Source organism: Lepidochelys olivacea (genome assembly GCF_965140295.1).
Source record: "Lepidochelys olivacea isolate rLepOli2 genome assembly, chromosome: 1".
Classification (NCBI taxonomy): Eukaryota; Metazoa; Chordata; order Testudines; family Cheloniidae; genus Lepidochelys; species Lepidochelys olivacea.
The window spans coordinates 312,866,562-312,938,650 of NC_140411.1; the positions used below are offsets into that span (position 1 = coordinate 312,866,562).

The window sequence follows — 72,089 nt, forward strand, 5'->3', positions numbered from 1 at the left end:
GACAACTGCACAATGGACTAGCCTGCCAAAAGACGTGAGAAAACTGTTATTATCTGAGATACTGGGTATGTGCCTCACCCCTACTCCAGCTCATTTGTGTTGGGTAAAAAGGTCAGAGAGGTCTGATGGGACCTTAAAACTCCAGTTTCAGGTGCTGGAGGATTTCCCCTGGTGCAGGCATTGTGGGGGACTGATGTAAGGCTGCCTTATAAAGACCCCCTCACAAGCTGTGGCATAGGACAGGAATGGAGGCAGCGGAGGCGTTTTGGGAGTAAGGCTTCAGCACAGCAGAGATTCTGGGTAGTGCATTCCGCAGGGCAGCATCAGGGAGGCTGCTGCAACTTAGACGAGTCCCCAGGGCAGTGCATTCTAGTGTACCTTGGAAGCAAGAGCAGCTATTAAACATCCGACTTCTATGGACTCTCCCAGACTTTATCCATCCCTGTGGATAAAGATGCTTTTAAGAAATGTCTAATATCTTCATTTTCTAAAGTATATTTCCTCCAAGATACACAGTACTGAAGATATTCTATCATTGAAGAATGGGTAAATAAGTTCTTTTGCTGAATCAGGACCTTATAGATAATAAGTGCCTTGATGCCTTTCTCATTAACAGGGACTCTGCTGATGAGCTCTTTGAGATTTCACTTGTTATATTCAGTAAAACCAATTCAGTAAAACCAGGCCAAGTCACATAAAAATGTAAATGGCAACGAGTAAGGCATTTTGAAAAGTTCATTACATTTTTACATTGGCTACGGCCACATTTTATCTCAGAATGCCTGATCACTGAATGTAAACAGTGAAGTACACAAAGCACATTTTTGTGACAGCCAAAATGAAATAAATGTCATCCTAAGAGATAACCAAGGTGTCTATATTCCATACATTGTACTTGTCATATACATTTCTCACACCACTCTCAAGTTATGGATTCCCAGCAGTCTTTCAAGTATTTGGAAGATATGGTTCTGAGCTCTGTTACTGCATTGAATGGAAAATATGGACAATCATACTTTCCTTCAGTTTACCACAGAGCTGTAGTAAAGCAAAGCATGTACATTATCTGCAGCATGAGTGGACCTTGTGTAACCTCAGGCTTTTCTGTGGTTCTCTGTGGTTATGACCTATAATGGCAATGGAATCTTTTGCTTAGCAGAAAGTAGGCCAATTTAGAGTCTAAGGCCAGGTCTACACTTAAAACTTTTTCTGGTACAGTAATATCAGTTGGGGTATGACTTTTTAACAACATTTTTATGCCAGCAAAAGCCCCACTGTAAATCTATAGCTCTACCAGCAAACCTTTTCCAGTGTAGTGTAGGCCTAAGAGATCTACAGAAAAAGCATTAGTGTTAGGGAGAAGGTGTGTATTTAAAGCCATGCCAGACCGACAGCTGGGAGGGTTCAGAGAGGCTGCTATTGCCTTACGACTGATCACCCAAAACGAGAACTATTTTGGGATGAATTTCCTCTGAGTTGGATACGAACTAGCAGAAGCTATAACTCTCCATGACCTTATTAGACCAGCGTGGCAATTGCTAGATATTTTGCAACATTGCTAGATAAGGCAATTGCCTTGCTGGGATGACGTCATAAAGAATTATGAAGCCTGGCAGTATTGGTTACATACCTCTATATACAACTGCTTTGTGCACCCTCCGGATATTAATCAATATGTGGCTATTTTCCAATTTCAGATAATTCTGCTCTTTCCATATTTCAGGTGGTGCATTCTACTGCAGTTCATAAGGAAAAAATTGTAAGAGAATACAGCACAAAAAGAGGACTCTTTCCTGGGAAATGAAGCACAGGAAATTAAACATGGAACTGAGGATTCCATTTGTTTAGGCCACATTAGAGGTACATGGATAATTCCACCAGTGTGGAACACAAACAGTACTTTATTTAAAAAACATTTGAAAAACATTTTGACCACTTGGAATCAAAGATATTTCTTTCAAGAAATTAACACCGAAAAAAGCATGAAGACATCACTGCAAGATATATATCACTGCATTATGGAGAGTTTTTCCATTCATGATGCCAGAAAAAGTGATATTGATATTTTTTTAAAGAACTGCAGCTTAGTTACCATCATCCCAAAAGACATAACACTATAGTAACCAGCAGGACCTCCTAATTGGCTGTAACACATAATTCACACACAAAAACCAGGAGTCTTTTCCCACATCGTAACAATTATTGAACAACAGAGTGCTAGGGTGAAGGCCACAAAGACATCATTACTGTGATAAAATAAGTTACTAAATATTTATGAGCATAGGGCCAGATTCACTAATTTACTCTGGCTGCTTTGCAGTGCTCCAGCAATCCAAAGCAGCCATAAGCCCCGGGTAACTAGTTAAAGTAAAGTATAGTATAGTATAGTAAAGTATAGTAAAGTATAGTACTTATTATAAAGTACTATACTAAACTGGGAGGAGTGGTAGATACGCTGGAGGGCAGGGATAGGATACAGAGGGACCTAGACAAATTGGAGGATTGGGCCAAAAGAAATCTGATGAGGTTCAATAAGGATAAGTGCAGGGTCCTGCACTTAGGACGGAAGAACCCAATGCACAGCTACAGACTAGGGACCGAATGGCTAGGCAGCAGTTCTGCGGAAAAGAACCTAGGGGTGACAGTGGACGAGAAGCTGGATATGAGTCAGCAGTGTGCCCTTGTTGCCAAGAAGGCCAATGGCATTTTGGGATGTATAAGTAGGGGCATAGCGAGCAGATCGAGGGACGTGATCGTCCCCCTCTATTCGACATTGGTGAGGCCTCATCTGGAGTACTGTGTCCAGTTTTGGGCCCCACACTACAAGAAGGATGTGGATAAATTGGAAAGAGTCCAGCGAAGGGCAACAAAAATGATTAGGGGTCTGGAACACATGACTTATGAGGAGAGGCTGAGGGAACTGGGATTGTTTAGTCTGCAGAAGAGAAGAATGAGGGGGGATTTGATAGCTGCTTTCAACTACCTGAGAGGTGGTTCCAGAGAGGATGGTTCTAGACTATTCTCAGTGGTAGAAGAGGACAGGACAAGGAGTAATGGTCTCAAGTTGCAGTGGGGGAGGTTTAGGTTGGATATTAGGAAAAGCTTTTTCACTAGGAGGGTGGTGAAACACTGGAATGTGTTGCCTAGGGAGGTGGTGGAATCTCCTTCCTTAGAAGTTTTTAAGGTCAGGCTTGACAATGCCCTGGCTGGGATGATTTAATTGGGGATTGGTCCTGCTTTTGAGCAGGGGGTTGGACTAGATGACCTCCTGAGGTCCCTTCCAACCCTGATATTCTATGATTCTATGATGATTGAAGCCTGGGAAAACCCATCAAAAAGACCCTGTGAGCCTCAAACCAGTGAGGAGATGCAGGAGCTCCATTCAGGAGTCCCTGTGCCCACAGTATTTTCAAATACTCAAGGAATTCACAATATTTGGCGTGGCACCGTGGGCTTCTCTAAACTGTGTTCGGGCAACTTTGTCCCACTAATGAAGGAATTTCGAGGAACCTCCTCTCAGAGTTTCCCCTCCTGCCCCACCTTTCTATCTTTTTCACCTGGGAAAGGCACAACCTAACCCAGGGATCGGCAACCTTTGGCACGTGGCCCATCAGGGAAATCCGCTGGCAGGCCAGGACAGTTTATTTACCTGAAGCGTCCACAGGTTCGGCCAGTCGCATCTCCCACTGGCCGCGGTTTGCTGTTCCTGGCCATGGGGGGCTGTGGGAAGCAGCGGCTAGCGCATCCCTCGGCCCACGCTGCTTGGCCTGGAATGGCAAACTGCTGCCAGTGGGAGCTGCGATCGGCCGAACCTGCAGACGCTGCAGGTAAACAAACTGTCCCGGCCTGCCAGCAGATTTCCCTGACAGGCCGTGTGCCAAAGGTTGCTGATCCCTGATCTAACCCATTACTTTGGCCAAATGTCAAGGGCATTTAAAAAGAATGAACACAAAAAAAGCAGCCTTTTAAGGAGAAATAGAACAAATCTCAATATAATTCAACTTACTTCTCATCAGTGACCTAGAGACCTCTTTCCTGACCTACATGATGCTAGAGAATAAGGCATGTTTGTCCTAGATTTGCTGCTTTTTATTTTTAGAGAAATTATCATTCAATATTAATCAGCAGAATTTTGCCCTCTGTGCAGCTAAAGAGGTACAGAATCATCTAATAAAGGACTGTGATAAACAGTAAAGCCAAGTAGGTTAAAAGAAATATAGCCCACATATTTGAACTGTATAAATAAATAAAACAAAGCCTCTGTACTGTTGTAGCTGTGCCACAGAAATGAAATTGTGATATAGCCTGAAGTAAATGATGCCATGACAGACTTGACCTGACAGTTTTCTGTCAGGAAGATGTTAGTCTGCCTTAAATTATTCCAGACTAATAAGCACATTAATACAGCGCTGCTCAAATATCTATAAGTTAACCCCAAAAAGGATATTAGCAAAAAGATGAAGCCAAACTACTGACCGAAGTAACTCAGTTCAGTTGGAAGAGAACCAGATAACCTCACTCTTCACTTTAGACTTTCATTCTTAACATCAATAACTTAAAATACAATCTCCCCTATATGTCATTGACACTACACATTTGTAGCTATAGGGTCAAAGAGGCAAACAAAGAAATCAGCTGTGGCAAACAAATACAAGCAGCTAGCTTGGTAGCTCAGCTTGGGGAAGAAATGAATTGTGGCAAGGCACCTGTAAAACTTCCCGCAGGTCATCAGGCTGCAGAAGCTTAAAGATGACATATTGTGTAGTGTCCTCAGTGAGATGATTTAAGTTAAACTAATAGGTTATTGTTTGTAACAACAGTAGCAATTTTTTAAAAAAACTAGTACTCCAGTAGAAACTCATGTACTCAAATTGCATTTGGTCTTAGGTTTTTATTTTGTTTTGTTTTTTTAATGGGAGAGGAAAGATAACATTTTAACACCCATGAAAGCGAGAGACTAATAGCACTGGTGAAAGCCGAACATTTGGTGCAGTCAAAGCGTGAAAAGTCCCTACCCAGTTTTGCCAGTGTTATTCATTCCCACCGGTAACACCCCTATTATTCCAGTGCAGAGCAGACTGCCAGCCCTGCTGCTGCATTGTACTAAATAACATGGTGGTTCTGTGATGCAAATAAAGGTTGACTGGGAGTCATCACACTGATTTCACTTGTGACCACCTGAGCCATGGGTCTGCCCTAAAAGGCAAATCCAGCCCCCACCTCTGAGCATAGCAGTCTCTCTGATAGCAGAATGGATGCAGTTTTACTGTAAAAGGATTTGGGGGCCACTAGAAGGTGCATACCTCTGCTCAGACCATAGCTTTGCAGGGATTTCCTGTACAGAGTGGTGGGGGCTGAGAAGGGTGGAGAAGGGATGGAGCCAGAGGATCCTCTCTGATACACAGATCCTCCAGTCCCAGAGGGCTACTGCAGTCATGAGCCTGAAATATCTGGTTTGGAGCAGCTGCAGAGTCTGCACAGGAAAGGAATATTCAATGGATGGCTTAGGTCTCAGGTAGGCCACCCCCTAAATGAGGAACCCCTTAAAGGGACATAGACTGCATGGAATGGTTTGTTGCACTGATTCCTATTGCTGTGGTTTTGCACATTGGCACTATATTTTTGACAGAACTGTTGTGGTGCATCACTTATCACTTAAACACTTATCAACCGTTGTTATGCCTATGTGTCCTGGGACTCATGACTCACCTATATTTCACATTGCCCAGCACTGTTTTTGAGGAACAGGTATGTGGAAGATTGACTGTTGGCTGTTGTACAACTCAGATCCACATACAAGTGCTGCAAGCAGCAGTGGTTTCTTTCAATGCCTTTTGCTTAGTGCAAAAAGAAGCTTTAGTAAGAAAGGCCACATTCTGATCTCAGGTTTCAGAGTAGCAGCCGTGTTAGTCTGTATCCACAAAAAGAAAAGGAGGACTTGTGGCACCTTTGAGACCAACAAATTTATTTGAGTATAAGCTTTCGTGAGCTACAGCTCACTTCATCGGATGAATGTAGTGGAAAATACAGTGAGGAGATTTTTTATATACACAGAGAACATGAAACAGTGGGTGTTACCATACACACTGTAACAAGAGTGATCAGGTAAGGTGAGCTATTACCAGCAGGAGAGCAGGGGCTGGGGGGGATCTTTTGTAGTGATAATCAAGGTGGGCCATTTCCAGCAGTTGACAGGAACGTGTGAGGAACAGTGTGGGGGAGGGGGGAAATAAACATGGGGAAATAGTTTTACTTTGTGTAATGACACATCCACTCCCAGTCTCTATTCAAGCCTAAGTTAATTGTATCCAGTTTGCAAATGAACTCCAATTCAGCAGTCTCTCGTTGCAGTGTGTTTTTGAAGTTTTTTTGTTGAAGAATTGCCACTTTTAGGTCTGTAATAAAGTGACCAAAGAGATTGAAGTGTTCTCCGACTGGTTTTTGAATGTTATAATTCTTGATGTCTGATTTGTGTCCATTTATTCTTTTATGTAGAGACTGTCCCGTTTGGTCAATGTACATGGCAGAGGGGCATTGCTGGCACATGATGGCATATATCACATTGGTAGATGTGCAGGTGAATGAGCCTCTGATAGTGTGGCTGATGTGATTAGGCCCTATGATGGTGTCCCCTGAATAGATATGTGATATGCCAACTGTGTCCACATATCTATGAATAAAGACTGGGAGTGGATGTGTCATTACACAAAGTAAAACTATTTCCCCATGTTTATTTCCCCCCCTTCCCCACACTGTTCCTCACACATTCTTCTCAACTGCTGGAAATGGCCCACCTTGATTATCATTACAAAAGGTCCCCCCACCCCACCCGCTCTCCTGCTGGTAATAGCTCACCTTACCTGATCACTCTTGTTACAGTGTGTATGGTAACACCCACTGTTTCATGTTCTCTGTGTATATAAAAACTCCCCATTGTATTTTCCACTACATGCATCTGATGAAGTGAGCTGTAACTCACGAAAGCTTATGCTCAAATAAATTTGTTAGTCTCTAAGGTGCCAAAGTACTCCTTTTCTTTATTCTGATCTCAGTTACATGGGAGTAAGACTGGAGTAATGCCATTAAAGTGAATACAGTTACTCCAGTTTTCACCCCGTGTTACAGATTAGCATATGACCCCAAGTCTCCAGTAATGAAAGACACATTCTATTATTTTAAATAATATCTGAAATATATAGAGAAATGTTACCTTGAAGGGACACTCTTTAGCAGACAATACTGTATTCTAAAAAGGTTAAATGCCTGTGATGGATTTATATTAACTTGTTTATCAACAGCAACGGTGTGGGTTGTTTTATTTTATTTATTTATTTATTTATTTATGCCAGTTACCAGATGTTGCCTTCAGCAAACCATCTTTCTACAGTTAAAATAATAAAAGCTATATTGAAAACAAACACTGGAAATAGAAAATGATTATACTTAGTAACTAAAAACAAGTAAACCACCTCTGGGGTTAGTGAGAACACATCATCTCTAAGAGATAGAGACAGTGCAGTGCTGACAGTAGATAGGAGCCAGGCACTATATAAAGCATCATAAATAGGATATTTTTAATGGGCTGTGTGCCAGGTAAGGAGACTGACGAAGGAAGGAAGGAAGGAAGGAAGAACAAACTCTTTAAGCGGTATATTGAAGAGAGGAACTGTTAATAACTACTCTGCATTTTTCAGTAAAAACTCACATTGAGTATCCAACAATAGCGGATGGACCTACTTGAAGAAATTCAGATCCCAAACTTCAAAGATCAAAGAGCCAAATCTCTAAACTCAGTTATGCCAATGTAATCTGGAGTAACTCCACTAAAGTAACTGGAGCTAGTCCACATATGCCCTGGTAAAAACAAAAGCAAAATGTTTAACATATTTTAAAAGTGAATGTGATTAACAGTTGGAACAAACTGGAATGTGGTGGATTCTTGTGATGAGGTAAAACCTCAAACCAGCAACAAGGGGTTAGTGAGCTGCTCTGGGGTCAGACAGCCACTCCCCCTCTCCCTCGGCCCACCACACCTGCAAGAGATACCCAGACTGGAGGAGGAGTTAAAAGAGAGCAGAACTGCTCATTTGCGGGCAGGCCAGGGAAGAGAAAGGAACTTTTCCTTGAAGCTCCTGAGGAAAGGACTAAGGCAGGGATCGGCAACTTTTGGCACGTGGCCCACCAGGGTAAGCCCCCTGGCAGGTCCAGCCGGTTTGTTTACCGTCCTCGTCCACAGGTTAAGCCGATTGCGGCTCCCACTAGTCGCGGTTTGCCGTTTCAGACCAATGGAGGCTGCGGGAAGCGGCGTGGGCTGAGGGATGTGCTGGCCGCCGCTTCCCCCATTGGCTTGGAGCGGTGTACCGCAGCCAGTGAAACCCGCTATCGGCCAAACCTGAGGATGTTGCAGGTAAACAAACCATCCCAGCCCGCTAGCAGCTTTCCCTGGTGGGCTGCGGGCCAAAAGTTGCCAATCCCTGGACTAAGGGAAGGCAGGATCTCTCCCATCAGCAACTGCCTGAAGGACCCTCCCTGAGGGTAGCAAGGGCCTGCTTCTGATAGACCCTGAGTGGAAGGCCTTTCCTCACTCCCCCAATGGACTCAGTTTGTTTGCATTAATTCCCATTGTGTTGTTTATGGACTACCCTACCAGGGGAGAGACTTGGAACTGACTGGCCCAGGGCTAAGCCACAGGAAGAGACAGCCACTGCCCTGAGAGAGAAGGTGCTACCGTGCCACACATTGCCACAAGGAGATGCCATGCAGTGAACTGAACCCCTGGCACCTCTCCTCACCACAGATGGTGAACTCTGGAAAATTGTAGGGTGGTAGAAAATGGCCCAAGCAGGGCAGCCTTAAGGTGCCCTGGCTGTCAGACTTTTGATAGCCTTCATAGGCCCTTGGGCTGTTGCGTGGTGAAGTGGGAGGGTCTGGGCTCCCCTACCAACCTCTCCCCTCTGCAGTTTGAAGGGCCTAAACCCTGACCACTAGGCCACGTTCCCCACAAGCAAAGGCCATCACAATGCTCCATGTCTTGATCTCTTCAAATCAAGCCTGGTGATATGCTTTAGTCAAACAAGGGTATTGGCTCAATGCAGTTGGGTAAGCGGGTGAAATTCTAGGGCCTGTATTATAAAGGTGTTCAGACTACTTTATCTCATGCTGACTTCTGGCTTTAAAATCTATAAATATTTGGCCCTGGTAACAGGCAGTCTCCCCTCCCTACATCTAACACAGTCAACACTATCTTAGTTACAACCTAGACTTATATTTTGCCTTTGTTCTTAATGTAAGTAACAAAGCTCTCAGGGTATGTCTATACTGCCATTGAAGGTGTGATTGCAGTTTTGGGAGGCATATCTGCTCTAGCTTTTCTCTAGCTACCATTGCTAAAATAGTAGTGAAGCTGTATCACAAAGTCCTTTTGATTTTTCTAAATGCAAATTTTGGACTTCCTGGTAAATGTTTTTGTTTTGTTTTTTAAGCTTCAGCATTTCCTGTGGAATGGGAATTCTGAGTCCTGACCAGCCCTAATCTTGTCACATGCCCACTGTATTCTAAGACTGAAAAAAAGAGAGAGTATTTGAAGTATAAAACATCTGGTAAAGAGGACAGCAGGAACAAATAAAACTGTAAAAATAAGAAAAGCAGAAGCAAAGAATCTAATGAAGGGATATAGCACTGAAAGATAAATAACAAGAAAGCTTTAAGGAACAGTGGTCTGTGATGGAAAAGATAAGGCTTCTAAGAGGAAAAGACAATTCATTAATAATATGAGTAAAGTTGCTAGAAACAATGAATCCCTTATTACAATGCTGAGAAAGGAGGGTGGTACATAGAACCCAGTAACAACGTTTGTTAAATTTTCAATTCGCTGGCCTCCATCTTGCAGGTAGAATTTACACCAACAAATTTTGTGCCTGCTCATTGTCATGCTCTAGTTAAACGGCAGGGTTCTAATCTGTGTATGGGCATGATTCACGTGTGTAATAAAGTGTTGGTTAATTTCCTTGAGTGTGCTGCAGTGATAGCAGTGAGCAGAAGCAGAGAAAAGAGAAACCCAAAGTTAAACAAAGTTCACAGAGCACAAGGAGTCAGGTTCTCCTTGAGGTTTGTTTGTTTGTTTGCTTGCTTGTTTGTTTTTTAAAAAGTTTGAACCCCTTCAAGCTGGGGAACCTTCTGAATATGAGCAGACATAGTATTGCCTTGAGCAAGACAAGCTGACACAGGAGCATTAAGAGACCTAGGAACTACCCTCATTCATTTGAATCCCAGTGATGCCTATGTAAATGGTAACATGGTTAACTATTTCACCACTGATTATCGTATCAGAAACATCCAACTAACCTGCTTATCTCCTGGGACGGTCTATTTATTTGAAAAGATTTTCCACACAAATAAGGCTGCACATATGAAAATAAACCAGTATTCCATCAGATTGTTTTTGGTCCCTTAACAGAACAACTCCAGCACCACTTTTCCATGGCAGTACAGGAGCACCACATTAGTGTCTAGAATGCAGTGCCCCACCTGTTTGACCCCTTAGAGACATGGGGACAGATACAGACATCCGTAAAATTCTAAACTGAAAGACGGATGACAAATTAACTTGCTTCTGGGACCCTCCTTTGTCCCTCCCTCCCACAGTCAACAGCTGACAGCAAAGCCCACTCAGGATGTGTCTGTGGACCCAGTTCATCCAGTGGAGAGCGTCGATGTATGAAATAATGCTGACTGAACCTGCATTATACTACAGGGGAATCCCTGTGTTCTTGCAAGGGGACAATGCCATTGACCCTATCCAACCCACAGAGGCAAAGCCCCATGGCGGTGGCCATGTAGAGGGACTACTGCAAGATCCAGGACTAATGCAATAATCATGTTGGAACGCCACCCCCATCAACAGCTCCCAAGCAAGTTCTGACAGGATTTCTCTCCTATCCTGCTTGCTTGGATGTGGAGATAAAACAGTTCTTTATTTGTAAATACACTTTATACTGAGAAGAATCACTTATCTTTGAACAGTCAGATTGCAGAACTGTGCAAAAGAAGTGAGGTTTTCTTATAAGCACCATTTAAAGAAGGGAGTGAAGAGCACCAAGAGAACCTAGAGTAGAGTTAGTAAGTGAAATAAACCACTTAAAGAAGCAATAGAAACAGCTAGTGTAATTAGTTTCCAATCAGAGAGCATAGCATTTAGAGGAAAAAATGTTGGATATAACTGCTGACTGCAAACATAGATGGGCTGCCTTTTTACCTAGGGCTTTGTGCTCCCTATATAGAGCTTTAAGACCAAATAGTTCTTCCTTCAAGCACACACACAGGGATCCCGTTGAATCAAATTGGACCACCACAGGCACATCTGAAGAGCAGCATCTAGTCCTTTGACACAACAGGTAACAGGCTGTTTTGCTTATTCTCACAAGTACGTTGAAATGTCTTCATTGGGATTTATCGCATGCATGTCCAGCTGCTATAAAATGGTTATTCCAGACAATACTGTACAAGTTCTGGACCCCCACTTCAATTATAAAATTGAACCAGGAGATACCGTTATAATGTTTTTATCTCTTTTCCTGTTAAAAAGGCGACACCGCAAATCAGCTTAACTTTTCCTTTCCCCGCCCCCAGGTTTTCAGTTTCTCCAAATCTATATTCTTCAAAGTCAGTCTAGCCATGATCACATTTCTATTGTGGACATCATTGCTCCTCTTTTCATACTAAGAATAGGCTGAATTAATAGCTGATGTAAATAAACTGACTTCAATGGGCCTAGACCAGGATAAATCTGGCCTATCTAGATAAAAGACCAACAATCCTGAGCGCTGTTTTCTTAGTTAGAAAGGGAAAATTACTTTCCTAACTACACACACATTAAGAATGAATTATGCAGATTTAAGAAGCAAAAAAAAAAGCTTTTCCCTTAAGTTACAGCAAGTCTACCACCTTCATTTATGATTCTGCCATTTAGTAAATGATGCAAACTGAGAATTACATAATTCTGACAGCTTACTGATAAACAACATGAATATGAGTGGCTGTTAACCTTTGATTAATAATAATCTGTAAAGCAAAACCAAAGTAGTAGCACAGAACACTTGAGTTCATCCTTGCAAAAATGTGGAGCAAGTTCTCCTTCAAGGTCTGTGTATGCCTACGCATTGTATAGGAGCATGGGCACCCAGCTCAGCATTGTGAATTCCACTGGGTAGCAGAATGCAAGCAGTTAGTACTTACAATGCTTAGCCTAAATTCCCACTTGGGAATGCCACCTACAGCGTGCCCAAGAGATTCTGCTAGGTTGATGCACCTCTACACTGCCCCTGCAGGGGACAGTGCCCATCGTGAACACTTGATTCTGTGTAACCTTAGGTAAGTCACTTATCTTTTCCATTCAATTTCCCTTTGGGTATAAAACTTGCACATCTTTGGGAAAGACTGGCAGTGGTTTACACCCATTATACAGGTGTAAAATGACTCCACAAGGTGCAAGGTAACGGTGAATAAGGCCAGTTCTTGAAGTATAAGAAAACACACGGAGAAGACTTTTGTGCACATGCTTCATATACTCTGCACATTCACTTTGACTGACCTCAGCACCGCTGGAGGAAAGAAAAAGGAGACATTATTGTAGACAACCACTGGTTACCACTTTTCTTTTAAACAACATGTCTGCAATCTATAGAAAAATACCATCATGCTAGTTGTTTAACGCCCTGCTAAAAAGAAGGAGGACGGTGTTGTGGATAAAACATAGAACAGGACCTCAGGACCTTTGGGTTCAATCTCCAGCTCTTCTATAGATTTCCTTTATGACCTTAAACAGGTCATTGGATCCATAGTCACAAAACCACTGAGGTGCCTAAGTCCAACATTTGGGTGCCACTGACATTCTCAAAAGCATCACTCAGTTGCTGTCTAAGAGCACAGGTGCCTGCGTTTCCACTGTTAGGCATTTGCAAAGCCACCTAAGTCTTGATGCCGCCTTACAGCCAACAAGCTGCTTAAAGCCCCAGTGCAAGCCAAACTGGGATTCTCAAACTAGACAGGAATGGATTTTTTTGTCTCTCATCAGCTGGGCCTAATTTGGTGTGTGGTGGTTGTGGGACTCACCTCGGATGTGGGAGACCTGGGTTTCAAATCCCTACTTTAATTCAGGCAAGAACTTGAACCTGGGTCTCCCACAGCCCAGGTGACTGGCCTGAGCACCAAGCAACTTGTACTGGGGAGAGATGGTCTCTTTCTTTCTCTCTTGTTTTTTCATGAGAAAAGTCTGACCTAGCTTCAGTGCCTAACCCCAAGAGAGGGTTCCTGGCTGAGGGTCCAAATGGGAAGAAGTTGCTAATCTCTGGCCCCACAGCAACAATCCTCTGAGATTAATGGGAGGAGCCTAAATATCTTTGAGGATCTGGGCCTAAGCCCCATCCATGCCTTTCCTCAACATTTCACCCCTGACTAGGTGCCTCCCAGCTGGCTGGCTTCTGAGCAGAGCACTGTATGGAGAGTTTAAGCATTTAACTCAGGGCAGAAAATTCCACTAGGCATCAGGAAGCCTACGGGTTAAGTATTGCAACACCTCAGTACCTTTGTGGATCTGGGCCCTAGCTTCTCAGTTCTCCTTCTCTAAACAGGGGATGCAGACATCATTTGTCTACCTTGTTTATTTAGGCTATGGGCTGATAAGAACATACGAATGTCCATACTAGGTCCAATCAATGGTCCATCTAACCCAATATCCTGTCTTCCAACAAAGGCCAATGCCAGGTGCTTCTGAGGGAATTAACATGGCAATTATCGAGTGATCCCACCCAGAGCATAGGATTGCCTCCCTGACCATCTTGGCTAATAGCCATTGAAGGACCTCTCCTCCATGAACTTATCTGGTTCTTTTTTTACCCCAGTTATAGGTTTGGCCTTCACAATGTGCCCGTGCAAGGAGTTCTATGTGTTGACTGCATTGTGTGAAGAAACACTTCCTTTTGTTTGTTTTAAACCTGCTGACTATTCATTTCATTGGGTGACCCCCTATGAAATGTATGTTATGTAAAGGGATAAATAACACTTCTTTACTCACTTTCTCCACACCCAGTCATGGTTTTATAGACCTCGATCACAGGGGTGTCCAAACTGACTAACCCTCTGAGCCGCATATGACAATCTTCAGAAGTTCAAGAGCCAGGGCGTGCCTGCTGGGTCTCCGGGCTTTGGCCCTGCGGAGGCCTCTCCCCACTGGGCAGAAGTCAGAGACAACACACAGGCCCTGCTCGGTCACATGGTGCTACTGGACCCCCTCCCGCTGGAGCTGGGAGCTGTGGCTGTGGAGAGAGGCAGCAGCAAACAGCTGGGAGCTTCAGGGAGAGCTGCTGCTTTTGCTGCTGCCTTTCCCCAGGGAGCTAAAGCAGCAGCCCCTCCCTGCAGTTCCCAGCTGTTTGTCCCTGCCTCTCCATGGAGAGCTAGCACCTGGGAGCTGCAGGGTGGGGCCAGAGAGTAAGAGGGAGGGCATGACTCAAGCTGTTGGGAGGAAGGTGAACCTTTAAATTGTGCCTCCTCCCCTCAGCAGGCATGCAGGTACTATTGCTTTTTGTGTTTTCAATGGAGTTATAGGGATGTAAAGGCAGTTTAGTGGAATGGAGAATAAAGACCATGATGTGAAAGTTTCTGTGTCCCCAGAGCAATCCTGCGAGTTATCTCATTCTTTTGCTCAATTAACATGTAAAATATGCAGGCGTGGATACTTCTAGAAATTCTTAGGATAAAAAGTCAAGGAAATATTGGTGAGTGAAAAAAAGTGACGAAGAAAAAAATACCCTAAGAAAATGAAAGCTATTTCTGAAGGGCAATCCTGGCATTAGGATAGGAAAAAATACAGTACCTATTCTTTTCAGCAAACAAAGAACTCATTTACCATTTTACACCTACATGCACTAACAAGCCACACTTCTGTCACAATCACTATATTATGCCTCTTGAACAATGAAAACCTGTTAACGTGGAACAAGTTTAATCAATTTAGAATCCAAATGAGAATAAAAGGGCCACACCAGTGTCCAACAACTATTTTGGACCAAGACAGTAGCTGGAAACAAGCTTAAACAATGTTCTTTTCAGCAGCACAAAAAGAAAGATTAAACCTTACACAATGAATCATAGAATCTCACAGTTGGGAGAGACCTCAGAAAGTCATCTAGTCCAAACCCCTGCTCAAAGCAGGACCAATCCCCAATCTTTGCCCTAGATCCCAAATGGCCCCCTCAAGGATTGAACTCCCAACTCTGGGTTTAGCAAGCCAATGCTCAAACCACTGAGCTATCCCTCCCCACCTCTGTCTGAAGCCAGAGGTATCACTGTGCATTTTCAAAGTGGTAAGTGGGATGTTAGCCATGCAATTGCTACTGATTTTCAAATACTACCCATTCATGTGTCTTCTCTTGTCAGTATTTTGATGTTTTTTTATTTTACAATATTTCTGGAAGAATTAATGTATAGTATGGAAATGTGTCAGTGGGGAAGGATAGCTCAGTGGATTGGCTATATGGGATATATAGCTTTGAACATCTAGGGGGAAAATGGTATTTCCCGGTGCAGTTTATACACTCCCAATGTAGGCTGTAAAGCTAGAGGAGAAATGGAGGCATAATGTGCCCTCATCTCTTCCTGCGGAATTGCAGCTCTGTGCTGTACTGCACAGTATTGCACCCAAAATTATATAAATATAATGATAAAAGTTTCCAAGTGATTTTTTGAACAACTAAACTTTAAATACATAGCATCTCTCTGCATCCTGTGCGCTTGTTCCCAGTCTCTTTTTTCAGATACCTCTTAGGGGTACATTTAACCACAGTCTTCACCAAAATGGGAGAGGGGTTGCAAACAGAAACAAATTCAGACTGCAAAGTGATAGTTTAGAACAAATGTACAGTGTAAATGTTGACTCTTGAAGCACAAGAGGAGAAATAGACAGCACAAACAAAATGTGGGAATGGGGACATGTAACCAAGCAGCTGCCACCATCACATTAAATAAATTTATTTTCATCTTGTTTGCTTAATACTGTCCATAATTTATTTCATGTAATCAAGCACTCTAGCTTCCATATAGACAGGTTTCAGAGTAACAGCCGTGTTAGTCTGTATTCGCAAAAAGAAAAGGAGTACTTGTGGCACCTTAGCGACTAACCAATTTATTAGAGCATGCTGTAGCTCACGAAAGCTTATGCTCTAATAAATTGGTTAGTCTCTAAGGTGCCACAAGTACTCCTTTTCTTTTAGCTTCCATATAGTGTATAGAAAGGGAATTGGGAAAGGAAATGTCTACAAAAGGATCTCTTGTCTACAGATGTGATTGACCACACTACAAAACAGCGGGAGAACTTGGGTCCTGATTCAGCAAGTATTTAAGCATGTGCCTATCTATAGTCAATGGGATTATTCACATGCTTAAAATAGCTTGATTAATCAGGGCCTAATGCAATAATGGTTGTCCAATTTTAACAGATACAAGGAACAGAGTGGACACATACACAGAATAAGTACCTTTTCTGCTGAATTTGGTGTATGTTTAAGTGAAAGTAATGAGGAATTATTTTTTCCCACACCGATATACAAAGTAAAGGTATAAAATCTAGCATACTCCACATAAAGGAAAATCTCTTTCTCTTTTCAGAAGTCACATCAATTTTGCCAAGACATTTAAAGAGTCTGTAGAAGGTGGACTATATTAGGTATACCCACACTTTATTTCAGAGGACAAAAATATGCTCATTTTGTCACTTGAGAAAACAATGGTTTAAATAATAAATTCAATTTCCTAGTTTAACAGGTCTGTAGACAGAAAGAAACAATCAGACAAACACAACATGGTTCTTAAAAAACAGGTTGTGAAGTGCGAGCCTGTAGAGGATTGTGGCCTCCGTGAAAAATACATAATTAATACTCATGATTTGTTTACAGCGTATCCACTTCTAACATTCATGCTGCATATCCCAGAATACTTAGGGAATGTGGGCCTGATCAGACACCCACTGAAATCAACAGGAATATTTCCATTGACTTCAATGGGCTTTGGATCAGGCCCTGTGTGTCTGAAAATGCATTTGTGTTTTAAAAAAAGGAATTCACTCTCCACATCTTCCAGTCCCTCATGTTTATTGTCACCAACCCTATGGCAAAATAATACCCTGGCTCTGTGGTGGGACTCTCATGGATGCCACTAGGAGTTACACTCGCAGATTGAGGGCATGTCCTTAGTGTAGAAAAAAGTGAAAAGAAACTCAGCAAATGAAGCCACACATAATACAAATCAAGGTGAAAGCAAATCTTACTTCTCAAATAGACCAAAGTAACTTAGGCACTGTATAACTACAAGTTTTAAAAGGAAATCTTAAATGTAGCACATTGAACCTTCATAATGCACATTTAAAAACCACTCATGTAAAGCTAATTCCATTGTAAGCATCTTCTTTAAACATGGTAACTACTACCTCCAAGGGTAAGTACGTGAATGGTAAATTAAATATGGTCAACTTAAATTATTCTGGGTAAAGCAAAGATTTTTATCCTTATTAAGGCAAATTAATAATATTTAAATGGTAAAATACAGATTGACAATGAGATTAAAGAATAAAATCTCATTTATTATTATACTACCTTGTAAATTTCCCAGACTCCAAATATTCTCACAATATTGTACAGTAAATTGGATTAAAACTAGCTTCAAATACTTTCCACCACATCTTTTACATTAAACATCTTTCAAAAAATCACGTTTATGTAATCAATTTACAGTGATTATTAAAAAATTAGCAAGGAATTAAATAAAGTAGGTCGACATGGTTGCCCCGCTACCTCAAACAATAGAATACGAGCACCATCCCAAATACAATGATTTAAAACTCCATGTTGGCTCTCTCATTTTAATAACTCAACAGAAATTATTTTCCAAAGCACAAGTGTTAATATGCAAATCGGTTTACAGGGTAGTTCTTAGAAGCAACATTTTTTCCTTGCATTTTGTTCCAACAAGAAAAATATGACGTTTAAAAAAAACAACAGGGGTACTGCAAATAAAGCCACAGAGTCGATTAGCAGTGAGTCCCAACCGAAGCAAAGGTGGACATTTCACGACGGATGGTACTGAAAGGGGAGAGTTCAAGCTCTGTGGTGTACTCATTGTCATTGTCATCACTTGTTACCGTTGAAGACTTCTGTATGCATTCATCACAGCAACAACAACAACATTCCATAAAGGCCCGACTGAACGGTTTGCAAAGACAGAAAAGGAGGACTGGGGTCACACAGGACTTAAAGAACAAAAGAAACTGGCTAATGAGATGGAGGAGATCCATAGTCTGCCGAGAGACTCCTGTGGACATGTATGCAGTCACAATGTTGCAAATGTTTTCAGGAATGATGCAAAACCCATACAAAATGGTCAAAGCCACCACTGTGCAGTTCATCTGACTTTCCAGCTGAATTTGTCGCTTGTTCCCTCGTGTGCAAGCCTTCTCTGCTCGTCTGATTTTCCTTGCTGTTACCAGAGAACAGGTAATAGTGAAAAGAGTAGGCAAACAAAAGTAGCAGCCAAAATACCACCAGAGTCTTGCACCATCATATGTGAGAGCTAATACATAAATGGTATCAGGTAATTCAGTAGAGATCTTTACCACGCACCGTTCCCCTGGTGGGCTGCCACTAAATGGAGAGTCTTCCTTTGTCAACTGGCGTAAAACAACCTCTGGAAGTGCCAACAACAGAGCACCAACCCATATAACGGCCAGTTTGGCAGTTGTTGAAGTACAGTTTTCAATCATCTCATAATACATCTGTACATTAGTGGCAGCACGAAATCGGTCTATACAGAGGGCACATAGTGTGAACGTAGTGACTCCAAGAGAAGCTACCTGTATGGGAGAAAAGTGAACACATTTTTAATACGGACACTGTCTGAAATATATTTTTAAAATATAGGAAATGACTACAGGCTAGATCCCAAGCTGTTAACATTGTATACAGCTTGTATACAGCACCGTCACAATAAAATTCACTAGTAAAATGTCTATTTGCATATTTTCCATTTATAAATCCTCCTTCCTCATATATCAGGTGGAGTTGGTTTCAATTCACATCATTCCAAGTCATATAAAATGACTGTTTAAAAATACCTGGACTACTAAAATGCAAAAGCCATAATATAATTTACTATCCTATGTTTACCTTTAAAGACATTGTCGTGTATTTACAGTGCCGTAATAAAAGGGCCAGATTTTCAATGGTATTTAGGTGCCCAAAGACGCAGCTAGATGTCTAGTGGGATTTTCAAAAGCAGGGGAGGGGCCTAACTCCTTTGAAATCAATGCGATTTAGGCACCTAATCTGCTTTGGCGCATCTGACAAATCTTAATGGGGGTGGGATTCACATGGCTGACTTAGGTGCCCAACTGCCCTTTTGGGTGCCACTAGCATTCACAAAACCCTGGCTCAGCTGCCATCTAAAATTGTAGGCACCTGAAGTCCGTAGGGGCCAGATCCACAAAGGGATTCAGGCACCTATCTGCCATTTTAGGCGCCTAATTCTAAAATTTGGATCCTCAACCTGTCCATGCAGCTACCACCAATTGTTGCAGGTGCATAGGCTTTGTGCTGCCTGTGGAGCTCTGTCTGGAAAGCTTTCTCAGGCCACCTGACAGATTGGATCCCATACCAAACACCACTGCCAGAGAAGAAGGCTGCAGTGCCCCTTTCCGCAACCTTTAGCTCAGTGATTCGGGCACTCACGCAGGAGACTCCAGTTCACTTCCCCTCTCTGCCTGAGGTAGAGCAGGGATCTGAATCCACATCTCAGATCTCTCAGGAGGCTGCCCTACTCACTGAACCATGGAATATTTAGGTCAGGGACAGCGGGGGGTGTCTCAGTCTCTCCTGATGAAGCCATTCCACTTTGTATAAATAATTAAATATTCATTGGGCCAGAAGAAAAAAAAGGGAGAATGACTCTCAGGCCTAGTAATTAGGGTGCCCCTCTGGGATGTGGGAGACCTATGTCCCTGCTCCAACGACTACTGAATTATTTGAACGGGCAGCATGTACTTTGTTAAAACAGGCAGAGATGGGACTGGAACCTTGGTTGCTCACATCCTGGGTGAAGGCTCTAACCACTGGGCTATTAGAGATAAGAGGAGGGGAGTACTAGTGGCACCATCTCCTCCTCCGGTTTTCTTGACAAATAACTGACCTGGTTTAAGTACCTATGAGAAAGTTCATGGCTGTGACTCTCCAGCAGGTGGCGGCACCTCCCTGAACCCCAGATGTAGGCACCTAACTCTCTATGAAAGGTTTATGCATCTGATGAAGTGGGTTTTAGCCCATGAAAGCTTATGCCCAAATAAATTTGTTAGTCTCTAAGGTGCCATAAAGCCTCCTCATTGTTTTTTCTCTATGAGAGGTGGAGCTTAGGACACACCCTTCTTCTCAGTCTTTCCTGCTGGAGAGTTTACGCAGCTCCCCCCTCAGCATGCTGGCTTCTGTTAATCCCTTTTATAAATGCCCAATGCACTTTACGGGGAGCCTGGGTGCCTAACTTGGGGTTGTAAATTCCACTTGGTGGCAGGGCAGAGGCGCTGACTTTCCACTTTCCCTGGGGGTGCTCAATCCCTGCTCCAGCCCAGGCCCTGCTCCCATTCCACCCCTTCTCCAAAGGCCCCACCTCTGCTGATCGCAGCAGGTGGGAGGCACTGGGAGGGAAGGGGAGGAGCTGATCAGTTGGGCTGCCAGTGGGTGCTGAGCACACACTATTTTTTTCCCGTGGGTGCTCCAGCCCTGGAGCCAGTGCCTATGAAGCAGGGCACATAAAATTTAGGCACTTCAACACTCAGTCTAAATCCACCCTCTGAGAACCTCCCCCCCCCCCCCCACAGATGTTTAGCCACATATTTTGGTATGTAAATAACTTTGAAAAACTGGCCCAAAGAGATTTAGAATGAAATCCTGACCCTGCTGAAATCAATGGCAAAATTCTCATTGATTTAAGTGGAGCCAGGATCTCACCATTTTATCTTGAATACTACAATTAGCTCACAGGAAAATTTAGGCTGAATATCATGTCCTAGTAGCAGGGGCTATTGCATGCTAGGATACAGGCCAAGAGGAGTGGTTGATGCCCCATTGTTCAAGCAATTTAAAACTGGACTAGAAGAAGCTTTCAATAATACACTGTAAGGAAAAATGTTAAATTATCAGAGCAATGGACAGGATGCCCCATCACATCATGTCTAGCTCCACTATCTGTCATTCCATGTGTAAGTAGTGATCTTGTACTGTCTCAGAAGCTAACTCCCTATCATTTTATATTGTTTATATTTCAGTTGCTAAAGACAAATTTGTGAGAAGATCACACACATTTTTAGCCCAATCCTGCTTCCAATAAATTCAACTTCAATTCAAATTCAAAAGCAAAACTCCTGTTTACTTCAATCGGAGAAAGATTACATCCTTCAATTTTGTTGTGGTGCACTCTAACTCATTGACTCTCCTAAAAAGAAAAGGAGGACTTGTGGCACCTTAGAGACTAACCAATTTATTTGAGCATGAGCTTTCGTGAGCTACAGCTCACTTCATCGGATGCAACTCTGACTCTCCTAGTTTTATAGATTGTTGCTGTGCCCAAAATGTGCTGGTGCAAAAGAGCAGTGAAGGTATGTTAAGAGGAATTGTTAACTGATTTTCCTGTTCATTTAGAAGAATGCTTACTTGTGATAATAGATAAGCCATGTCTGTTACTAACTGGTAAAATTTATGGAGCTATTGGGCAGCTGACTGTAATTTTTGCTTACCGAAGTTCAATGTGCAGTGAGGTACTTAAGATTCTATAAGGGTGCATTTCAAAATGCATTCTGATTTTTCCATCATAATTTTGAAATATACTTGTTTATATACATCCCATAAAAAGTTCTGCAAAGATAGATAGTGCAATTATACACAATTATATAATGTATCATTCATGTTGGGCTTGACCATTTAATGGCCATATCTGATTGCTAAAATTCAATATCACTGCAAAATATGAGACCCTTGGGATTAAACCTGTTAGCATTGGCTTAGTTGGGCAGCTTCCTGAGAGAGGGAATGAGTAAGATTCAATCTCTTATTAATTAAACTGCACTGGGAGGAATAATTAATGACGACAAAGCAGAACTGTAAACATTTTTAATTGGTGAAGCTATTAATTTTGAGAATTAAACTGTCTGATAAGGCTCAAAGAAAAGCTTGGTAATACTGGCAAAAAAACAAAAATAACTAAAGGGAAATTAGAGTTACAGGAAAATCTTTAATAAGCATTAAAAAGTAGCAATGATTAAATGAGCTAATAAAAAGAATTTTCATACATCAGGGCTGAGATGTCACAGTGGCAAATTTACAATTTCTGATTTGTGTCTCTGAAACATTTAAATGTCTTGTGTATTCTTGACATCAACATCTTTAACCATCTTCTCTTCCAACATGAATACCAAATGGATCAACATACAGCTCTTAGCCTCTTGCCAAGAGTCTCTCCGTATGCAGAGAAGGGAATGCTCCCGAGTCTTAAAATGGTGAGGGAACTGCAAAAATCAGTACAGGAAAAGAGACGCTGCCCTTTTTTAAGTAAACTTTTTTCCTCTCTTTTAATGTCTATTCTAATTGAGTAACAGAAGCACCTCCTTTTAGTGGTTCAGAGTCCCACTATATCATATAATGTTTTGCCATGGCTGAACCGTTAGATGCTGCAGTTAGAACTGGACTAATGAAAGAAGGCATGTCTACCATGAACAAACATAACCTACGGGGTTCCTGTCATATTAACTGATTGACAACTTAAGAGGTTTAAGACAGTGAAACAGGGCAAGAGGAAACAACTAGGAACAGGAGAAGTCATCTTTCAAAATGCAACTGTTAGTTTACTGATGAAACAGGATAAATAATGCTAGCATGTGTCTGGTTCATGCAGTGGTTTCCTATCTTGCACACATTAATGAGTTTAATGATTGCATGGAAAAAATGGTAAAAAAGCATTATACAGTGGAATACTCTAATCTAAATCCTTTTCAGCTCCTCCAGAATAGATATGAATAGGGATTCACTGTAACTGCCTTGCTTCAAGGCACTGTCACAATTCTGGGGTCTGATTGTCTCCCCTGCAGGATATGAGTAATACCCACTGAGATCAATGGGTGTTGACCACAGCCTGTGTGATGGGGGGAAGGGAGATTTGTCCCCAGGGCATTCAATCTACTTTAGTGTGTGCCTCCATATTAACAAACTGCATGTTAATCTTCAAAAATATGTTACAGTAGTGCTACGAATGAGTTAAACTGACAAAAGCAAGGACATGGATAGCTATGAGCTACAAGCCAGTGGCTCTCAACCTATTTACCATTGAGGGCAGCATTGAGGGCCACATCCACACAATATATATACTACCTGTATGGCCCTGAGGATGTCACATGGGCTGCAGCTGTGTGCTGATTGGGCCACAAGTGGCCCACGGGCTGAGAAACACTGCTATGAGCGAAGTTCTCTCTCAGGGTAGATAAAAATCAGTGATTTTTTAAAAAAAAAATTAAAAATGGATTTTTATTTAAATCGGATTTTTCAGGAAAATAACCTATCTAAAGATAGTTTTAATTAAGATACATTATAGCTCAAAGATATCTCATCATGGAATAGGGATTATAAATTCTAATTCTATAGTATGAGACAATAGGCTCTACGCAAAAGAATAAATGGACACAAATCAGACGTCAAGAATTATAACATTCAAAAACCAGTCAGAGAACACTTCAACCTCCCTGGTCACTCAGTTACAGACCTAAAAGTCGCAATACTCCAACAAAGAAACCTCAAAAACAGACTCCAATGAGAAACTGCAGAACTGGAATTAATTTGCAAACTGGACACCATTAAATTAGGCTTGAATAAAGACTGGGAGTGGATGGGTCATTACACAAAGTAAAAACTATCTCCCCATGCTAATTTTTCCCCTGCTGTTACTCACACCTTCTTGTCAACTGTTGGAAATAGGCCATCCTAATTATCACTACAAAAGTTTTTTTTTTCCTGCTGATAATAGCCCACCTTAATTGATTAGTCTCGTTAGAGTTGGTATGGCAACCCCAATTTTTCATGTTCTCTGTATATATCTTCCTACTGTATTTTCCACTGCATGCATCTGATGAAGTGGGCTTTAGCCCACAAAAGCTTATGTCCAAATAAATTTGTTAGTTTTTAAGGTGCCACAAATACTCCTCGTTCTTTTTGCTTATATTCATATAATGTTTAAGAAAATATTTGTACATGCGTTCCAATAGTTCATGGATTAGGGACCCAATCTTATGGGGTTCCAGGGGCTTCTGTATAGATTATTTAGGTTAATCTTTTTATCTACCCAATGGGACTCAGTGCTCAGTCTAGAAGATACCATCAAAGATGCTTAGTTTTGCAGTTCTCAAACTGTGGATTTGTGTCTCCAGAGATAACATGCTTGTTAACAGCAAAAATGTTTTTAAATAAATAAATAATATATAGCGCTGAGAACAGACCTCAACCCTATTGTCCCTCTCTAAATTTGTGTACACAGAGTCAATCCCTTACCTCTCTCTGAAAGTGCAAAGTTTCAAAAAGTTCAATGAACAGAAGATTGTTGGGGTCAGAATAGATCTGAACAAGGAGAAGAAGCCTGGAGATAAATGTGAGAAGGGAGGGACAGGCACTAGAAACAGAACTAAAACTGTTTGAGCAGCATATTCCAGAAGTATTGAGGTCTTTCTGAGTGTATCCTTCATTAATTTGAGATCTACCATACCATTCTCTCACTAGAAGGGAAAACCTATAATGGCAGCAGGCCTTAAAAAGAGATCCAGTTTGGGAATATTTTAATGACATTCTTCTAGCTGTGGGTAAGACAGGAATACGTGCAAAATGCAAACAGTGCAACAAAGAAATACAAGGCCTGGTTGCCTGAATGAAATAACCTCATGAGAAGTGTTCATTCTCAGGAGGAAGCTGTGTTGAAGATGATGAAAAGAACATGTCTACACATGCAGGACCTTCAAGTTGGTAAACTTTTTTATTTCATACTTCTTACTTAAGGACTGCCTATCTTCCTTCTGGACTAGTCTTGAATTCTCATGTTTGAGCAAAAAAAAATATAGTTGTTACTCTATAGTACTACCATTTTAGATGCAGCCGTGATAAAAAATAAATAGTTGAAATAGGCAGATCTTCCGTTTACAATTTCACCTTTAAAGTAGTACTGAGTGTCAGTGAATGCAATGTGTAATACTAAATGAGCAGTATGGTAATAATAATTAAATAACCGCATGGACTTATTTTGTTTAGGAGAATCCATCCTCAACATACAGGATTCTGAAGACTATCCACCTTCAAGATCACCATCATTTTCTATAGTTTCAGAGTTATCTGCCAATTATAGTGTTTCAGTCACATCATGTATGTCACATAGCCACAGTATATCACCTGTAGCAAAAAGAAAAAAATATCCATCATCCAGAAACAACCATAGATACATTTGTGATAAGAACCAAAAGAGGTAATTGATGAAAAAATTGCCTGGTTTGTTTATGCAACAAACTCTCCTTTCCATATGATTGAGAACCCACACTTCATTAACATGGTTCAGTCATTAAGACCAGGGTACAGTCCACCCAACAGAGCAGATGTTGCAGGCAAATTGCTGGATAAAGTGTATGAAAGAGAAATTGAGCAGTGTGCAAAAGGTCTAGAGGCTAAAATTGTTAACCTGAGTCTTGATGGGTGGAGCAATGTCCACAATGATCCTGTTGTATGTGCTTGTGTGACAACAGAAGAAGGGAATGTCCTCCTTACAGAAACAATTGATACATCAGGAAATGCACACACACCAGAATACTTACAAGAACTAGCAGAAAAAGCTGTAACAAACTGAAAAAAAAAATTCAAATATCTAGTATGCAGCTTGGTCACAGACAATGCTGCAAATGTGTCCAAGATGAGAAGAAATTTAGAAGAGAGTTAAGAGAGGCCCAAGCTAATAACAAATGGTTGCAGAGCTCATTTGATGCACCTCCTAGCCAAAGACTTCAGTGTTCTGGACATAAAGGCTAATGTTGTTGACATTGCGAAATACTTCCGTAACAACCACTTTGCAACAGCTGCTCTGAAAAAAGTGGGCGGAACCAAGCTAACTCTCCCACAAGACGTGCAGTGGAACTCAGTAGTGGACTGTTTTGAGCACTATATCAAGAACTGGCCTAATCTGATGACAGTTTGTGAATAAAATCGTGCAAAAATAAATGGCACAGTCACAGCCAAAGTTCTCGACATTGGGCTTAGAAGAAATGTTGAACACATGCTGAGTACCCTGAAGCCTATTTCTGTAGCTTTGAAGAAAATAAAGGGAAATAGCTGTTTTATTGCTGACGCTGTTGAAATGTGGAAGGAATTGAGTGAGATCTTAAAAAGAGAAATATGCAATGACAGAGTTAAATTACAAGCATTAAAAAAATGAATGGGACAAACACTATCTCCAGCTAATTTTCTTGCAAATATTCTTAATACTTGGTACCAGGGTCAAACCTTAACTGCTGAAGAAGACGAGTTGGCTAGGACATGGACATCCAGCAATCATCCCTCCATAATTCCACCTATAATGAACTTCAGAGCTAAGAGTGAACCATTCAAGTATATGTTTGCTGATGATGTTTTAAAAAAAGTCACACTAAGCACTTGGATTCAGAGACTGTTGAAGTGATAATCTCACTTTTAACAGTAGCTTCTTCTACCGCTGTAGAAAGAATATTTTCTTCCTTTGGACTAATTCATTCCAAATAGAGAAATTGTTTGGGACCTGAAAAAACAGGAAAGCTTGTTTTTCTTTTCGAGATTATGAACAAACAGGACAATGGAGGTGAAGACGACTGAGTTAGCTGCAGAAGCCAATATTTTAAGTGTCTCATGTTGCCTGGCTGACATTGTTGATTTAATTTTTGTTGGGGTTTTTTTGGAAAATATTTCATTTAACTACTTTAGTGAAAAACAATTTTAACAAAAACAAACCTGATTTTAAAAAACGTGAATGTTTAACTAAATTCAAAAATTCATATGCTTGTTTTTGTTAAAGTATTATATATTTGCTGTTGAAGAAAAAAAATCCAGAATACATAATGTTGTTGTTTTAGTTAAATAAAACAATTTAAATGTCTGTCTGGTGATTTTCTCCTCCTAATACAGCATAACAAGAAAATCCTCCAAATATAAATGATTAACATGTTGAACTGGAGATAGTTCACCTTCCAATGACCTCATAAATATCTGCTTCAATTACCTTTGGTAAATGAAATAACCAAACAATCATTCATTTTCTGATACAGCTGTAAAACTAATCTGAAAAGTTTTCAAAATAAATCACTGTTTAAAAATGTATAGTGTGTACCTTCTAAAAAAGAAACCTACATCTATCTCTGAGTTGTGAAGAAGATGTATTAAGGTTATAACAACCAACAAGAATGCACTTTTATGTAGAAATCCATGATTAAATAGAGTTTTCCTGACTTGTGATTTAAATCAATTTGATTTAAATCAAATCCACCTTGCTCTATCTTTAACCCATGGCATTATGCCTAGATAACTGCAGAACTCCAATAACTCACTGTAAACAGATCTCCAATCAAGAAGTACAACACGGTGGGTATGGTCAGAGGGCCAGATCCTCAAATGGTGTAAATCTGTGTTGCTCCATTGGCTTTGATGGAGCTACAGTGATTTACTTCAGCTGAGAATCTGGCCCAGTATTTCAATCTTTACTCTAAAAATCTGATTCCACTGAGTTATAGAAGTTTAAAACTTGAGCACCACAGTGGTGAATCAGGCCCACTATGTCTTTGATTTTATATGATTAACTTACACTTTTAAGTTAGCCAAACTTTCCTCACTTAATTTTCTGATTTAGCTCCATGTGGGTCTCTTACATCGCAGAACTTTTCCTTCAATTCTTACATGTTCATGAAGACACCAGCAGACGAGGGTCATGTTTCTCTTATTAGATCAGAACTGAAAATTCCACATTTCCAATTACATGAAAACAAATCTGATCTGCTAAGAGGAAAATAAACTCCCCCAACTGTCTTGTTCAGTAAAACCTTAATTACAGAAGAGGAGAAAATGAAAGATTTCCCCTCCTTCTCACCAACAAAAACATGCCCAGAAAATACTTTGCCATTAAAAATATCTCATTGAAAAATTTTCATGTTGTTCCTTTAAAAATATTTACAAGATATTGCACACACACTTAAGATGTACATTAAAACAGGATTTTATTGGGCACCAGGGCAGTCCTTCAGAGTTGGCATAGCCTTTGGATCATTAACTTCTTAGCCATCAGTCAATCTTTGAGTCATTAAACAGTGACACTAAATTCATGAAAACATTCACTGGAGGAGTAAGCCATCTTATTGCATCAGTTCTCTTCTCCTACCCTATTGTCCTAGTTTACCAGTCCCTGTTCATGTACTTCAGCAGTTAACTGAATGTTCTAAAGCTTTCATCAGTCGGTCCTACTTCTAATTCTGGCCACTCTCCCACAGCATTCAGTCCTCACCTCCAGAACTTTAGATGTGGATCCTCCAGCTGATCAAGGGAGAGACACAAATTAAATGACAGGTTTCAGAGTAACAGCCGTGTTAGTCTGTATTCGCAAAAAGAAAAGGAGGACTTGTGGCACCTTAGAGACTAACCAATTTATTTGAGCATAAGCTTTCGTGAGCTACAGCTCACTTGATGAAAGTGAGCTGTAGCTCACGAAAGCTTATGCTCAAATAAATTGGTTAGTCTCTAAGGTGCCACAAGTACTCCTTTTCTTTTTACAAATTAAATGAGTGGGGAAAGGCAACAGAAATAAGACTGGCAGAGATAGGATTAAGGAAGAATTGTTGAACAAAACAAAAATGTAGCTTAGGTCATGACATCCCGACCTGGGGGGGCATAACCTTTCTTTATGGCTAGGACTCCACCAAATTCCTGGCCGTGAAAAATGTGTCTCAGACCGTGAAATCTGGTGTCCACCGTGAAATCTTGTCTGTTGTGTACTTTTACCCTACACAATACAGATTTCATAGGGGAAACGAGCATTTCTCAAACTGGGGGTCCCAACCCAAAAGAGGGTTGGGGGGGCGGCGTTTGCATGGTTATTGTAGGGAGGCTCCCAGCCAGCAACTGCCGCTCTCTGGCCGCCCAGCTCTGAAGGCAGCGCCACCGCCAGCAGCAGCACAGAAGTAATGGTGGCAATACCACGACCCCCATACAATAATCTTGTGCCCTCCCCACTGCCCCATTTTGCGTAAGGACCCCTACAGTTACAAGGCCCGGAAATTTCAGATTTAAATATCTGAAATCATGAAATTTATGATTTTTAAAATCCTATGACTGTGAAATTGCCCAAAATGCACAATGAATTTGGTAGGGCCCTATTTATGGCTAAATGGGAAAGGGATCTGGAAACATTTTCTGTTGTAACATGGGGTCATTCTACAGAAAATATTGAGAGCCACTGGATGCACCGATTCTGAACCCAGAATGAGACCCCATTAGTCCCTACCTGCTCACTCCTGTTATATCCATAAAGAAACTGTAAATGTTTTTTTCTGAGACTTGAGAGTCTATTCTCTTATTTTGACAGCTCTATATGCACACCGACTCTGCATTCTTATTTTTAATTCAACATCCTGTGGTGGCTCCTAAATCCTTGTCATTTTTGCCTACAGTAAATAAATACAATCAGCTCATTATCTGCAATACTGCATGTTCTTGTACTTCCTTATAACTTAATATTTTGCAGTATTTAGAGTATCTTTTTATTAGTCAATGTTTGTGTTGAATGAAGGGAAAAAAATTATAGCAGCTACAATGAAACAACAAAAATACAGAAGTAAAATATAAATCCTTATTCTTCCTATGATAAAATGATACTTACCTTGCTCACTGTTCTATGTTTTAAGATAGGCAAAGTAGCATCACTGTATGTAGCACATTACTCTGGTCCAAAATGAAATATTCCCATGCCTAGAGTGGACTAGAAACACAATACTCATCTGCTATTAGTAATCAGCATTTGTATGTTGGAGGAAGAGGCGTATCAAGTTCAGGATCAGAAAAGCCCTGTGGTAACCATGAACGTTGGTATCATGGACACGTTCCGCAGATGTCTATAATGTGGCTGCTTCTCTGTGGTAGTAGCACAGAGCATTTATCAAGATGCTGCTTGGCACACTGCTCTGTATTTGCTACCCTTTCATATGTCCAGGTGCTGCTAGTATACTGTGCTTATTTCAGGTGGCTGTTCTTGAATTCTGCTGGAGGGGCAGTTAACCCTAATGTCATGACCCTGGGACTCCTAATTAGTGCACCAACGCTTTGTCAAGAACAGTGAGGAACTTGATGCTCTTTCAGATCAACTGGTTTTTATTGTTGTTTCTTTAAAATAAACAAACAATCATTATTTTTGTTCATTTGTAATAGATTCAATGTTTAGTTCCCTTTCTTCTTTGAAATCTACCAATAAACATAGGTAAACAAAACTTACACTTTTAGGAAACAGCAGTTTTCTTAAGTGAGGCTCAAACTCTTCACCATTCTGGATGAGGAGTTCATGTCCTGATTCTTAGCACTACCACCATGACACTATTGTTAAACCTGCCCCTTCATACTTAACAGGAACACCCTGTCACACAATCACTCAGTAACTGTGAGAGAGGACAGCCCAATGCCAAGACAACATTCAGTGGTGCCTGTGATAGAGCTGTCTTTTTCTTTCCACAGTTGTATGACAAATATTGCTGATCCAATTTTGAACCCAGTCAGACACAAATTCATTTCTATGCTGAAATACTGCATACAAAGTTAATGCAAAAAGCAAATTTTTATGGACAATTTATAAACCCGCTGAAGACAGAGGTTTGTAGAGGAAAGAAACACTGACAGAACACCAAATACAGCAGTGCGAGTGTCTGATGTCATCATGCAGCTATAAAATAAAAGCGTAGCAATTTATTAAAAACTTCTTTTAAAATTATTATTTGTTAAATTCAGAAGATGCTATACCCTGTACAAGTCCTTGCCTTGGAAAGCTCAAAATATTTAATGTATTTGTTTTATTAATGCTGAATGTATCAAACGAGGCTGTATTAACAGTCTTGGAACAGGCACAGAATGGCCAACTTTCCCATAAATGTGCCTCAAATTTGCATGAAGGGACCAACTCTGGGGTAGAGAGAGAGCAGTCAGTTTTCTAGGCCAAATCAATCCTTACACTTGCCACTAAGAATGATAATTGTGTGGTGGCGTTAGTGAGTTGGAAGTTGCCCACCAGAAACTGGACTGATGCCACTAACACATTGCATACAGATCAATGAACAAGGCATCAAAAGACATTGACTTTTATTCACTACCAACCTGAGCTGGATTCAAATCAGCACCTGAAGGGTGATATGCTCTACACCCCTTTCCCAATCCCTGAGCAATTAAATCCCTCAATAGGTAACTTTTTTCAGTTGATACTAAAGCATGTTATATCTGTTTTCAACCTACTTTAACCAAACCAGCCATATTTCTATTCTAACCTCTAAAAGCACGACAGACACACACAACTAGAGGGAGATTCCAATTAAAGTCTGGAAGTTGGGGGCATTTTCTAATCATGGATGACACAACCCTGCTGTTACCTTACAAAAGTTACTTAACTTGTCTGCTTCCAATTTCCAAACTATAAAAATCCCACTTCACAGCAGGCTTGTGGGTTCTATTTAAGTAATGTTTGTTAATGTTTGAAGAAGAAAACTGTTAGTATCATTAATATTGCTGGTTACCATACTTCTATTAAAGCCTAACTAGGATATGAAAAACAAATCAAATCAAAAAACAAACCATGGAGTGCATAATGATGCTCCATTGCACAAAGGGGAATGGATACACCAACTTTTAGCATTCCTGAGTTTTCTTCTAATTCTTCCCTTATAGAGGCGAAGTTCACCCAAACCAGATGAGGCTGAGGGTCTCAGTGCCCAGAGGGGGAGGATCTGCCAAGGCCAATTTTACAGTGCTTCTTGAACCCCCATACCACCTGGCTCTGACCTGAGTGCTGCTCCTAAAACCCCTTTTAGAGAGTAATATCAAGGAAAGTGGATGGGAAAACAACGTATATTACTCAAGCCAACATTTTCAAACCTGGGTGCCAAAAGTTAGGCTCTTAAATCTATACTTAGAAATGTAAATAAAAAGTGGCAAGATTTTCAGAGATGCCAAACACAGGGTTAAAAAGTGGCAGAGTTGATGGCACTCCTAGCTTCTGCACCCTCCCAAGCTACGATCCCCAGGGGCTCTCTCCCCTCTCATTAGACATGTGTAAGGGGCATTGGAGCCTTTATTAATCAGTTAAGTTTATTTCTCCACAAGGTGTTCAATACTCTTTTCATTATTTTCAGTTATGTAGTTGAAAAGACAGCTAGAGATGACCCAAATGTGGCAGATTTATGGTGCAGAAATGCATGCTTATGGTTTGCTGCAACAGATCTTTATTAAATGGGGAAAGTGCACTTTAAATTAGATGCTATTAAGAGGTCCAATCTTTCAGACATAACGCTGGAAGCTCAGACAGAAAAAAAAAATCTTTAAAAAAAAATTTTCACAGAAGTGTAAACAATTTTATAATTGCTTGTATCTTCTTGTTAAAAATTTTCCGCACAATTAACATCCATTAAGCAGCACTAATAGATAGCAATTAGGCATAAATTGCTAAACTAAGACTATTCATATATATAGTTCATTGCGTTAGTTAAGACTTTTAAATACAGTACAAAGCAACCTTGAGTCACCTTACAGTTACATAACTTGCTCTGGATAATCAGACATTCTCAACTGAGCAACTAGTTCTATGCACCTTTGAAAGTACAGGTGGGTTCAAAAGCACCTATGTGACATAGGACCACACATCCTAAGTCAGGGGTTCTCAAACTGAGGGTTGGGACCCCCCAGGGGGTCACAAGGTTATTACATGGAGGTCATGGGCTGTCAGCCTCCACCCCAAACCGCGCTTTGCCTCCAGCATTTATAATGGTGTTAAATATATAAAAAGTGTTTTTAATTTATGGAGGGGGGGGTCACACTCAGAGCTTATTGTGTGAAAGGGGACACCAGTACAAAAATTTGAGAACCACTGTCCTAAGTCACTGAGACACTTTTCAAAAATCACACCTTATATCTATACAACTAAGCTAACTTCAAAAACTGCCACTCTTAAAAAGCTGTATAGTTAATTGTTTAAATGTGTATAAAACTAGTTGATGATTACGGATTTCTGGAAAATTATATTTATCTCTTACCTTCTTAAATCAGTAGCATCTACATCAAAACAGACAGTTTCTTGTAATCTTTCTCTACTTTATGAAGTATTCAGATCTTTTGCAAGCCCAAACTTTTGATAACGTTAGCAATTACATTTTCAAGAATGATGTGGCTATACTGTGTAATTGTCAGATAATACAGGACATAAAAGCCACTTCAAATCACTGACATGTAACAGGAATCAGCATTACAATGATAACAAAAGATATTTCCTATTTTGTATAAAAATGCAGCACAGGAAAATAAGGAAGTGCAAAATAACACTATAGGAAAGTCTTGGGATATTTTAAATATAATAGATATTAATTTCATTGAAACGGATGCTGCTTATGCATTTAGTGTATTAATTACTGGCAAATGGGACTTTTAAAATCAAAAAATTCAATTTTATGACCATCATTATATTCACTACTAACCATCCATTCTCAACAAAATAAATTTGGTTATTAATAACCAAATGTGTTTGATTTTTCTACTTCATAAATTAGGCTTTTTAATATTTTATTTTAAGTTAATGTAGCGTGGAAACTGTTGACCACTGGACTCCACTGACTTAAATTAGATGCATCGAACTGTAGCACACCACCCAGTAACACACTGTGCCTAATATAAAGAAGTGATGACAGCTATTTTAATGGCTACATGTCTGATTCTAATCCCTAAAATATATCACCATTTACTTATATTTTATTCAATTCACCTATGTGATGTGGAAATTGACACTATAATTATGAATGAAAAAATAGTTTCCTGTGTGCCTAATAAACCTTTTAAGGACCAGCTGATCAACAGTTGTTTTTTGCTCACTATCCCATACCTTTCAGTAAAGAAATAATGTTATACATATAGTGTCAAAGGCACATAGCACAGCTAGCCAGAATTATGGGCTACACACTACCAACAAGCTTCAGTTTTCTGCTTCCAGTAAATAAAGTGGAGAACCTGAACAGTAGCAGGATTCTAGCCAGCTGGCTGAAAGCTTGGTTGGCAGAGTGTCTGAACAGTTGCCAAGAGGTTAGGAATTAAATGGAACCTGAGTAATTTTTTAAGAAAAACCAAATAATTGTGGGATTTGGAAATAGAAGAATAAGTTATTAGTGCACATCTCACATTCACAGTTCTTTGACTATAAAGGCACCTCTCTCACCGCAGGATCAGCTTAACAAGAAGAAAGACTTAGACAGTTTTTATAGATACTTCCCCTGCAGGGTCACAAGAGGCAAAAGAAGTGTAGCAGAATCAGCTTGAGTGAGAGCAATATCTTTTATCAGATTGTATGACTATGTGAGAAATACCCGAGTATTAGCAGCTCTGAAAATCTGCCAATATATTCCTCAGTTTCTTGTGTAATTGTGGGTGGGGTAGATAAATTAATTTTCCATTCTTTAAAAGAAGTTTAGGGAATGGGAGGAAAGTCTTCATTGCAAGCACTTTTGGTGGTAAAATAAACTGATTCTGGCTGTAATCAACGTGCACAACCTCCACATTTAATATAATTTTTAAAAAATGATTGGAAAAGAAAATCGTCTTTTTGATGTGACATACAGAAGATCAAGTGATCTGACTGTTCCGAACAGGGCTTACTGCCTCTACACACCCGGTGGACAATGACTCTATTCAGTAGCTGTCAACATACTCTCTTAGTAATAAACAGCAAGTCCTAGTTATGGAAAAAAATATGGACGCATAAACTATACATTTCTTCCCACTTTGCTACCAGAGGCCTCCTCTTTCTGCAGGCATGGTTGCTGTGGATGGGATAAGAATCCCTATGTCTAAAGTTTACCAGAGAGTGTAAGTTTGTAAGATCCTTTGGGAGGAAAGGCACTGTATAAATGTAAGCTATTATTATTATGAACAACTGTAATTACCTCGATGTATGGAACGATTTTGCAGGAGAAGTCTGCCAGCAGCCACTTTTTGGTGAGCTCCTGAAAGATCACCAGGGGCAGGCAGAAGAAGATGATGAGGAAGTCCCAGAAGGCCAGGTTGGCCAGCAGGGAGTTGGAGATACTCCTCATGTAGTAGTTGTGGCACACGATGCACATCACTGCCATGTTGCCCATGATCCCGATGCCGAATATCACCACGGACAGGCACATGACCGCATAGGCGCCGTACGACTCCTCGGTCAGCGGGTAGAAAGGGTTCTTCAGCCGGGCCCGGCGGCTTGTCCCATTGCTGCGGGCTCCTGCGCCCCTCTCTAGCCCACCGCGGGAGGAGCCATTCAAAGGCAGCGGCTGAGGGGCATCCTCCTCCTCTCCATCACCCCTGGCTGGAGGTGCCGGGCTGCCCAAGGAGCTGTTGAAAGGCTTTGCCAGGTTGCTATTCTTAAGGCTCCTGGGTTTCCCTCCCCCTCCTCCCTTGCCCCTGCCCTGCAGCTCGCTGGCTCCTCTCCTGCTCCTGGCAAGCCTCTTGGGGCTGTGGCTTGAAGCATGGTTGCTACCTTCCTCCCCGTGCACGCCAAGCCACTGGAGAGTAGAGTATCCTCCCATCCCCATAGCTACCGATCGGTCCGTAGTCACCCTCCCCTCGCCAGGGTCCTGCCCAGGGGTCTCAGGCTGCCCCCTAGGCTCCAGGGCAGGAAATCTACTGCTACTGTTCCTCACGCCCAAGCGAAGGGCAGCGTCAGCAGCAAAGTCCCTAGCGCCGTGCATCGGTGCAGCCTCTTCCGCCGCTGCATGTGGTGCTGTTGCTTTGGATCTGCTGGCAAGCGCTTTCTGCCACGACCCTCTGGCACCGTTTCCTAAACTGAATCCGCGGACGGTCCGGCGGCTCTCCTCTTTGGGTGAGGGCAGCACTTGCTGGAGCAGCCCAGGGGCTGCCTGGCGCCGGGTTGCATGCGGAGCACCTTCTCTCTCGCGATCCGCTCTCCCCTCCAGAGCGGCTGGGGCCAAGGGCGCCCGGGGGCCGGCCACTTGGGCGAAGGGGGTCAAAGCTCCGAGCAGCTGCAGGACCAAGGCGAATGCGAAGGGCGCGCGGTGGGGCTGCATGGCGGTGAGGTGGTCGCACTCGGTGGCTCCCCCTTTATAAGCAGCTGCTGCCCACGCTGGTGGTGTTAGGAGTTAGACCCATGTCCCTGCTGCTGACAAACACTCGCACACCGGCTCCAGCTGCACGGGGGAAAGCGGGGGGCGGGGGGGGGAAGGAGGATGAGTATTAATAAAGGACAGTGCTGAGCCTTTGCACGTTTCAAGTTCGATTCATTTCCGCAGAAAATGTACCGAAAGGAGAGAGAGAGAGATCAGACAACAAACGAAGGGCAAATAAACTGCACGCCGAGGCGGGATCTTGTCCGTCCCCCCCCCCCCCCCCCCCGCCCCAGCCTGGCGGGACAAACCTTGAGAAGTTGCATCAACGTCTCCGAATTACCGTAGCAAGTGCAAACGCTAGAGGAACCCGCCGCCCCCCATCCAGCGCGCCGCCCTTTCTGGGGTAACACTTGCAGCGGGTCTTGAGCTGCCTAATCACATCCTCTTGATGTTGGCTTTATCCCGGCGGTTTGCCTCTACTGCACGGAAAGGTCTCTGCGAACATACAAGCTCCCTCCCCCCTGCCAGATCATTGCAAACACTCCTTCCTCTTCTCCAGCGCCTCGGAGTAAACAGGTTGCTGCATCCAGCCCAAGGGTGCTTAAGAGCTTTGCAAAACTCTTGCTGGAATTAGCGACCGCATCTGATCGGCGGGTAACACCGCAAGGTGAAATCAGATCATGAAATTAGCAGCGGCCAAGCGGCTCCTCCCGCCCGTTGCAAGTTCAGAGGGGAGCAGCAGCAGCCCCGGGAGTCCCCCAGCTAGTAACGTGTTGACCGGCTGCTTCTCCTTCGCCAGCGCGACGGGCGTGAAGAAGGGGCGGCGAGAGCCGCGGGGCCGGTGGAAAGAAGCGAGCCAGCGCTGCGCTGCATGGCCAGAGGGGGGAGGAAGAGGAGGAGAGCTGCCTGCGCGCGGTGGCTCAGTACTGCTGCCTGGAGCCGGGTGGCGTGGCTTGGCTTGGCTGGGCTCGGCTCGGCTCCCCGCCCCCGCCCCGGAGCGAGCTGTTCGGAGACGGCCTCCCCTGGCGGCTCCCGCCCCACGGAACCCTCCTGCCGCCCGCGCGCCCCTTTGCAGCGGCTTCCCCTTGCGGGGAGGGCCGGGGGCCCGCAGTGCGCAAGCGCCACTCCAGGGGCCCGGCACGGCGGCTCTGCGCGCGACCTGCTGCCCCAGATAGCGAGCGGCGGCGGGAGCCGGGGGGCGGCTGAGCTGCTCGCTTCCGCGCCTGACCCACTTTCCCAGGGCAAGCCGCTGCTCCCACCCAGCCTAGGTAGACCTGCCTTGCTAGGTTAGATCCGGGAAGGAGCTGCCCGGACATGGCAAGCGCAGCAACCCCGGGGCTCACTCCCTTGCGGCTGCCCCCCCCGTGTTCCGGGTCTCCTGTAATTCTCCAGTCACACCCTCCCGCCACCTCCACTCTCCGTCCCAGCTACTCTTGCTGCTGCTGCCTTCTCCCACCTGCAGCACTCCTGGGCCTTCCTGTCCCATCCTGACCCACTTCCCTCCCCGCGGCCAGCTCCTCGCACCTTGGTCCCAAGCCTGCACCCTGGCCAATGGGCGGGGACGCTTGCAGGTGGCCCTGGGGCTAGAACGCGGGCTCTCCTGCTCCGAAGGCTGAGGCCTGGATCCCATCCCCGGCAGGAGAATGGGTGGCCGTGGTCGGGCTGAACCCTTTGCGTTTTCATGCACAGTAGAGTGTGACCTGCTGGGTGGGGGAAAGGCCTCCTGAAGGAACCATTGATTTTTTTTCTCTTTAAATGAAGAGTTACTATTCCCTGCAGTTGCAGCCTCTGGCTACTTGGTAGTCATATCGGGGCCTCTTAATGGTGTCATCTGCGCACCAAGTAGCTTTCATTTATGTGCCCTCACAACACCCCTATCAGGTAGGGAAGGGCTCTTGTATCCCCATTTTACAGATGGAGAACTGAGAGTCAGACTTGCCCACGGAACACTGTGTTAGAAGAGGGAATTGAACTGGGGTACTGGAGTCCTAGGCTCCCAATGGAGCAGTCTTCCTTTCCATCAGTGTTACCTCATTCACCACTGGATTTGGAGAGGAGAAGATGTGCATCCAAGGGTAAGGATGGCAAGAACGAGAGCCAGATTATGGCATCCTGGGACCCTACACGCAGCAGGACACAGGCTCCCCAAGACCTCTCCTTTGTTGTTGTGATCTCTCATCCATCCTCTGACTCCAACCCCACTTAGAGTGTTTGTGGCAGGGGCCAAGTACACAAGGGAAGTCTGTTGGACCATGGGCCTACCATTACTCTTCGAGCATGTTAAGGCTTTCTTTCTTCCCAGACTGGCAAGGGTGGCAGCAGGGTTCCCTCCCCTCAGGAGTGGCAGGAATTGTGGCAAGGGAGCTCTCCTCCCAGAGGTTGGGGGAGCAGCATGGGGTTCCCTTCCTAATAAGTGGCAGCATGTGCAGTAGCAGGGGCCCCAGTACTTTCCGCAACAGCTGGGGTGTAGCTATTTGTGTCAGTGGGCCCACAGCACTTATCCCTTCTGCTTCACAAAGAATCCTCTGCTGGGATGGTTTTGGCAGAGCCCCTAGAATAAGGAGACCAGGAGTTAACCCTGCATTTAGATAGTACAGGTCAAACCTCTTACAGCTGTTGTTTCAGGCTGTCTGCTGACTAGTAAATATCACTACGTTGGTTACACTCAGGTTTTCAACCTTTTCTCTGTAATCACAAAGGCTAGAAACTTACTTTTTTAATTAAAGAAAGAATTCTGATGTAATCACATGACTTCAGGACTTGGGGTCCTAGAAAAACATAGTGGTCTTATTTGTGGACTGTGACTCTGGGTATGTCTATGCTGCAGTTAAACACCAGTGGTTGGCCCATGTCAGCTGTCTTGGGCTCCTTAGGCTCAGGCTGTGGGGCTACAAAATTGCGTTGTAAACATTTGGGCTCAGGCTGGATTCCGGTCTGAGGGATCCTACAGGGCAGTGAAAACATACCTTATGAAAAGGGTCTGCTCAAGGGGTAGAAGTGCTACGGCATTACCTTCCCCAGTGGAAGTGCTAGAGAGGGCTTTCCAGAAACTCATTGTCCTGATGATTTCAGCTGGTAAAGCTTGAGACAGGGAACAAGGGAAGAGAAAGGGAGCTGCCCAGGCAGAGTTATGGCTGATGGAGAAAGGGATATCCAAGGATGGGACTGTAAATTTAAGCTCTTCATATTTTGGTGTAAAAGTGCTTAATACTAGCCCAGCAGCAAATAATCATCAGCAGCTCCTCAAGGAGAGGCAATTGTTTGTGTTCCAAATGATTGGGGAAGGCAGGCCCAAGTGTCTCTCTCCCTCTCCTCCCTCCACACACTCTTATATTAGTTTCTTTGCTGCCCACAGTCAGAAAATCAGAGACTTTCCTCCTAACTCTCACCATGCCTTTCAAATTTCCCCTAAATCGCTGCTCCTTCTCAGTGCACCATAGTTGACCACACTCAGACACACTAAAATCTCCACTGAAATTGCTTTAGAATGCCTCCATCCCTGTTATTTCAGGTTTTGTCCAAATTTAACCTTTTGCAGACATTATTTTCCCCTTGGTCAGCCCCCAAGCTTTTAAAGATATTTCTGGCTGTGTCCCAAAACAAGCCTTAAAGCCACTCTTTTCTCACCTTTCTCCCAAGTCCCTGGTCTATTCAGTTCAACGTACAAAAACAAGGTAGTTAAAGTACACCGATCACCCAAGGCATATTTTATAATTGTGAGAGCAGGGACTAAAATCACGACCATGGGCCCAATCCTGTGAACTCTCCCCCTGGGGAACTCCCACTGATTTCTTAGAGTTCTGCAGGGAAAGTGTGGGACCCTGAATGGAGGAGGCAACGTAGTGACAGATGATGTGGAAAACGATGAAGTACTCAGTGCTTTTTTTGCCTTGGTCTTCACAGACAAGATCAGCTTCCAGCATAGGCACTGATTCTGTGGGTGCTCTGGGGCTGGAGCACTCACGGGAAAAAATTAGTGGGTGCTCCACACCCACCGGCAGCCAAGCTCCCCCCGCCACCACCTCCTCCTTCCCTGAGCATGCTGTGTCCCCGCTCCTCACTATCTCAGCACTTCCCGCCTGCTGCCTAACAGCTGTTTGGCGGCGCTTAGGACTTTCCAGGAGGGAGGGGGAGGAGGCAGAGAAGAGGCGGGGTAGGGGTGGGGACTTGGGGGCAGGGGAGGAATGGGGTTGGGATGAGGGTGGTGCAGGGGCAGGAAGAGGAGGTGCCAGGGCGGGGCCAAGGGGATCGAGTACCCACCGGGCAGAGGGGAAGTCAGCGCCTATGGCTCCCAGACTGCTGCACTGGGCAGCACAGTATGGGGATGAGGTGGGCAGCCCTCAGTGGTGAAAGAACCGGTCAAGGACTATTTAGACAAGCTGGACATACACAAGTCCATGGGTCTGGATCTAATGCACCCGAGGGTGCTGAGGGAGTTGGCTGATGTGAGTGCAGAGCCACTGGCCATTATCTTTGAAAACTCCTGGTGATCGGGGGAAGTCCCGGACGACTGGAAAAAGGCTAATGGAGTGCCCATCTTTAAAAAAGGGAAGAATGAGAATCCGGGGAACTACCAACTGGTCAACCTCACCTCAGTCCCTGGAAAAATCATGGAGAGGTTCTCAAGGAATCCATTTAGAAGCACTTGGGGGAGAGGAAGGTGATCAGGAACAGCCAACATGGATTCACCAAGGGCAAATCATGCCTGACCAACCTGATTGCCTTCTATGATGAGATAACTGGCTCTGTTGATATGGGGAAAGTGGTGGACGTGATATATCCTGACTTTAGCAAAGCTTTTGATATTGGTCTCCCACAGTATTCTTGCCAGCAAGTTAAAAAAGTATGGATTGGATGAATGGACTATAAGATAGCAAGCTGGCTAAATCATCGGGCTCAATGGATAGTGATCGATGGCTCAGTGTCTAGTTGGCAGCTGGAGTGCCCCAAGAGTCAGTTCTGGGGCCGGTTTTGTTCAACATCTTCATTAATGATCTGGATGATGGGATGGATTGCACCCTCAGCAAGTTCACGGATGACACTAAGCTGCAGGGGAGAGGTAGATGCACTGGAAGGTAGGGATGGGGTCCAGAGTGACCTAGACAAATTGGAGGATTGGGCCAAAAGAAATCTGATGAGGTTCAACAAGGACAACTGCAGAGTACTGCTGCACTTAGGATGGAAGAATCCCATGCACTGCTACAGTTTGGGGACCGACTGGCTAAGCAGCAGTTCTGAAGGACCTAGGGATTACAGTGGACAAGAAGCTGGACATGAGTCAACAGTGTGCCTTTGTAGCCAAAAAAGCTAACCACATACTGGGCATTAGTATTAGCATTAGCATTAGTAGGAGCATTGCCAGCAGATCGAGGGAAGTGATTATTCCCCTCTATTCAGCACTGGTGAGGCCACATCTGGAGTATTGTGTCCAGTTTTGGGCCCCCCACTACAGAAAGGATATGGACAAATTGGAGAGAGTCCAACAGAGGGCAACAAAAATGATTAGGGGCGTGGGGCACATGACTTACGGGGAGAGGCTGAGGGAAATGGGCTTATTTAGCCTGCAGAAGAGAAGAGTGAGGGGGGATTTGATAGCAGCCTTCAACTACCTGAAGGGGGGTTCCATAGAACAGTGGTCTCCCAACTGGGGTGCGCACACCCTAGAGCGTGCGTGAGATGATACTAGGGGGTGTGCGGCTGCAGGAGTGCCGCTGGACGGCACTCCGCCATTTTATTTCTTCAGTGGCAGCTTTGCACGTCCACGGTTGGTGTTCCCCTCTGGCGGCCCACCTGCAGTAAGTCTTCTGTTCTTCTTCCGTTGGCCGCGCACCAGCGGCAGGTCTTCCGATCTTCTTCCATCGGCGGCACACCTGCGGCAGGTCTTCCGGTCTTCACCCTGGGGTTGCCCGAGCCAAAAAGTTTGGAGACCACTGCCATAGAGGATGGAGCTTGGCTGTTGTCAGTGGTGGCAGATGACAGAACAAGAAGCAATGGTCTCAAGTTGAAGATGGGGAGGTCTAGGTTGGGTATTAGGAAAAACTATTTCACTAGGAGGGTGGTGAAGCACAGGAATGGGTTACCTCGGGAGGTGGTAGAATCTCCATTCTTAGAGGTTTTTAAGGCCCGGCTTGACAAAGCCCTGGCTGGGATGATTTAGTTGGTGTTGGTGCTGCTTTGAGAAGAGGGTTGGACTAGATGACCTCCTGAGGTCTCTTCCAACCCTAATCTTCTATGAGGTGCGCTTCCAGGGTTGGGCTCCAGATTTCCTTCATTGATATTAAGCTAAGAGGAAGGCTTAGAGCAGCCCTTTGTGCCTGTGCATCTACGGCCTGCTTCAATGTACATTGGAATAACTGGGACTGTTACCATTGACTTCAATAGGAATTGGATCAAGCCCGCAATGAAGAATGGATCCTTCCATATTTGCATCATTATTAACTTCTTATTATTTATTATTTATGTGCGTGTTACAGTAGTGACTAAGGGGCAGATCCTCAAAGGTATTTAGGTGCTAAATCCCATTGATTTTAATGGGAGTTAGGCACCAAAATACCTTTGAGGATCTGAGCCTAACTACCCCAATCAAGCTCAGATCTCATTGTGCAGGGCATTGTACTAATGCATAGTAACAGAAAGCCCCTCTCCTGAGGAGCTCTGAAAATTCTCAGTTACCCTGAACCCCCTCTTTACGTTCTTTGTTTGAGATGTGCAACAGTGGCAATTTTAAGAGATTTCTAGACTTGAGAACAAGTGTGGTGAATCAGGCACCATCATGTTAAATGTTCCATAATGTTAATTAAGCCATTTCTGTCTCAGTAATGTAAAGAACACTTGGGACAGCTAAGGGGTCAAGAAGATTCTTAGGGTGCTTAATAAATAGAAGTCTTATCTAATAAAAATCTTGATGATCAGGAAAAAAATATGACCAGCAGGAAAAGAAGAGCAAGGAAAATGTATTTTTAATTTTTTTCATATTTTTCCTGTTTGATTCTGTGCTCAGGTGGTGCGTAAAAGGAGCTGATGATAATGAGCATACATTTATGGCTCCTTTCTTCCTGAAGGCTCCCACAGGACATTATAAAGAGATATGATAAATTCACTGCTTGTTCCTAAAGGACAGTGGTGTTAGTGAGAGTGTTGCTTCTAGCTTTCATAGGGAAACAGCAGACAGGAGTCATCAGACACATTGCCCTTTTGCATAATTCTGGTATCAAATATGGATCAAAAAGAGGAAAGTTATGTTTGGTTTACGTCACTTATCCTTTAATGGTGAGGTGAGAAATGAGTAATGCTTGACTTTCTCTGTGTCAGCATTCCTTCTGACTTATATAATAATACCAATAACTGATTTTTGAACACAAAACAGGGCCCATAAATTATTGCTCTTTGCTGACAATTTTGCCCCATTGTTGTACTTCATTAAGTATTTTGTTTGGTCGAAAGGACACACAGGAGCAGAAATAAAGATTTTCTAGGAATCTAGCCACATAGTCATCTTGTCTGAATAGGTGAGGATCTCCCATTGTTTCATGTGGCTTCCATAGGAGCCTTTTATGGATGTCTCTATAGCTTTAATCTTGCCAGGACATTCATGTAAAAGAGAATTGCATTCAGAGGAGTGATTTCACACAGGGTGCTTCCTTATCTTACTGGGATGTAGTCTTGTGTAGGGTTTGGGTTGTCATCGTGCTTCTTATCATAATTATTTGGCTCTCGCAAACTATGGTGAGTCTCTTTAATTGGTTTTTAAAAGAATTAATTTGCCATTATGACTATCCTCACTCTACCATTTGCTGTTGCAGAGCTTGACCCCTCGAAAGATTCAAAAAGATGTGTTTGAGAATTTGATTTCCATGGTTTCAAATATACTATTAATAAATTCTGCTGTGGTCCATAATATTTCTGGTTTACTTATTTCTTAGTTTACCAACCTGGTAACTTTCGTATTAGTTATTTAGCTCTTCTGATAAGATCTTCCATTAAGATTAATGATATTTCTTCCACTGCTAATGGTATCATTCTACTTCCAATTCAGAAGCTTTTTACCCCTCCGTAGTGTCCTGTTCAGCTAAAGGAGTTCTACAAATTGTCACAGCCTCTGTGCTAAACCATATATCATCTTAGAAATAGACTGACAAAACACAAGAGGATTAACCCATAAAAATTAACTTTTCTCTGTTGGTTGGCACAAGTGAAATCTGGTTTGGACCAGTGAAATTTGGTTTGGCGATGTCTTTGCAGCCAATATATATGATGATAGGAAAGACAATAAAAGAACTCTAATCCCTTATTAGAGTACGGAAGTATGGCATTTGAAAGATTTCCAAGGACATACATTACCATCTCTTGGTGTGCAATTACATTTCAGCTATGGTAAAGAAATCAATAGGATCTCAGTGTCTACAACTTGCTTTTTTGACATTTCAGACATTCATTCTCTTGAGGAGACTTAGTCTGAATGTGTTATTATGCTGCAGTGAAAAAGAATTTCTGCTATCTAATGAGCTCTGATCAGTGTTAACATCCTACAGCTGGTCAATGAAGAGGGGGAAGAGTAAATCTACCTGAAGTAATGTGTCCTTTTTGGTTTCAGACCCTGGCACATTCATCTTGCTCACTGTAGTTACCAAATCATTTCTTGTTATCAACTTTCTCATCTGAGTGACACCTTTCCTCACTTTAGATAACTCCAGTTGTAGAGACAACTCCTCCCCTTATCTCTCTCCTGTTTTGATACATTATATTGTCAAAAAGTCTGAGTTTATATAGAACGTATTTCTACTGAGTAGAGTCAGTGGAATTTATCGTTTAGGGCCTGATCCACAGCCCATTAAACCAGTGGGAACCTTTCTATTGACTTCAGTGGGCTATGGACCAAGCTGTTAGTTCAATGGTAAAATGCCAGTTTTGAAAAAGAGGGACTCAAAGTTCTGTCCGAAGATAGGGAATTACTTATGATTACTGTTGTGATTCTGCATGGATTGAACTCCATTAGGCAAGCATATGACAATCTGAATGTGTGGATTACTGTCCCGGTATAGCTTCAGATTTTAAACTATAATACTTTTCCTCAGCTCTCCTTTTTGAAGGTCTAAGTTTTCTCTTAAAAAACCAGCATCAAATGTTCATATCACTGAGGCTCCATATATCCTTGCTTTGAAAGGATTATTTTATTATTTTATTATTATTATTATTTAATTATTATTATTTATTATTTAAAAGGACAATTATTCTTGTTTTGAAATACAAAGCTAGCCATTAATCACAGATAGGCCCTCTGGTTTCTGTTACTTATAACAAAACAAGTGATATATATTACACAATAACATACAACCGGTTATTATTTACATTTCTGTCCTATTCATTGTCCATGAGGCAGAACAATACATTGTGCATCTAATAACATAGGTTAATAGCAAGCATACCACAGCGAATGAGGAAGGAAAGGAATGAAGTCGGTCCATTGCTTAGAGGTGAGCAAGTTGTATTTATATCAGATAGAAAAGGAAGCAAAATATTTATAACTGCATTTCCTAGTCAGAATATAGATTGAGACAAAGAGACTGAAAGCACATCTTCATCTGCACCACATGTCTCTATTTCAGACACCAGTGTTTGGTTTCATCTCTGTTACCAGTAATCTTGTTCAGAAGTTTCTGTGCAGAGGATACATTCCCAGACAGAAAAGTCTTATTCTACATCTCCTAGACCTTTGCAAGAAACACCTTGGATGGGGAGAGTCCTTCACCTGTAAATCTATTTATAGTACATACAGTATTTTTCTCCTTTTCTCTCTCTCTCTCTCTCCCTCCTCATCTTTCGCTCCCTCCTTCTTTCAAACAGCAGCTAAGATTTTCTCCCTGGTACAGGAAGCAACAGGAGATACAAAAGGGCAAGAGAATACTTGTGGATGCAGGTTTAATCTTTTCAATATTTTGCGGAATCTGCCATCTTTCAACATACACAAGAGCATTCTCACTAGAGCAAGAATTTTAATTTCTACAGTATCCCCATAGGAGGCTTTTTCCCTTCAGGGATTTCTATCTCATTTTGTTCTCATCTTCTTTTATACACTTCAGCCTACTGTCCCTGTTTCACCAATATTTTTAATTTCATGAAACACAGACCTGGCTCCACTCTTTCATGACCTCCAGCTTTGATTATTACAATTCATTAGGAATGGAGCCATACACCTCGAAAAGGCTCTGACTGCTATTAAAGCTATAGTCATTCTGCTTAGCAACACAGGTCACCCTGATATCACCCTAGATCTCCACTCTCTGCGCTGAGTCCCCATTTAATACAGAGTCCAGTTCCAGGGCTCTGTTCTCAAATTTAAAGTCTTGTGTTGGCATGGCCCAAGCTACCTGAGAGATCAGCTCTCCCTCTGCACCTGTGGTCTCCTATGAAAGCTGTATTCCAGCCAAAAATTGGAGGCTCATACAGATGACAGAACTTTCACAGGAGCTGGGGCTGGACTACGGAACTTGCTTCTGCAAGAGATAAGAACAAATATGGAAGTAACCACTTTGAGAACTTCAGCTTAACTTTCCCTCAATAAATTCTTCACACATGGACAGAAACATAAACAAATGAGAGACCTAAAAATAATCAAGCTATTTCTACAAAAGGTAGAGAAAAGGAAGGAGAGAGAGAATGAGATTATTTCTATTTTAAAGTACCTGGGAGAGGTATAAATACCTAGATGGATAATTGTCACCTCAGTCTTGTCCCTTTTGTTTGCCACTTGTCTTAGATGATTCTCCAGATGTACTAGTTTCATTCCTGTGATGGAGAGATGCCACTTTATTATTGAACTTGTTTTCTAGATGGGCCTGCACTTGATCTGGATTTAAGTGGTTCTCAGAAGGAAAACTCTTCTGCTGCTGTTGTCAATGGAGCAGTATCTATGCTTAGTAAATATCAGGTGTGTAATGCCAGAGTGAGATCATGTGTCTGTGGTGAGTAAATGGATGTTTGGAGCTGGATGGTGGGGCTCTGTCCGTGTGTGTGAGAGAGAGAGAACCAAAGAGAGAGAGAGCAAGAAATAGGTGGTGCAGTGAGGGGTGGGGAAACTATTGGAGTGGGCACATGTAAGGGTGGCTGAGGCCAGTGTGTGTGTGTATATGTGTAAGCAGTGTCAGGATGAGCTCCACCCTGACATCTGGTGGTGAGGTGTGGCAAGTTGTGGAAAAGAACTTCAGGGGCCGATCTCATTTGCATAGGCACACCCACCCTGCCTAGAATGAGACCATAGCTGCCCAAATGGTCACTTTGGCTGCTGTGGGATCCCCAGTGTCTCTGTTATTGGGGCAGGAAGAATAAATTGTTATTACCCTGATTATGGGAACTGTGCTTGGAACTGTACGTGGCCTTTTGTTATGATGGAGGGATTCACCATCAACTAAGTAGCACTCGCTAGGCAAGGGTCATGGGTTCCAAAACTGTGTGAATGGAGAGAGGCTAGGGACAAGTATTAATACTTGGTGGCATGGGCCCCTTGGTGAGGGCCTTACATGCTAGTTGCACTTCCTCCTCTCTCCACTGTGGAATATCAGAGCTAATTTTGATTTCATTAGAAGTCTAGTTATAGGCTGCTGAGCTCACTTTGGGCTGACAGTGCACCAGCACTGGGGCTCCCCTACTACAAGCTGAATTCACCTAAGAGCTGAAATCACTGAGTGTTGTGTTAAGTAGTGGGGGAGCCTGAAGATATATTGTGGAGCAGTTTGCGGGACGGCTAGTGAAGCAGTTCGACGCGGAGCAGTGTGTGGATGGCAGGAGCTGCTTGTGGGCTGTGGAGCTGAGCGAAGGAGTTCGTGGGGCGGCTGGCGGAGCGGAGTGCAGCTGAGCGAAGGAGTTTGTGGGGCGGCTGGCGGAGCGGAGCGCCGCTATGGGGCGGTCAGCTTCAGATCATGTAAGGTGCCTCTTACCCCCGTCCCATTTCCACCCAGGTTGGGAGGTAAAGCTCTGCAGATAAACTTTCGAACTCTGGGGCTGCCCTGACCAGGGACAGAGACTTTTGGGGCATTGGACTTTTGGGACTTTGGGTGATTTGGGGTTGCTGGACTCAAGAACCAAAGGGAAAAGGGCATGCCCCAATTTGCCTGGGGTGGGTTTTTTTTTTTGCTCACGGGTGTGTTATGAATCCTGTTGGTGGTGTTTCCCCAACATAATGCCACATTGTTTCTCTCTGTTATTAAAAGGCTTTTGCTACACTCAGACTATGTGCTTGCGAGAGGGGAAGTATTGCCTCTTGGAGGCGCCCAGGGGGGTGGTATATATTTGTCCCAGGTCACTGGGTGGGGGCTCGAGCCGGTTTGCATTGTGTTATTGGAATGGAACCCCTAGATATTGAACCCGGCCCTTGTTGCTGCCAACTCTGATGGGCAGAAGGGTTACATATGTGTGTCTGTGTGTGTGTTGTGTGTATGGATGTCTGTGGTGTTTTAGTGGCATGGTGTGACTGACAAGTGTGGGCAAGCAGTAGATACATAAAGGAATGGGGAATGGAAGGTAGTACACATGGGGAATGGGGTAGAAAAGAGGAAGAGACTGGTGATTACAAAGTGGAGGGAAAGAGAAGAAAGGAGGAAGCTGAGAAAAAAGAAAACAGTCATTGAAGGGAAGGATGGGTTCTCCTGAAAGAACATGGAGAAGGAGCTTGAAGGGGAAAATCAACCCAGGGAAAGAAAGGAAAAACGAGAGATTTGGAGAAGATGGGGATTAATAGAGAGTCAAAAATGGGTAAGGAACTAGTTAAAGGGGAGACTACAATAGGTCATGCTGAAAGGTGAACTGTCAGGCTGGATGGGGGTTACTAGTGGAGTTCCTCAAGGATCAGTCTTGGGGAGAACTTTATTTAATATTTCCATTAATGACCTTGGCACAAAAAGTATGTGTGCTTATAAAATTTGCGATTAGACAAAGTTGGGAGGAAAATGGAGGAGCACCGGAATATCATACAAGGAGATTTGGATAACCTTGAAAACTGAAGTAATAGAAATAGGATGAAGTATAATAGTGCAAAATGCAAGATCATGCACTTATGGTCTAAAAAGAAGATTTTTTGCAATAAGCCAAGGGTTTATCAGTTTGAAGAGACAGAGAAGGAAAAAGACCTGGAGTATTGGTCGATCACAGGATGACTATGAGCTGCCAATATGATGTGGCTGTGAAAAAGGCTAATGGAATTCTAAGATGCAGCAGACACAGTATTCCCAGTAGAGATAGGGAAGTGTTATTGTCATTGTATAAGGCACTGGGGAGGCCTCATCTGGAATACTGTGTACAATTCTGATCTCCTGTTTAAGAAAGATGAATTCAAACTAGAATAGGTGCAGAGAAGGGGTACTAGGATGATGAGAGGAATAGAGAACTTGCTTTACTAGAGGAGACTTAAGGAGTTTGGCTTGTTTAGCCTAACAAAGTGAAGGCTGAGGGGCGATATAATTGCTCTCTAAAAATACATCAGAGGGATAAACACCAGGGAGGGAGAGAAATTATTTAATTTAAGGGCCTATGTTGGCACAAGAACAAATTAATATAAACTATCCATCAATAAGTTTAAGCTTGAGATTAGAAGAAGGTTTTTAACCCTCAAAGGAATGAAGTACTGGAACAGCCTTCCAAGGGGAGTAGTGGGGCCAAAAAACCTAAACAGTTTCAAGACTGAGCTTCATAAATTTATGGAGGGGATGAGGAGAGGGATAGCTCAGTGGTTTGAGCATTGGCCTGCTAAACCCAGGGTTGTGAGTTCAATCCTTAAGGGGGCCATTTAGGGATCTGGGAAAAATATTGGGGATTGGTCCTGCTTTGAGCAGGGGGTTGGACTAGATGATCTCCTGAGGTCCCTTCCAACCCTGATATTCTATGATTCTATGACAAAGTTGCCTATAATGGAATGTAGCCAATCTGCAACTGCTGTTAGCAAATATCTCTAACAGCCAGCAACAGGACACTAGATGAAGAGGGCTCTGAGTTATTGCAGAGAATTCTTTCCCAGTTGTCTGGCTGGTGGGTCTTGCCCACATGCTCAGGATCTAATTAATTGCCATATTTGGGGTTGGGAAGGAATTTTCACCCAGGTGAGTATGGGCAAAGACCTTGGGGTGGTTTTGCCCTCCAATGCTGCCATGGTCACTTTTTGGTTTGAACTAAAGTAAATGATGGATTCTCTGTAACTTGAAGTCTTTAAATCATGATTTGAGGACTGGAGTAACTCAGCCAGTGGTTAGGGGTCTATTATAGGAGTGGGTGGGTGAGTTTCTGGTCCTGCAATGTTCAGGAAGTCAGACTAGATGATCCTTTCTGGCTGTAAAGTGTAAGTCCTTGAGTCTGAAGGAAGCACTGAGAAAGGAGCTGCCACATCTCACCTGTGCCTGACTGTCACTCCATACACATTGTAAGGAGAGCGATCACTTTAGATAAGCTATTACCAACAGGAGAGTGGGTTTGTGGGGGGGTCGGGGGGGTGGGGAGAAAACCTGGATTTGTGCTGGAAATGGCCCAACTTGATTATCATACACATTGTAAGGAGAGTGATCACTTTAGATAAGCTATTACCAGCAGGAGAGTGAGGTGGGGGGGAGAGAAAACCTTTTGTAGTGGTAAACACCCATTTTTTCATGGTTTGTGTGTATAAAAAGATCTTCTGTACTTTCCACAGTATGCATCCGATGAAGTGAGCTGTAGCTCACGAAAGCTTATGCTCAAATAAATTGGTTAGTCTCTAAGGTGCCACAAGTACTCCTTTTCTTTTTGCGAATACAGACTAACACGGCTGTTACTCTGAAACCATTCAGTTCCTGATGCCTTTCTCACTGTTCTGGTTTTTCCCCTTGAATTGTACATTAGACCCTGCTATCAGGCCCCTCAGGTTCGTTCACCACCTAGACCCTTATCCTTACATCTACCCCGGTACAGAGGAGGGCTTTCCTCTCCCTAATTCATGATGTTAAGTCTCTGCAAGTGCAATCCAAACTTGCATTAGCCTTTTTTGTCTGACATAACACATTGCAATCTCAAATACAATTTGCTGTCCACTGCCATCCCAAAGTGTAAGTCTCTTGGAATTTATGCTTTTCAGGTTGCTTTCTTCCTGCTGTGGATTGTTCTTCCTAAAATGTATGAGTTTGCTGCTTCCTTTTCACTAACTTAGATCTCAGTTTGTTATTTACTGTCTATATTTCTAAGATCAATACTGTAGGTCCTTTTTATTATTATTTACCAGTCATGACTGCCTTTTGCAATAACTCCAACTTTAGTATTCTCTGTAATGTTCTTGTACATGCTGTTTACCTCTTCTTTAATATCAGTGTTAAAATCAGAACTAACTTTGAACCTTTCAGCAGCAGCATTGCACACCTCTCCACAGTATACTGCCATTTATCATCACACTTTGTCTAGGAACCTTCATTCTGTTTTCAATCTACCTGACAGTGCTCATGTCCAAGGCAATTTGAATTCATTTTGTGAAATTTAGTGAGATGCTGTATTAAATCCTTTATTAAAATCATGCTGTATATCTTTTATTCACTAGTTCTGCAGTTCTATCAAAAAAGCAATCACTTTTTTTTCCAGCATGATTCGTTCCTTCCGAACCCATGCTGCTTATTGCCCATGGTTGTATTATCCTCTGAATGTTTGCAGTTCTTTTTTTTCTCAGCACTTGTTCTGTTATTTTGCTAGGGTCTGAAATTAGACTCACTGATTGGTGAATGAATGAAGGATCAATCATCTTTCCTTTTTCAAAGCTTGATGTCACACTTGTTTTGCTCTACTCCTCTGTTTGTGTTCCAGTTCTCTGTGACTTTTCAAAAATAATTGTCAGTGGTTCAGCATTTGCAGGGTGCACCCAGGGATGCACATCATCTGGATTAGCTGGTTTAATGATTTTCCAAGTATTTCTTTACCTGCACATTATCAATAGCTAGTTTTTCATGTCTTTCTTATTTTCCAACTGTCAAAACTTCTTATCTTTATTTTTTTTGACAAGTACAGACGTTAAAAATGTATCTGCCTTAGAACCATAAATTCTAACACCCTCCTCATTTACTAATGGGCCTACTTTCAAACTAGTGCTTTTCACTCACCTTTCACCTCTTATTAATCCCTTTGGCTAACGTTAACCCATTCTGGGCTCAATCATGTGAGGTGCTGAGCACTCTGGTCCTGATCCAGCAAAGCACCTAAACACATACTTAACTTTCTGCACCTAAGTCCTAATGATTTCTATTGGATTACTCACATGCGTAAAATTAAACGTGTGCCTAAGTGCTTTGCTGGGCTGCAACCAGAGGGCTCAGCCCCTTTCAAGAACAAGCCCTTGATTGTTGCTGCCATTATTAACCCACTTCGTATATTCTTGTTCATCCCCCCCCATCCATTAATAAATGGAGTGGGATTGTTCACTATTATATGGTGTGTGCCAGCTCTTCATTTCATACATTTTCTATTTTTCATCAAGTTTTTACTCCGTAGGTTGTGTTTATGAATTTTCCCTAACTTACGGCTTGATCCAAAGCCCTTTGAAGTCACCATCTCCCTGTTGACCAAAATGGGCTTTGGATCAGGCTCTTAGTTACCAGCCTTATCGGTTATTTAATTTGGGTCCCCTTTTCCAGTTATCATCCTTGGTGGGTTTTTTTGTTTTTTTTCTCCTCTTCTACTTCTAGCTCTCTTTCCCTCCAGTTTGCTGCCCCATAATAAAAGACCTTTCACTTCCCTGCTCACTGACAACCTTCACAAAGCTATTAACTGCCTCTCAGCAGCTAGAGTGGTATTTTAAGTCCATTGTCCTGTGATCACATGTTCTCAAGAGTGGCTGCTTGCCTGTATGTGTCTGCCACCTCCTACAGAAAGAGGCTGGTGTACGTGCACAATTTCCTAAATTAATTTTGCAGACTTATTTTCTTGAGCTACGGTAATGTTGTTCCAATTGTCAGTATCTCTTAATAAGGATGTCGTGGGATCACCGAGGAGAAGAGGCAACTCCTAGATGCAAACTCTTCCTCACGAACCCCCAGTAAAGCACAATAGTCTTTTGTCATATGGGGCACCTGAAGCTACAGATGGATCTTGTCTATAGTTACACCATCTCGGACTGTGATTTCTGAAGCTAAATAGCATCAGAGTGTATCAGTATTTAGATGGAAAAGCTCCATGATAAACCCAGATGCTTCAGAAAATAATGCACTCTTTCCTTGGAATCACTACTGAACCAGTGCTTCAGCATGATTTTACCAGGCACTGGATTCTTAGAGTATGTCTTTCCCATAAAATATAATGCCAAGGCCCTGTGTATCTTGTGGTCAGTAAAAGATCCCATGGTGCTTTTTTAAGATTAGGAATGTTTTAAAACTGCAGTTTTGCTGATAGTAGAGAGACAAGGAGGGTGATGTAATTTACTGGACCAACTTCTGTTGGTGAAAGAAACAAGCTTTTGAGCTTTGCAGCGCCTGCATTTGAATGGTAAGTGATGTGATTCGGACACATGATGGGCCAGATCCTTGGAGCTGGCTAAGCACTACTAACTGCAGGGCCTGAGAGAGTGAAGGAGTAAAGCCACCTTTACAATCCCCCGACCCTGTAGCCTGCTTTGGTGCTCAGGACTGCTCTAATGTACGCTAACTACAACAACCTTCTATGTAAATTTGCTCTGGCCCAGAATCGCAAGAGTAACCTGAACTCTGTCTATGTTCCCTCCTGCCCTAAACAGACTCCCTACTCTGGAGGAATCATGAAAGGGTATTTTAAAGCCAGCATAGCCAGCTCTCTGCCAATCAGGGTTTCCCCTGTCAGGAGAACCCTCAGCTGCCCTTTTGGGGCTCCTTTCTGGCACATTTATTCTACAGTAGGGCAAAGGGGTCAGACTGAGGGCCAAGAATCTGGCCTGAATACATGTACATTATTTTTATCCTCTCAAAGAAGGTATTTCATCAGAAGCATGAAGAACAGAGCATCCAAGACATCCTGCAGAAGGAGTCTGGATAACTAACTGGAAGAAATGTTTAAAATGGTCTCTTCAAATAAAACACAGACTGGTAGGTTTATGTAAAAAGAGGGGCTCTGAATTAAGGTTAAGTGGAAAGCACACGTCATTTATTGTTCTCTTTAGTTTTATATATAGACCACAGATTAAGAATAATTTAAAAACTCATTTGTAAAATGAGTTTTATCCCCTTTGATTTGTTCATTCTTTTGCTGTGTCAAAATGCATTTCAACTGGATGCAGTATACCTCCGTATCAGCAAAAGTCTTTATTGTGTCCACTTCAACATAGGTTTCTGTTATCCACTAACAGTACATTTATGTGAAGAAAACAAAAAAAACAAATATATTCATTAGCATACTAGTATCACAAAGGCAACTGTAGGTCTGTAAAGCCACTAGCACAGGAAGCTAGTTCTCTCTGTTTTGTGTCTTCCATCGTTATGTTTTTGTGAAGGAGAAAGACTGTTTGCATAGGTCCAATAGTGTGGTAAGTCACCCACTAGAGCACCCCAGAGAAATTAAAGTAAGAGGCTGCTATTTTCTATAGATGATCAAAAAGATTTAACGAAATGGGGAAATAAAACAAAACCAAAACAGCCAGCTTGCAAGGGTGAGAGTCCTGATTTCATTGAAGGTCTTTGGATTAATAACCAGACAGACAGATGCAAAACAGGCTATACGTGGGGAGAGGGATTCCTAACTGGAGGGCTGCGGGTGGCATAAGCGTCTTCATTCCTTGAAAAATACAAAGGTGGTGACAGAACAACTGTGAAGGACAGCTGTCAAAATGGAAGAAAAAATCTGCACAGTGCAAGTGATTGTATGCTGGTAAGTGATTTTAAACACCCAGCTACCTTTTCCACTCTCATCCAGACAAACCGTGCTTTCTTGATGTTCCCTGCAATGATATTAAACCTGGATGAGGAACCAGAAATTGTTTTCTGTATTCAGAATTTTAGAATGTTATGAATGCATGGTTGCTAATGGCAGTGATCTCTGCTTCCTGGGAGTCATCCTGCAGGAGAGCTGATTTTTTTGGGGTAGAAAATTTTATACAAACACCAGATCTGTCATGGCAAATCCATCAAGATTATCCCCTGTACGCTAGCCATTCCACTATACTATCAAAAATAAATAAAATCAAGTAAAAATAAACATCTTCATCAGGCATTCAGTAAATTAGGAGTTGCCCTAAAGGACACAAATCCCAACATGTGGGTGCCTACAGGGCATTTTTTAATAAAATATAAGTATGCTCTGGCAGCTAGTACAGAACATGGAAGTATTATATTAAATTGTATAATTAATTTTATTATGTTTTATTAGGAATGTAGTTGCATACACACAACAGCTGATTGAAATTATACACGTGCCCAATATGTAATGGAACCCTATACAATAAAATATATAAGAGAACATACACTCAATATCCTGCATAAAATACAGTCAATATCCTGCAAAGAGGCCTGTGGCACCTTATAGACTAACAGACGTATTGCAGCATGAGGTTTCGTGGGTGAATACCCACTTCGTCGGATGCATGCACTCAATATCCTGAAATTCATACAATATACAGGGAAATTTCACAAGTTGCCACACACCTGTACAACACTAAAATGTACATTTTATATGTAGTATACATGCAGGCACACCCAGTTATACACATGTATACTCACAGGCATATAATATAATATTTAAATAGTACCACTCTCCTCCCTCTAGCCAAAATGCTGGAGTGTTGTATATTAAAATAAGATCATAATAGAGTAGAAATATTTTTTTAAAAACACAGGGTCTATTTTAAAATAATGAAAATGGGGAGAGATCAAAGGAAACAAGACTTGAGGTGGGAGGGAATGTTATGCTGTAGGGCTGTCATAACAGAATTGTGATCTCAGGCTGATTTCAGACAGGATGGTGGAATCTTTAAACCGTGGGTGGTATATAAGCACAGATACCCATCAGTTCAAAGCTCAAGGAGTAGGTCTTACATGTAGCTAGAGTGAAGCCTGGTAAGGGATTTAAAGAACCATAGGCAGCAACCAATGTAAAGAGTGTAGGGCAGGTGTAATATGTTGTGATCTAACAGTGAACACTCATGCCTCTGCAGTCTGAATAAGCTGCAGAGCTGTAGCTGCACTACCAAGAGCCCTCTGAAGCGGGAATTAGAATAACTGAGCTTCAGTGGCAAAGTCATCAGGGAATAAAAAAGGCTCAGCTGGTGTAAATGGCATGATTCTGTGACTGGAGGAGTGAGACTCCTCTGATGGATGACCTCTGCCGAACTGCAAGGCTGTGTTCGCGGGCTTGGGGACGAGTAAGCGCTGCTGCAATCAACTTGCAGCATCACTCAGACTTTTCTATAGAACAGGGGCTGAATCTGCAAGTTCCACAGGGCAAGTGAAATACAATTTGCATCATCGGCATAATAATATTCTATCCTACATTTAGTAATGAGGCTTCATATATACAGCATGGGAGATGGGAGGGAGCCTTGGAGGATGCCACATTTCACATTCCTCCACTGTGGACCAGCACATCCAGTTGTCTCATTTTCTCGGCAGCTAAAGGAATGGCCTTGTGGTTAAAGTGCTGCAGTGGGACTTGGGAGATCTGAGTTAAAACCCTGATTCTGACACAGATCTTTTTTGTGACCCGAGGTAAGATATTTCGACTGTCCATGCTTCAGTACCCTGTCTGTAAAATGTGGATAGTAGCAGTTTGTATCTCCTGCCCTTTATCTGTCTTGATCTATATAGATTCCTTGGAACACAGATTAACTGCTACTATAAATCTGAAGTGCTTAGTACATGAGCATCCAGCATTGATTGGGCCTCTATGTGCTGCCATAGTACAAGAAATTAACAACAATAAGGATGACTGAGAGAAGTTTCAGAAATACCTGCAATATCTCTTAGTTGTTAAAACAACAACAAATAATCAGTCATATTAAAAAGCTACCAAAAAGCCCAGCCTGATCAACATGGTACTAAAAATTATTATAGGTAACACAGTATGGTTGCCCACCACTTTCTGTTATAGGTTTCTCTTGTCAGTTTCTTATATCTTTTCCTAAGCAACTGTTTGAGCTACAATTTCTAATGATGGGTGTCTTTCTCAGATTGTCTTTTTTTTTTCTTATATTGCAACTAAAAGAGTTCCAGTGTTTCGATATTGAGATTAAGGAAAAATACATTGTTTTGTCCATGTGAAAAATATACAACTGTTTCTTTGAGAAGCTCTAGGACCCAGCAGAACTTTACGCACTTTGCCAGCAGAGCTCAAAAGTCCTTGAACTACAGCATGGTTGCTTTTTTATCTAGATTATGAGCACTGATCAAATTTTTTCAAACATGGCTGTCTAAATTTAGGCTTCTAAATTTCTGATAAGCACCTAAATAAATGTGCCCAGATTTGCATCTCTGAGGAATCTGAAGACTTCTATTTAAATGCTTAATCGTAGATTTATCTGAAGTTGGATCATTTTGTTATTTGTATTCTTTGGCTTTTGGAGCTAAGAAAAAGGTAACTTCATCTTTCTTAAAATACATTTTAATATAGAAATATTTGAGTATCTTTGCATGATATTATACATGTTCATACATTTTAAACTTATGAATTGATATTCATCAAAGTTAACTGGCTTTTTAAGTCTCAGTAAGATCTAAAATAAAAGCCAGGTTTAGCATTCCTAGCTTCAGCCACTTTTCTGGTTGGGAAACGCTGGAAAATTATTTTTATCATACCTGCTTAATCAAAACCAGTTGAATCAATTCTTCTCAAGCTTTCCAACCTTTTGTGCTGAGATAAAGTAAGCAGCACTGAATCCCCAAGGAAATTTATTTGAAAGAAAGTCTTGAGCAACTGAAAAGGAAAGTATGAATGGAAACCACTTTAAAGTAACAAGAACAATCATTACAAAACACACCTGTTCTAACATAAATGCCAAAGGTAATGGAAATGCAAACACACCTGTTTTCTATGTTATGCGGTACATACAGGGTAGCTCCTGATCTGCTCTGTGGGGGTATTATTTACAGCCTTCCTCTCACCAACAAGAAAGTCACCTAAAAGAGGGAAGGAGAAGGCAGAGCCATGGGTCTATTCCCTCCCTTCCCTATTTTCCCCTCTGCTTCAATCTATAAAGTGGGGTTGGAACACTAGATGTGGGGGAGAATGGAGGGGGAAGGGAAGAAATTTGCAGCAGCTTGATGCATATCGCAAAATACATCTCCACCAGTGAACTCCTGGAGAGACTGCACCTTCGGAGGCACAATCTGTCTTGGTGCTTACCCAGGCAGTGCAGCTCTGCGCCACCCTTTATTCAGGGATGGTCGGATAATAATTGACAGCACCATGTACACAGGTTATTCTGGTGTGCTTGGCCCAAGACAGCTGGTCCCGCCCCACTAGTTTCCCTGAGACCAGCGTGATGGCTCTTCTGGAGTCCACTAATGCAATGGTCTGTATGCCATTCATCCTAACTGGCCATGTGTATCTATGGGGAGCCATCGAGACTCCCACAAGGTTTATCAAGCCACAAAGATCTTCATGATCCCCCAGATTGCACTGCACGGGCTCCTCCACATTAGGGCACTGGGCGGCTATATCCCTTACTTCCCCACAAGCATAACACCTATATCCTGCTCTAGGTGTCCCCCTATTCTTTGGGCTAGTGGGTTTTACCCCACAACCATCTCTCCCCAAGTTCCTTCATGGCCTCAGGCCGCTCTTCAGCCTCCTTCCTCCCCAACATAATTCTGCCTGGTGCTTCAGAAACCTGAGCCCTCAGGGCAGGGACTGGCCTCTTGACCAGGCGCATCTCTTCCCCGGTAGTCTGAGAATGTTCTTTGGCCATCAAGTGTCTCTCTACGAGGGCAACTAATTCATCATAGGAGGCGGGGTAATTTTGGCTGACCTATCCTCGTAAGACTGGTGGTAGTCCTCTCATGAACCTGTCCAGGACTACGACTTCCAAAATTTTCTCCGGGTGGTGGATCTTGGGTTGCAGCCACTTCCATGTTAGATGGATCAGGTCAAACAGTTGGGACCTTGGTGCTTTCCATCCCAGTATCTCCACCCATGGAATCTCTGGGCCCTTATAGCTGTTATCACCCCAGACCTCACCAGGATCTCAGCCTTCAACTGGGGATAATCTGTAGCCACTTTCGCCGCCATGTCGTAGTAAGCCTTCTGGGCCTCCCCACACAAGAGAACAGCGAGGATGCCTGCCCACTGGTCTAGGGGCCAGGCCTCATGTAGGGCCATTCTCTTGAAGGCGAGAAGATACGCCTCCACATCACCATCCACGGTCATCTTCTGTGGATAACTACTTGCCCTTAAGGACCATGTCCCTTCGTGGCCATGCATCAGAGTGGTCAGGGCCTTCAGCTGGTTCATGACCTCCTGCAGGATGGCTTGATTCTTGGCTGCCTGATTCATCAGCATTTGATTTGTTTCCTGCTGTAGCTGTACCAACTCCTGTTGGGCAGCCATCTGGACCCTGGTAGCCTCTTGTTGTGCTGCTGTGGCCTGCACCAGCGCCCTCACTACATCATCCATTTTGGGGGGGGGGGGTTATTTACCTTGCACTGGAATGGTTCACCACAAAGTCTATCCCACCCCTGACACTACATGTAGGGTGACCAGACAGCAAGTGTGAAAAATTGGGATAGGGTGGGGGTAACAGGTGCCTATCTAAGACAAAGCTACGAATATTGGGACTGTCCCTATAAAATCAGGACATCTGGTCACCCTAACCAAATGTGGCAAGGCACCTCTTTTCTCTCACCACACTTACCACTTCCCCCTCTGGTGATGGTGGGCCTGGGGTAATCAAGCACTCAGGCAGAGTTTGCTTTCACCCTTCTGTGCTCCCTTGGTCATATTTTCAGGGTAGACCTCAGGGTAGGCCTAAGGGATGATCCTTCACCAAACAAGAAGGAAACAGTCTCATAAACAAAAAAACAGGGGGGTACCTTTCCCTGCCCCCTCACTGGTGTCATCCTGTTGGTTGCCTTGGGGTTTCAGTCCTTCCCTTAGCAGGCACTCAGGTTTGGCTGTTTCCCCTATGGGAAGAAGCACAGCCTCTCACCCTGGAACAGCCTATTTCCCTGCTGCCACTAGCCTGGCAGCAGCTTGTCATAGAATCATAGGACTAGAAGGGATCTCAAGAGGCCATCTAGTCCAGTCCCCTGCACTTATGGCAGGACTAATCTAAACCGACCCAAACAGGTGTTTGTCTAACCTGTTCTCAAAAATCTCCCATGATGGAGATTCCAAAACCTCCCTAGGCAATTTATTCCAGTGCTTAACCATCCTGTCAGTTAGGAAGTTTTTCCTAATGTCCGACCTAAACCTCCTTTGCTGCAATTTAAGCCCATTGCTTCTTGTCCTATCCTGTCTCTCTCTCCCTTTGCTCTCCCCCAGAGGAGGGGTTTTTAAAGGCCTCAGGCAGCCCGTAATTGGATGCAGGTGTCTCTAATTGACCTGTATCACAGAATATCAGGGTTGGAAGGGACCTCAGGAGATCATCTAGTCCAACCCCCTGCTCAAAGCAGGACCAATCCCCATTTTTTGCCCCAGATCAACTTAACAGCCCCCTCAAGGATTGAACTCACAACACTGGGTTTAGCAGGCCAATGCTCAAACCACTGAGCTATCCCCCCCGTGGTAACCTCTTCTCAGCTTGTAGGAAAAAGGGCCTTTATCATTCTAGGGCTAATATATTGGCCTTCCAGGACCCTCTTGCAGCCATCCAGCCTGCCTTTGTCACAGTTGGTATAACTTATGTTGCTCAGGGGTGAATAAGCCACCCCCTCCAGGCCCCGAGCAACATAAGTTACACCGACCAAAGTACCAGTGTGCACAGTGCTATGTCAGTGAGAGAGCTTCTCCTGCCGATATAGCTACTGCTGCTCACTGGGGGTGGATTAATTAAGTCGATGAGAGAGCTCTGGCCTGTTGGCTTAGAGCGGCTACACTAGATAGCTTACAGCACAGCTGCAGCACCACTGTAAGCTCTCTATTGTAGCCATAGCCAGTGTATAAAACAACAGACAACAGGGGGATACAGACAGATGAGCAAGCACAAGGCAGCAGTGAGACAGTACTGGCCGGTGTGATAGGCAGTAGTCTCAACAGACTAGCTGCCTCACTTTTTATTGAGATCTTTGCTGTGTTGGGCCATATCTAGCTCAAATATTTATTTGAGATACACATATTGCTTAGAGGCACCCCTTCTGGCCAAAATGGGGACAGAGAACTGGAGCAAATGCAGAATCATGACAAGATCCTTCCTCCTCTCCCACTGCCAAGAAATTTACTTTGAATTTCTAATATCAACAATGGCAAATTTGTCACTTACTAAGGCCAGAAAGGGCCAGGAGCACAAGAAGAGAACGAGCAACTGAAATCAAACAGGGACAACACTGGTCAACTTTGTACTACTGGAAAAATATGGGCTATTTTGACCACCATGTTTTTAAATCAAGCCTGAGGACCTGTGTAACTATTTCTCTTGGAGGACAGCCAGCGCGTCTAAGCCAGCGCATGTAGAAGGCTGGATACGCTTGAATGCACATTGGACCAGTTCGGCAGCCACTTGAAGCACAAGTTCTCACTCTAAGTGAAACGCCCCTCCGTCTTGGTTACGTATGCTGCCGAAGATCTTTTTTTGTTTCTCTATGATGCGTAAGAGACGGGAATGGACTTGGCTGTCAGCACAAAATAGAAGCAGCAGGAATTTGGCAGCAGGTAGAGCTGTTTAAAAATCTGAACACTAACACTTCCTAAGGCACTTCTCGGGGACAGTAGAATGCATAAAATACTAAGAGTTCTGCTAGCATTTAATAGGCCAGGGTGGCCATGCTTTCAATCTACTTTCGATGCAATATCTGTTAGTCAAAGTATTTTTTTCAATGTATTATTCTTCTCAAGTCCTAAATTGCCCTAAGTGTATATAATCAGATATACTTCTAATGGCTCAGATGGATTGTTAGGTTAGTAGATGAAAAATCTTAGAAAAAAACGTTGGTATCTACCAAATACATGCCTGCTAATTATTATACTAATTATAAAATTAAAACAAAGACAAAGGGACCATCGCTAACTCAATGTTTTATTGGACATTGTTATTGAGTATGTTTTAGTACATGCGTTTGAAAACACTTGTGCTTCCTTCTTCAGTGCTTTATAGCAATTTTCTAAAAATATAGTTAGGGATGCATCCTGGTAACAATTGTGCAGGGTCTATAGTCATTTATTATCCCAGACAGTCCTTGTCAAGTCTGACAATAGAGCCCAGTGAGCCAAGCCTTTTAGAAATGGAAATGCCATTTTGTTAACATGCATGATTAAAAAAAAAGCACTGACACCGCTCCCCCCCCCCGCACAGAGTTATAATTGTGGGTACACGATTGGCCCTCTAAAAATGGGTCTTTCAGCTTTCTGCCAACTGTGACATCCTGTATGGTGTGTGGATAACTGCACTTGGCATTGGAAAACAGAGGCAAAAGGTCTAATATTCTAGAAATTTGGTCCTGCTTGCTAGGCTGGATTGGGGATACCTGGATATAGGGATTGGGGATTCCTGTTTTATTCCCCGTCCAGCTCTGTTTGGATCCTTTAGCAACACTAATAAGATGGAGTCAGTATTAACTTTGGCCTGCACCCTCTGTGTGCTCTGGAACAGCCACCGATGACGTACTCCAGGGGAAGGCCCTCGCGACTGAATCCATCACTGTATGGCTGCTATGTAGTCATCGGTGGCTCAGGGCTTCTGTGCATGGATGGTCCTTGCAGACGTGAGGGACCCAGCAGCTTGGTGGACAAAACCCAAAGTGTATGGAAGAGGACAAAATGATCCAGAGAGCACTGGGGACTTCACAGAGCCTCCTCTTCTCTAGCAGTTTTATCCCTAGGCCTATGATTTTACAATTTATTAATTAAGAACTAGGCACTCTGTTAAAAAGCGAGCAGGGCCTATTTGAACGTGTGCCCACTCTTTTAATGCAGTGGTCATGCTGCTGTATATTACCTGGCATGATGTGCATGATCAAAAGAAAAGAAGCATGAGGTGACATTACGATTGAAATGTGAATGGGAAAGCAGCTCATGCGTCTCTTTGGCTCAGATCTCTACATTAATTCACAGGGGCTCATGAAATCCCATAGAAGCTCAGGCATGATGAGTGTCTGAGATTTTTAGCCGTTTCTTTAGAGAGATACGTTAGAAAAAGAAATGGGGGTTTCATAGAATACTTTGGCAATTTAAAAAAAAATAATATTCCCTTCATTGGGAGATTGATGACGTTTTAGTACCATTAGCAATAACCCTCTCTGAATATCCTCTAAGGATGCTACTGTTATTACCACTGAAAACTTGGCAATCCACTGTAGCAGCATAAAAATTAAACTGATGATCTGTAACTTAAATATCTAACAATAAGAAATCATATGCAGTATTTAAATATGTTACAGCTTGGGAATTCATAGATGTAACTAACGGATAATTCGACAGAGCAAATATTAATGAGAGGAGCCTGGGCTGGGGGAGGTGGGGGAAGGAAGAATGGGCTTAGTAGTACCAGGTACAGTGGCACTGGAGGTGAAGCAAAGGGACAAGAGGTTTGGGAAGCAGTGGCATGGGTGGTTATTAAGACATTAGAAGGTCTGATCCTAGGACCATTGAAAGAGTCCCATTGATTCATAGATTCATAGACATTTAGGTCAGAAGGGACCATTATGATCATCTAGTCTGACCTCCTGCACAACGCAGGCCACAGAATTTCACCCACCACTCCTACAAAAAAAAACCTCACACCTATATCTGTGCTATTGAAGTCCTCAAATCGTAGTTTAAAGACTTCAAGGAGCAGAGAATCCTCCAGCAAGTGACCCGTGCCCCATGCGACAGAGGAAGGTGAAAAACCTCCAGGGCCTCTTCCAATCTGCCCTGGAGGAAAATTCCTTCCCAACCCCAAATATGGCAATTAGCTAAACCCTGAGCATATGGGCAAGATTCATCAGCCAGATACTACAGAAAATGGAGATCAATGGACTTTGGATTAAGAGTTAAAAAGAGAGAATGTTTAAACACTAAAATTAAGATATTTTTATTTATCATGGACTAAATCTTAAGGTCCTAGCTCAGGGTCAGATCCTGCCTATCCCCTATGTGGGACCTCAGTGTGAGAGGTGGCAGAAGAAGCTTCCCCCTCCTGCAAACATGAGGGAGTGTGGGGATCTGGCCCGTTAGCTGTTTTAAGCCAACCCGTGAGCTCCCGTTGGGGAGCGGGGTCGGGGGCTGCTCCGGCGCTCCACCCGGGGCGCTTGGTCAGGAGCCGCACCTCACAGTTCGGTCCAGCTCTGGCCAGAGTGCAGGGTTGGGAGCTGCACCACACAGCTCCCAGAAGCCGTACCACACAGCTCCCAGAAGTCACAGCATGGCCCTGCTCTAGCTGGGGTGCAGGGTCCGGGGCCGCTCCACACGGCTCCCGGAAGCCAGAGCATGGCCCCGCTCCGGCTCCTAAGTGCTCCAATGGGATCTGCATGGGCAGTGCCTGAAGACAGGGCAGCATGCAGAGCCACCTGGCTGTGCCTCTGCGTAGGAGGTGGAGAAGGGACATGCCACTGCTTCCAGGAGCCGCTTGAGGTAAGTGCCACCTGGAGCCTGCACCCCTGAGTCTCTCCCCACACCCCAACCCCCTGCCCCGGCCCTGATCCCCCTCCCACTCTCCAACCCCCTCGATCCCAGCCCAGAGCACCCTCCTGCACCCCAACCTCTCATCCCCAGCCCCACCCCAGAGCCTGCACCCCCAGCCAGAACCTGCACCCCTTCCTGCACCCCTGCCCCAGCCCTGATCCCCCTCCCGCCCACCAAAACCCTCAGTCCCAGCCCAGAGCACCCTCCTACACCCTAAACCCCTCATCCCCAGTCCCCCCCGCACCCCAACCCCAATTTTGTGAGCATTCATGGCCTGCGATACACTTTCTTTTCCCCTATTTGGCCCTTGGGCCAAAAAGTTTGCCCACCCCTGGCACAGAGTATTTTATTGTTAATTACAACTGACCAGTAATTTTTTGACATTTTTTCATTGGAAAATGTGGATTCATCAAAATTGAAACTATTCAGTGAAATTTCTAATTGATTGAGAAAGAGAAAAAGCAAGCACCCAGAACAGCCAATAGCCCATTGGTTAGGGCACTCACTTGAGATGTGGGAAACCCTGATCCAAGTCCCTCTTCTGAATCAAGCTGTTAGCCAACATATATGTTTTGTGTATTGTACACCACATTGATATGTATTACACCAATGACATTAATATATACTATATTATATATGAATGTTGGGTAGTTCTATTAAGCTCTATGCTGTGAATCATATTTTCCCAGAATGCTGTGCATTCCTGTTCACTCATGCTAACGTATATCCCATAACACTTTGTAACAGTTCGGCACATACAGATATAAATCCTGTCAGAAGCAAGATGTCTTATTAATGGTGTGCTTGGTATAGTTAGGTAATGCACAACTCGTTGATAGCTGGAATGCGATGCCCGGAAACAAAGATAAGGGAAGGTATAGGATGGTGCAGAAAAACAACATAAAGAAGCTGATATGGATTGGTAGGTTAAGTGTTGGTTGATGTAGATAATGATGTCTAGCTTGTAAATAGGTGTATTATAAATATTGCTAGTCTTAGGTGCATATTCTCAAAGCTGACCTCTGTAAGGCGAATGAATATTGTGAGATTGATTGCATCCTGGAAGAAGTGGCATGTCTGCCTTCTTTTCCTACTGTACTGCTTTGTCCAAGACTAATAAACTGACTAAGCTTGGCTATTTGGTCTCTAAAATATTTTTAATATTGAACCGTAAGTGTAGTCTACTGATTGCCCATACATTGATTACTCAAAAAGGCAGAGCAGGACTTAAATCTGGGTCTCCCATATCCCAGGGAAAGCCCTAACCCTCGGGGTGGGTCATGCTCAATTCCCCCAACCTCCACGATTTTTGGAAGGTCTTTTTTTTCATTCCACCTAGGAACAAAACAAAACAAAAATCTCAAAGCCTTGACATTTTTCACAAAACAGAATTCTTGTTTTCTGGCCAGCCCTATTACTAATGGAGACCAAGCAGCAGACCAGTAGCTGATTCTCAGCTTGCTGCATGTCCACCCATTACCAGCTGGCAGCATTCCATGGGCATCATTCACAAGAGAAGTGACTGTCAAGGAGGGATTGGAAAGAGAATGAGGTAGGTACTTTATAGATTTATCCACTGGCCTGCTCCACTAGGGATAGTAAACTGCACCCCCAGAAAGGGCTGCTGTATGCCCAGGAGCTCCTGGAGGCCTTGTGTCTTTCTAAGGTAAATGGCTCCTGATGCTCTCCCTGGGATGAGGAGACTCCCCCAGGCTGTTACACAACCCAGCTCAGTTTTATTCAGTCCTTATTCAGCCATGCCCATTGATTGCAAATGGGTGTTTGCCTGAATAAAGAGCGAATGCAAGGGCCCAACTAATCAGACGCCTGTTTTGCATTGGTGTAATTCCTTCAGGGGGGTTACTCCTGATTCACACTGGTGTAAGTGAGATCAGAATCAGGCCCTCAGAATTTGGCCAACAGATATTTTGTGAGATTTCTGTGCATATGTCATTACCTGTCCATCTCCCTGCAATGCACTATGGTATGTGCATATTATTGGCATATCACATTACCATTCTGGTTTGACTGGTAGTGATATTATCAGGGAACAAAAATCATTCCTTCCTCCTCTGCCTCCCATACCATATGAGCTGGCTCTAAAGCTGCTTTTTAAGGTGCTTGTTAAAACCACAATGCACTAAAAAGTTTGTTCCAGTACATTTATCATAAAATTCAGTGAAGGACAGCAATACTTGCGGGAAAATACCGTGCCAAGAACAGTGTGTAAATAACACTTTTACAATGGGAAATATTGATCATGAATCTGTCTCACAAGACTAACATTTTTTTGTCAGTTAGCAAACCCTTTAAAATGTAAAGCTATATCAAAGTTATTTCTATATCAATAACAAGTAGGCTATGAATATCATACAGTTGCAAGCTAGAAGCAGAGAGAGTTATTTCTCGAGCATGAAGACCCCCTCTATGTATGCTAATGAACATAATTCTGATGTTTTTCTTCAATGTCAGAGCGCTTTATATAGAAACAAATTGAACTTTAAATAGGATTTTGTAGACAATTTGTGTAGGTGCATGAACATTTTAGCAAGTGGAGAAATTGCACAGAAATAAAATCTCTGCTTATACCAGTAGCACAAGTGGCCAGTACAGAGAAAGGAAAGAGGAAGGCACCATTCAAAGTGACTGCCATTATTAAGAAAACGAAAACAAAAACGTTTTCTCTCTTATCCGTAACAGCCACAAGACAGCCTGAAAGTGAACAGTGTTTCCTTATCACAATGATTTTCCTCGATTTTGTGCTCACTTTGGCTTGTTGCTAGAAAATGACTTCTGCGTGCTGGACTGATGGCACTGAGGTTTTCTCATTTAGAAATAAAAACACTAAAGTGTTAAAAACAACAATTACATGATCTTTACAAACCAAAAGAAGGAAAAAAAGCAAGTCACATTTTAGACCCACCAGCTTTGAGAGTGCCCTTTCATTTTAGTTTGCATGGCAGATGAGTGGTTTTATAAATATATGCCACACTTGTATTTTTGCTCAACTTTGTACATCAATAGGCAAGTGTGTGAGAACATTCAACTCCCTGTGAGTGCATCAGACTAATGAACTCAATCGTGGGAGATGCAGACAGTCTCCAGGAAGGTGCTCCCTTGAAAGCCTGAGGGCACTCAGCAATGCACAGTAGATATTCAGCTTATATGATTGGACCCATTGTGATTTTCAGTTGACAAGCAGGTGATTCACTGATGTCACTGTTCAACATAATATTGTGACTGTGTTGCAGTATATGACACCATGTTTTTTGTTGGAATCATGTCCACGTACAACATCAAGCACTGTGAAGAGCTATCATCCTACTTCGTGAAATGATCACACACATTCAAGAAGCCTTCTCAAACAGCATAGATCTGCTCTGCTTGCGCTCACCAATCAACAGTCCACCAGTATTCCTACAGTTCAGGACATTCACTCATCGAGAAGTTCTGGACACCCGAAAGGAATCTTGACCTAAAACTTGTGAATCTGACCCATGCCTCTCCTGACTTGTGAAAGGGAGTCATTTACAACTGGTGGCACTCTTTATCAAAAGAACCAATGCCTCATTCAGAGAAGGAATCTTCCCTTCCTCCTTCAATTACCCAATACTCTGACCAACCCTGAAGAAACCCACCCTGGATACTTCAATCCTAGCCAACTACCACCCAGTGCCAAACCTGTCATTCCTGAGCCAAGTTCATTGAGAAAATAACCAAGGCTGATTACAAGCTCATCAAACTGAAGCCAGCATCCTAGACCCAACAAAATCCAGATTTAGGCCAGGACATGGAACTGAAGCTGCTTCAGTGGCACCGATGAATGGTCTCCTCATGCTAATGGATAGAGGATAGGTGTGCATTTGACGTTCTTGACCATGAGATACTGCTGTCTTGCCTGGGAGAGGGGCAGGAGTTCAGGGTAATGCACTAAAATGGTTTGAGTCCTTCCTGGAGGAATACACTCAAAGAGCAGTGATGCATTGCCACTACTGGACCCCTCATTTGTGTGGTTCCACAAGGATCAGTTCTCTCTCCAGTCCTTTTCAATATCCACATGCAATCCCTAAGTGATCTGGTCAAATGGCATGCACTCAAGTGCCAGCAATATGCAGGTGATACATAGTTCTACTTATCCTTTGCTACATATGATCACCACCACCACACCACTACTACCAAGATGTCTCAGTGCTTGGATGAGATCAGATCCTAGATGAATAATAGCTGGCTAAAGCTGAATCTGAGCAAAACAGAGATGATACTGGTGGCAAAGGAAAGTATTCTGAGGAGTTTGCAGCTACAGTGCAATCTCCTTTCCTGGAAGATTCACATCTACAATTGTTCATTTCAATCCAGAGTCTAGGACAGTGGTGGGCAAACTTTTCAGCCCGAGTGCCAAATAGGGAATAGAAAGTGTATGGCAGGCCATGAATGCTCACAAAATTGGGGTTGGGGTCCAGGAGGGGGTGTGGGCTCTGGGGTGGGGCTGGGGATGAGGAGTTTAGGGTGTAGGAGGGGGCTCTGGGTGGGGACCAAGGGGTTCGGAGGGCAGGAGGGGGATCAGGGGTGCGGGAAGGGGTGCAGGTTCCGGCTGGGGGTGCTGCCTCTGGGGTAGGGCTGGGGAGGAGAGGTTTGGGTGCAGGAGGGTGTTCCGGGCTGGGATCGAGGGGGTTGGAGAGTGGGAGCGGGATCAGGGCTGGGGCAGGGGAGTGGGGAGAGGCTCGGGGGTGCAGGCTCTGAGCAGTGCTTAACTCAAGCGGCTCCTGGAAGCAGTGGCATGTCCCTTTTCCAGCTCCTATGTGGAGGCGCGGCCAGGAAGCTCTGCGCACTGCCCCATCCACAGGCACCGCCCCTGCAGCTCCCATTGGAGCACATAGGAGCCAGAGCGGGGCCATGCCACAGCTTCTGGAGTGGGGCCAAGCTGCATGGTCCGGCTCCCGACCCAGTACCCCAGCCGGAGAGCCAGAGTGGGGCCAAGCTGTGTGCTGCAGCTCGCGGACTGGCTTAAAAAAGCTTGCAGGCCATAGTTTGCCCACCCTTTGTCTAGGAGCACTCTTTTATTCCTGGCTGATACTGAGCTCTCACATTGAAAAAGCTGTGAATAATGCTTTCTATTATTGCCAGGTTGGGTAGGAAACTCTGACCCACCCTGGCTGATGAAGACCTGTAATCAGTTATTCATGCCTTTGTCACACCTCAGACTGGATTACAACAATGTGTTATACCTGGAGATGAAACCTTCAGCACATAGGAAACTCCAACTAGTACAAAACGCTGCAGTGCATCTCCTCAACAACACAGCTCCCCATGTATGTTTGTAGGTAAGTTCCTTTCCCATACACTTGTACATGGAAGGGGCCCTGGTGATTGCTCCCAATCTTTCTTTAAATCCCAGAGGAAGGTTGCTCTGCAGACCCTCCATAACATGATCTGAGAAGGAGCACCCCAGGCAAGGAGAATTCACACACCTGTACATCACACTGTCCTCTGCTCTCTACTCTGGCTTCCTATAGAATTTTGAATCAAGTTCAAGGTCTTGGTCCTTATCTTGAAAGCGCTCTATGGCCTAGGCCCAGGATACCTAAAAGACCATTTAAAGCTGCTCAATGAAAATCATGGTCGACAACTTCACTGCACTTGCATAGTGGAACTCTCAGCAGTTAGAGTAAAGCTCGTCTGTGCAGGAGCCAGATCCTTCTCTGGAGGTAGTCCAAGACTGCGGAATGAACTCCCCCGGAACTAAGGACTATCATGAACCTCACCACTTTCCATTCCGAATGCAAGGCACATTTCTTTGACCTTGCCTTCTCTAATTTAAACACATAGCAATAGGTATGTTTAACCTCCCCCCCCCCCGTTCCACCCCAAAAAAATCCTTACCAATACAAGACACTCCACTCAACATGCTTCTCCATCTGGGCAGAGAATGAATGTACAAACAACAGGACAGATGTGTCGTCACATTGTTTTATGCACTCCTGGAAGGCACTCAGATACTGTGGTGATGATATGATATAAAAACTTGTATAGAATAGAATAGAATATTAACTGTTAAGCAACACAGAAAGAACCCTGATGCAAAGGTGAATTGGAAAGTAAACAAAAGCAGGCAGAGATAATTTCAGCCATCAGTATCAAAAAATGGGTTTTGGGGCATATTTCCCTGATGTTAAATACTGTACATTGGCTACATTTTAAAAGCACATAAAACACATTTTCTAACTCAAATGTTGCTTCCTTGGGAACAAAATGAGCACACCCACAGCATACAAAAACCAATGTGAGTGTGCTCTAGCATTCTGACTCACTGTAAACACGCATGCTGGACCCCCCTGGATAGGTCACTCCTGCTAGGAACTTACATCTGTGCACAGAGAGAGGATAAAGTGCATATTGTACATGTACAAACGTGTGGCTGACTTCTCCTTGCCTGGAGTGCCCCTCTATAGATCGTATTATGGAAGGTCTTCAGTGCAACTTACCTCCAAATTTACATGGGGAACTGCAGTTCCAGTTCACCCTCCCTTCTTCCTTTGGGGCCAGTGATAGAATAGTAGAGGCAGGGAGAAGGGCCTTAATACACTTTCTAGTCTAGTGATCAACAGGGCAGTCTAATTTCTCTATTCCTCTCTATGGGTCAGCTCTATTGCTTTTTTTATCCAAAGGATACAGCATTGCAATTTGCGTTTCATATACATCCCCAATACACGATGCATAGTTGCATTTACTGTGCTCTTGTAGCCAGGGCCCCATGCAATTTTACACATCCACGTCCAAGAATATGAAGGAAAGAGCTCCCTCCACTGCAAAACAAAAGGCATTGCTGCAACTTATTTAAGCTCACACAGTGATCTATTCATTAACGACTGGAGCCAAAGTCAGCCCGTTTAATTTGACTGCTTTCGTAAATTGTACTTGCAGTTCAATGCGTGCAGTATTT

General features: G+C 43.2%; 1 protein-coding gene across 2 annotated transcripts; it reads right to left on the reverse strand.

Annotated features, from left to right (window-relative positions):
• Window positions 1–16,728: 16,728 nt before the first annotated feature.
• GPR37 (G protein-coupled receptor 37) lies at window positions 16,729–37,547 on the reverse strand. Of its 2 annotated transcripts, none has more exons than XM_084613037.1 (3): window positions 36,792–37,547; window positions 35,291–36,532; window positions 16,729–18,895 (listed from the first exon to the last, which is right to left on the reverse strand). In XM_084613037.1, exons 2-3 carry the CDS (start codon window positions 36,410–36,412, stop codon window positions 18,077–18,079), a joined length of 1,941 nt encoding a protein of 646 aa, XP_084469163.1. In that variant the 5' UTR covers window positions 36,413–36,532; window positions 36,792–37,547; the 3' UTR covers window positions 16,729–18,076. The 2 variants fall into 2 exon arrangements, with proteins under 2 accessions (XP_084469163.1, XP_084469162.1); XM_084613036.1 differs by having other exon boundaries at window positions 36,760–37,547.
• Between the last annotated feature and the right edge of the window lie 34,542 nt (window positions 37,548–72,089).

Bases quoted from the DNA above. Each gene is read 5' to 3' on its own strand.
- GPR37 (XM_084613037.1), bottom strand. From the start codon at position 36,412: ATGCAGCCCCACCGCGCGCCCTTCGCATTCGCCTTGGTCCTGCAGCTG. The intron at 18,896-35,290 runs GTAATTACAGTT...TCTCCCATACAG, and splicing joins AAATCGTTCCATACATCGAG to GTAGCTTCTCTTGGAGTCAC.